We start from the raw sequence: 72,089 nt of genomic DNA on the forward strand, positions 1-72,089 counted from the left end.
CTGCAAAAGCAATGCTCAGAGGGAAATTTATAACAATACAGGCCTTTCTCAAAAAAGAAGATCCCAAATTGACAACTTAACCCTACACCTAAATGAATTAGAAAAAGAAGAACAAAAAAGACCTAAAGTCAGCAGAAGGAAGGAAATTATAAAGATCAAAGAAGAAATCAATAAAATAGAGATTCAAAAAACAATAGAGAAAATTAATAAAACCAAGAGCTGGTTCTTTGAAAAGGTAAACAAAATTGACAAACCCCTGGCCAGACTCACTAAAAAGAGGAGAGAAAGAACCCAAATAACCAAAATTATAAATGAAAAAGGAGAAATCACGACGGATTCAGCAGAAATACAAAAAACCCTAAGAGAATACTATGAACAACTGTATGGCAACAAGTTTGACAATCTGGAAGAAATGGACAATTTTCTAGAATCTTACAGCCTGCCAAAACTGAATCAAGTAGAAACAGGCCAACTGAACAGACCCATCACTAGAAATGAAATTGAAGAGGTCATAAAAACACTCCCTACAAATAAAAGTCCAGGAACAGATGGCTTCACAGGCGAATTCTATCAAATATATAAAGAGGAATTGGTGCCCATCCTCCTTAAACTCTTTCAAAAGGTTGAAGAAGAAGGAATACTCCCAAAGACATTCTATGAGGCCACCATCACCCTCATTCCAAAACCAGACAGAGATACCACCAAAAAAGAAAACTATCGCCCACTATCATTGATGAATACATATGCAAAAATTCTCAACAAAATCTTAGCCAACCAAATCCAACAACTTATCAAAAAAATTATACACCATGACCAGGTAGGGTTCATCCCAGGTTCACAAGGACGATTCAACATATGCAAATCAATCAACATCATACACCACATTAACAAAAAAAAAAAGTCAAAAATCATATGATCATCTCAATAGGTGCAGAAAAAGCATTTGACAAAGTCCAACATCCATTCATGATCAAGACCCTCGCCAAAGTGGGTATAGAGGGAACATTCCTGAACATAATCAAAGGCATTTATGATAAACCCACAGCAAATATAATCCTCAATGGGGAAAAACTGAAAGCCTTCTCACTCAAATCTGGAATAAGACAGGGATGCCCACTCTCACCACTGCTCTTCAACATAGTTTTGGAAGTCCTAGCCACAGCAATTAGACAAACAAAAGAAATAAAAGGCATCCATATAGGAAGAGGAGAGATCAAACAGTCAGTGTATGCAGATGACATGATACTATACCTAGAAAACCCTAAGGACTCAACCCAAAAACTACTTGAACTGATTGATTAATAAATTCAGCAAAGTAGCAGGATATAAGATTAACATTCAGAAGTCAGATGCATTTCTGTATACCAGCAATGAAATATTAGAAAAAGAATACAAAAATATGATACCTTTTAAAATTGCACCTCACAAAATCAAATACCTCGGAATACACCTGACCAAGGAGGTAAAGGACCTATATGCTGAGAACTATAAAACTTTAATCAAAGAAATCAAAGAAGATGTAAAGAAATGGAAAGATATTCCATGTTCCTGGATTGGGAAAATCAATATTGTAAAAATGGCCATACTACCCAAAGCAATCTACAGATTCAATGCAATCCCTATCAAATTACCCATGACATTTTTTCACAGAACTAGAACAAACAATCCAAACATTTGTATGGAACCACAAAAGACCCAGAATTGCCAAAGCAATCCTGAGAAACAAAAACTAAGCAGGAGGCATAACTCTCCCAGACTTCAAGAAATACTACAAAGCCACAGTCATCAAAACAGTGTGGTACTGGTATCAAAACAGACAGACAGACCAATGGAAAAGAATAGAGAACCCAGAAATAAACCCAGACACCTATGGTCAATTAATCTTTGACAAAGGAGGCAAGAACATAAAATGGGAAAAAGAAAGTCTATTCAGCAAGCATTGCTGGGAAACCTGGACAGCTGCATGCAAAGCAATGAAACTAGAACACACCCTCACACCATGCACAAAAATAAACTCCAAATGGCTGAAAGACTTAAATATACGACAGGACACCATCAAACTCCTAGAAGAAAACATAGGCAAAACACTCTCTGACATCAACCTCATGAATATTTTCTCAGGTCAGTCTCCCAAAGCAATAGAAATTAGAGCAAAAATAAACCCATGGGACCTAATCCAACTGAAAAGCTTTTGCACAGCAAAGGAAACCAAACAGAAAACAAAAAGACAACTTACAGAATGGGAGAAAATAGTTTCAAATGATGCAACTGACAAGGGCTTAATCTCTAGAATATATAAACAACTTATACAACCCAACAGCAAAACAGCCAATCAATCAATGGAAAAATGGGCAAACGACCTGAATAGACATTTCTCCAAAGAAGATATACAGATAGCCAGCAAACACATGAAAAATGCTCAACATCGCTGATTATAAGGGAAATGCAAATCAAAACTACCATGAGACACCACCTCACACCAGTCAGAATGGCCATCATTAATAAATCCACAAATAACAAGTGCTGGAGGGGCTGTGGAGAAAAGGGAACCCTCCTGCACTGTTGGTGAGGTTGTAAACTGGTACAGCCACTATGGAGAACAGTTTGGAGCTACCTTAGAAATCTATACATAGAACTTCCATATGACCCCGCAATCCCACTCTTGGGCATCTATCCAGACAAAACTCTACTTAAAAGAGACACATGCACCCGCATGTTCATTGCAGCACTATTCACAATAGCCAGGACATGGAAACAACCCAAATGTCCATCCACAGATGAATGGATTCGGAAGATGTGGTATATATACACAATGGAATACTACTCAGCCATAAAAAAGAATGACATAATGCCATTTGCAGCAACATGGATGGAACTAGAGACTCTCATCCTGAGTGAAATGAGCCAGAAAGACAAAGACAAATACCATATGATATCACTTATAACTGGAATCTAATATCCAGCACAAATGAACATCTCCTCAGAAAAGAAAATCATGGACTTGGAGAAGAGACTTGTGGCTGCCTGATGGGAGGGGGAGGGAGTGGGAGGGATCGGGAGCTTGGGCTTATCAGACACAACTTAGAATAGATTTACAAGGAGATCCTGCTGAATAGCATTGAGAACTATGTCTAGATACTCATGTTACAACAGAAGAAAGGGTAGGGAAAAATAAATAAATAAATAAATAAAAGCAGATTTTTTTATATATCTTTTTTCTCTCCCCCTGTATCACTAGAACTTTGACCAATGCCTCATATAGAACAGGTGCTCAATAAATGCTTTTTAAATAAATGAATGAATGAAAGAAATATCCTTAAAATATTCACAACAAGGTTTTACTTAGGTATTACTTCCAATGTCTATCAATTTGACTAATGCTAGAAAAAAAATTAAAAGCAAATAAAAGCAATTCTAAAAGCAGTTCAAACAACAAGGTCCAAATATTCATCTGTATTATGGACTGGCTTAATTCAGCAAATAAATTTAGAATATGAAATCTTACTTTATGGGGATCTTCATGGACCCCAGTCGGACTTCTGGGGTCAATACATTATGACTAAATCTATAAATTAAACAATATGCTTTCAGCATGTTTAAACAGAAGAGGATCAAAAATCCTGCCACAAAAATGTTTTTGACTATATTTCATTGTGCCAGATGCCCTTCCACCCCCAGGACTCCTCCAATACTGACCCCTGACCTGATAAGAATCAGGTATGCCTACTATGGAGAGCCAGCCCTTCATAATTTCATTTATGTATGAAATAAAATGTTATCTCTCTTCTGATGAAACTGATGATAGAGTCCTTATTTATTTAAAAAATCTACTATGAGTGCTTTTTCGTATTAAGTGAAATAAATATTTAACATAAACACTTCATTGCTTTATTGGATTTTTTTTACTTTTAATTGGTTTTTATTTACCTGCAGTTGGTAACACCCTAATTCATGTATAATTACCCCATTTTATACATAAATAAACCGAGGTAAGGAGCAATTCAACGACGTGTCCAAGATCACACAGCAACAGAAAAACCAATACCCTATATTAGATATTATTCTCAAAGAAGTTCCTTATAAACTGAAGTTCCAGAACTTGTTTCGTATTTGGTGCACTTGTAAAACTTGAATTAGTCGATGTGGTTATTTTGAAATTTGGGAGACATTTGGGATTAGATTGAAAATTAGAAACACAGCGTCTCTCTCACTGTAAAATGTGGTACTAGGATAATTTAAATAGTTTTCATTTGGAGGATCATTTATTTCCCCTAGGTTTTTCTGAATTCACAGTTATTATTATCAACACAATGAAGATGAAGATAGCGAGCCCCAGAGTCTTGGCCAGAATGGAATATTGAGTGAGCGATTTTCACAGAATTAGGATTCATGGCTCTATGGATTTGGCTACTCTGAGCACTCCAGCTTGTCACTCTTCACAAGTACACATGACATAAGCCGCACCGCCTCCCCTGCATGATGCTAGGACTGCTATCTTACACTGGGCTTGGCATCATCATGTTTTTAAAGAGATAAAGAGAACAAACATGGTTTTGGGTCGTTTACACCTGTGTTTCCCCAGAGCAACGTACTTGATGGTTGACCCTGGTTCAGCCCCCAGAGGTTGTGAATCAGATGTGTGATCTCACAAAGTACTGCACAGCCCTGTGAAGCACAGCACGGGTGGAGGAAGGGGACCTGCACAGGCCACGGCTTTCAGAGCATCCAAACCACCCCAGATCCTGGGAGACTAGGCAGAACCTCATCCTTCAGAGGAAGCATGTGGAAAGCCTGCCGCTGAGGTCAGCAATCCTGTTAGGAGGCAGCATTTTCAGGACCATCGGTGTCCATAAGTTTCAAGACTATCTCCCTGTGCTAAGAGTTCTTTAGAAAGATTTGCGGAAATGCTACAGTGAAGTTCGGGAAGAGAAAGCTCTGCAGAGTGTGGATCATGTCTGAATCGCCGTCTTGCAAATATTGCTTTGTGCTTTTTGTTTTGTTGTAGGTTACTGACAGCTTCCTTCCCTTCTTGGATGAGAACAGACATACCTAAATGGATAAAATTACCTGTTCTTTGTACGTTAATTAAGAAGGACAAGAATATCGAACACATTAGAGAAATATTTCTAACAAAAATGGTTACATATTAACAACTAAACACATACTTAATATAATTTACCTACTTGCCTACCTCATGTAGTCTTTCTGTGCATGACTGTGGATGGAAATAAAGCCAGTAGCTGACCAGTTACTACCTGTATGGATTAACCAGAGAGCCCATCCTAAGAAAGTCTATTTTTTCCTTCCTTTTTTCCCCCTTTTTTGGCCATGCTCATGGCATGCACAATTTCCCAGGCCAGGGACTGAACCCACGCCGCAGCAGCGACCTGAGCCGCAGCAGTGGCAACATGGGATGCTTAACCCACTGAGCCATAAGGGAACTCCAAAAGTTTGCTTTTTCTAGGGATCAATTCTATCTTCTTCAGAATTAGTATATAGGTTGAGCAGGTTATTTTTATGTATCCTTATAATCCAAATATTCTGAAATGATGTAACTTCAGAGAGCAAAACCAATGAAATGAAATTGCTTAAATAAGGTAGTGGTATAAACTATTTTCCATAAATACATTTTTTTAAGATTATTATTCCAGTGGTTCAAAATACAAACAAAAAAAAATAGAAAACACAATCTGATTACTTGCTAAGTAATTAACATTAACAAATTCACCAATTTAACCTGCAGTTATAAAACAGAGATTATTATGACTTTGGACTTAATGAGGAAACAAAAAAAAGTAAATATAATCTTCGACACAACTGGGGAAAATTCTTCCTCTACACTTTTAAATTATATGTCAATAACAGTAAGAGTGGTGTCGAGGCAAATGAAATTCTATTAAATGTCATGTTATTGCCCAATTCCATTAGACCACCTGAGATATTTAAAATAAGCCTGAGGCAGAGAAAGAGCAAAATTAAGTCATTCATCTTTTGACTAATTTGTTCATGAAAAAGACGGACTCATGCAGGACTCCTTTCAGATGAAATGCACCAAATGCTTTCCCGATGTGTCCAAAGTTATTTTAACTGCATATTTCTGATTCATAATTAACTGTCAAAATCATGATATTTTACTTAAAAGGACCCCCTTTGCGGAAGAATCTTATGTTAGAAATTGGCGCATTTTCAAAATGAAGTTCGGCTGTGCCCATGACAGATCATAGAACAGCACCTTTATGACCAGAGCTACATGGGCCAGCTCTGTTTAATTCCCACTAGCAGGGTTTGTTTGGTTCCCTCTCACATGGAATCGCTAACCCTATTTTTGACCACAGAGACCTCTGGAATTCCACCTGTACGAATAAATGCCTGCGTACATAAAATGTACGTTGAGACAGCATCATCACCTGGGTTTTGCTCTATTCCTGCCAGTTTGTTGCTGTTGGGTGTACATCCTATCAGAAAGGAGGAGTGAGTGTGACCACACAAAGACATTGCTTCACGCCTGCTAGGACAGATATTATTAAAACAGATAAAAACAGTGACAAGGGTTGGTAGAGAGGTGGAGAAATTGCCACGCTGTGCACTGCTGAGGGGAATGCAAAATGGTACAGCAGCTAAGGAGGGCAGTATGATGGCTCCTCAAAAAATAAATAGAATTAACAGATGACCAGTAATTGCAGTTCTGGACTCAAACAGTTATTTTATTTTATTTTTGTCTTTATTTTTAGGGTCGCACCCGCAGCAAGTGGAGGTTGCCGGCCCACCCAGAGCCACAGCCACACCAGATTCAAACTGCATCTTCGACCTACACCACAGCTCACGGCAACGCCAGCTCCTTAACCCACTGAGGGAGGCCAGGGATCAAACCTGCAACCTCATGGATGCTAGTCGGGTTCATTTCTGTTGAGCCATGATGGGACTTTCTCAAACAGATATTTATACACCCATGTTTATAGCAACAGTCTACACAAGGGCCAAATGATGGAGGCAAGCCAAGTGTCCACGGACAGATAAACTAATACAATGAGTTACATGTATGCAGTGAAAAATCATTCCGCTCTAAAAAAAGAAATACATTTGAAGAGAGGCTACAACATGGATGAACCTTGAGAACATTGTGCTAAGTGACATAAGCCAGTCATTAAAGACATTTCTTCTAATGTTTCGAGAGTAGTTCAAGTCAGAGTCAGAAAGCAGAATGCAGCTCTCCAGAGAGCGGGCTCGGGGGAATGGGAAGCTACTGTTTAGTGGACACAGAGTTTCTAATTGCGGAAGATGGAAGAATTCTGGAGTTGGATGGTGGTAACGATTGCAGAGCAATATGCGCGTGCATGACGCAATTGAGCTGTGCCTTTAAAAATGGCTAAAATGGTACATTTTGTGAAGTATAACCTATTATGTTTTTTAAAGGGAGATTTATGGCTAGGAAATTGCAAAGCGCTAAAAAACAAACAAGCAAAAACCCTACAACCTAGGCTGTTTCTGGGACATACATACCACCTTGCACTATCTTAAAAATCTTAACATTACAGGTCTTTCGTATTCTTTAAAAAACATTTTAGCAGAAAAATCTCTCTCTCCTCTTAGTAACAGGGTGTTTTTGTTTCATTCATGTCCAGTTACAGACAGGGCTTCCAGGGGGATCTTTATGCATTTACTCATCTTTCTGTCTTTTCCTCCCTGCTCATCCCAAGTTGGTGGACATCCTCTCTGCCAAGTCACATAACAATGCACAGCTGAAACATCCTCTTCATTCGAGGAAATGCAGATGCATTTCTCCAGCAATGCCAGGGACTGTCTGCTCTAGATGAGCCTCTGCATAGAGAGCCAGTGCCCTCTTCTTAAAATTTATCTTCTGATTTGAAGAGTAGATAATTTTACCTGGTTAGCTTCAGAAATATATTGAATTTCTCTTTAATTTATGGTTTGAAGAATGGAAAAGAAAAATATTGCAAGGCAGAAAATCCTTTCCCTGTGTAGGCATATTTTATTGCCTACAAGATGAAAAGAAACAACTGTTTTCTTTCCTTCCAGCACATCTGATTTTTCTACATATTACGCGTCACTAAATCTAGATAAATAAGCATGGCTTTATCCCTTGCCCACCAGATATATAAAGTATGCTTTTAATTTCCTCTATTCCTTATTCATTTTTGATATAAATGTTCAATAGGGGTTTAAATCCTTTTCCCAAGCTCCTCTTTTATCATGTTTCTAATTACCTAGCCTAATTGCTCAGAACCTTTAAGAGCTTGTGAAAATTTTTAAATGGTTTTCTTTAATTATGATTCTTTAGTGAAGAAAATGCTGCTAAACAAAAGTTACTACTCAACACTTAATATCTGTGTTTTAGGAGTAAAAAGAAACTAAATCTTTGCTTAAAAAAAAAAAAAAAACAGCCTAAGAAAACTGATGATTCTCCTGGTCTTTTACAGGCTGCCTGACACTATAAAAGACCCGAGGTCCATGGTGATTAAATGGGAATATTCTGCTGAGAATATTCATATAACCTATAAATACTTAAATTTTATCTTCTGAATGCACATACTCTAGCCTGTTCCTTTTATGTTTCCATACTTTCCACATGCACTCCGCGTCAGTAAGGAAAAACCTGTTGACTATTTGAGATAGACATTTTCTGTCCAGTATAGAAATTGAGGACCCTACTTAAGATCTTAAAACACAAAGATAGTGATCCTCCCCAGTTGGTATGGTGGAAAAATTTTCAGTAGTTTAAGTTTCTAAATGGATTCAAAATTGCTTTTTTAAAAAAGGCATTGAAACCTCTATCAAAAAATGACGTTATGGAAAAACATTTTTAGAGCTTTTTTTAAAAAAAAAAAGATTTTAGTGTATAATACTATATATTAAAACTGATTCTTCTTGAAGTATAAACAAAATTGTGCAGCTACAATTCAGGTATTAGAATTCGGTGTGCTATGGATGGCCCAAATGGAAGCCTATATTTATTTGTAGAGGTTCTAACGATGGTGGCTGGAGGGGCAGGAGGAGGAGCAGAGAGGCAGCTGAGAAGGAAGAAGCACGTGCCAGTGTTCCTTTGGGGACCAGCGTTTGGCGATGGCCGCCCAAAAGGCAGATGAGAAGGCGATCATGAACTTGAACAGAAGGGCGGAATGAAAGAGGACTAGAATGTGAAAAGGGAATGCCAAGTTGAGGCTGTCTGAGGCAGCACAGGTGGGCATCTAGGCATCTTATGAACACGTTTGATAAAAGAATAAAGGGGAAATGTGAGCCGGCTGGGGTGGGCAGCTAGCTAAGACGCAGTTAAGGCGGATGAAATTGTGACGTAGCACACGGGCTGAGGACAAGTCAAGGTACAAACAGCATAGGGTAAGGGAGCCCACCCCGAAGAGTACTCTGAAGCAGAAGTAACAAGTGGCCCGCAGTCATGACTTGGATTTGCTGCCTGATCAGGTCTCAGGCTTCTCCAGGAGGATCTGAGGCAGGATCCCACCCTGCAAAGGCAGGGGAGCAACTTTCCCTTTTACCTTCTGGGGGGATTCGTCCCCATGGTGAATGAGGTCCCCCAAGGATGGCTCCCGGGACGTGACATCTCCCTGCCTTTGAGGTGCGGCAGGTCCTGGCTTCGGGGAACGCACCGCACGCTCATGCGCAGTGCGCGCCCCTTCAGCCCTCCTGCCGCAGTCCTGGGCCGCAGGGGCCCCGATCTAGGCCTGCGCAGCCTGCGGGGTGGAGGGAATCCTCATGGCCCATGTCATTCTGAGGCGGCAGGTGCAAATTAGCAATGCCACCTAAGGACGATGGTACTGGCCCTCTACCTCCGCACGTAGTGAGTCATGAGCCTCTGCAGCTGCTGACCTTCAACCCCCCCTGCAAGGAGCTCGGGGCGGAGAGCAGAAGGGAGGTTGCTCTGGGGAAAATGGGCAGAACACGTTTTCAGATAGGTATTTTCAAGAGATTTTATGAGCCCCGTTTTTGCATCTTCTCGTATCAGAAAAGCCCTAAAATCCTTCAAGGTGACTTCTGCTCCTCGTGCCGAGCAGTAACCTTCAGGAGATGAGCAGCAACCTTCCGCAAAATGTGTGCTTGATCGCACCTACCTCCCCCTTCACCGAAAATCACACATATACCGACATTGCCCCACCTCTCCCAAGCAGTTTCTCAGAGCTCTCTGCAATGCTGTGTCCCAGGCTATAGTCATTTTGCCTCAAACAAAACAAAACTCAGAATTCTCACACTGTCTATTTCTTCTCAGTCAACAGTAACCTTAAATCCCCATTTGGACTTGCTGCCTGAATGGTTTCCACGTGACTTTTTTTTTTTTTTTTTTTTTTTTTTTTTTGTCTTTTTAGGGCTGCACCGACGGCATATGGAGGTTCCGAGGCTAGGGGTCGAATCAGAGCTGTAGCCACTGGCCTACACAACAGCCACAGCAACTCCAGATCTGAGCCATGTCTGCAACCTACACCACAGTTTATAGCAACATCAGGTCCTGAACCCCCTGAGCGAGGCCAGGGATCTAACCTGTGTCCTCATGGATGCTAGTCAGATTCGTTTCCACTGAGCCATGGTGGGAATTCCCCAGGTGTCTCTTAACAGAGTAGAAGGTGGCCAGATCCGGGTCCCAGCCCTTTCAGGGCAGTGGTGTTACTGCTTCTGGGGGAACATTCCCCACTGGGTAAGTCAGCCTTCTCCCCACATTTGCCTGATAGCCTGAACTGAGCACACCCCTCACACTGGCCTTTGGCACCCGGTGCACCAAGCCTGTGGACCGAAGACCCACCCAGGCAAAGAAGTCAAGTTCCTTTGCATTTTGCCTTTAGGAGGAATCGGCCCCACTGGGTAAGTTAAGAGCTTAGGGTTACGCACGGGCCTTGTTCCAAAGAGGCCGCTCCTGGGACCCAGCTGCTCCCTACATTTGCCCTGTTCCAAGTTCTGGCCACTCTGAACTGCCATGCACACATATGGGCAGCATACACCCCTTCTGCCGGCCTTGGACCCCCCCACCCCACAGCTTCTAAAGCTAGTCCAGGTCCAAACTCCAGCCTCCAGAGAGGAGGGAGCGCGCCCACTGAAAATCACTCTGAGAGGGGCAAATTGACCATCATTTCTCCTCTTGTCCCCCAGGAGCCTTCCTGTCCCCCATTTCTTCCAACCTCCGTCTTCTAAAAGGTCCCCAGCTACCCCGACCTGTCCTACAGGCATAACGCAGAACTTACCTGGTTAGCTGTCAGTCCTTGGACAGCAAGGCCCTTCAGGCCTGGGGAGCTGAGTCCAGGCTCCAAACACCAGCACAGCCTGCAGCATTCTGAGCGAGTTTCTGGCCCTAAGCTCCCGACAAAGCCTCCGGGGTGGAGAGAGCCCAGCGGCACATCCTCTGAGCCATCAGACGCAAATTGGCAACCTGCAGTTCCCATCTGAACTTGCCGCCTGATTGGGTCCTGGGCTTCTCCAGCAAATTGTGCTTGCTCCCAGCCGTCGCCGGAATACCTGGCCAGGTGTTTTCTGTTAAGGCAGCGCAGGATCCACCTGCTCCGCCTTAACCATGATTATGCGTAGGTAAGGGTTTGGAGTTGGGCAGACGCCTTGTTTTCCTCAATGTTCTGCTGCTGTGGGCGGACCGCTCCAGGCCCCGCGCCCTGTTCCAAGTCCCTGGCCGCCCTGGGATGGGCGGTGTGCCCCTTTTGAGCAGGTCGTGGCCACTGTGACCCTCCGCGATTGTGGAACCAGAGCCCAGCCCCAACCACCTGCGCAGCTACCAGGCGAAGGGCACGCACCGCAGAAAATCACTCTGACGCAGCAGTGCAAGCCGGCCACAGTCAGTCCCCATTGGAACTTGTTGCCTGATCTGGTCCTGGGCTTTCCAGCAGCCAGGGCTCTGATGAGTCTCTCACTGCAAGAAACATTCCTCAGCCTGAACGGCCTGCTCTGGCAAGGACGTCGAGTAAACTTGCGTTTTGCTTTCAGGGGGGCATTCCCCATGGAGACGGTTGGAGTTTGCAATTACACAAGGTTTTTGTGCTCCAAGAGCCGGGTCCTGTGACCCGACATCTCCGGTTCCCTGGCTGAGCGGACCCACGCCCGATGCGCTTGCGCAGGACGCACCACTGCCGCAGACGTTTGGACAACTCCGCGTTCAAGCTTTCGCAGCTCAGTCCACGCGCGCAAAATGCGTGTATAACCTCCAGCGTGAGAGAGCCACCCTCTCGAATATCAGTCTGAGATGGCAGTGGCACATTCCCCCCAGGCGTCATTTGGACTTGCTTCTTCTGATCGGATCCCTGGCTTCAGTAAATAAGGCTTCCAGGTGCTTCTGAATGGAAAATATGCCCGTCAACCAGTCAAGTAACCTTGAGTTTTGCCTTTAGGGGCTATATCCCCCATTGGTGAGTTTAGGCCTGTGATTACCCTCTTGAATCCCTAAGGCCCGCTTCTGTGACCAGAGTTCTGCCAACTTCTGCCCCATTCCAGGGCCCTGGCTCCGCACAGCAGCGTTGCTGTGCTGAGGGCACATGCGCATTATGCATCCCTTCAGCACTCCCTGGGTGGCCCAAGCCCTCCTGGCCTGTGGCGCAATCTAAGTCCCCAACACCCCGCAGAGCCTCCACTGCCCAAGGGCGCCCACCCTCCAAAATCTTTCTTGAGGCTGCAGGTGCACATTGGCGACCATCAGTCCCCATTTGGAATTACTGCTGGTTAGGGTCCTGGGCTTTTCCCACAGAGAGAATTTCTGAGTGCATCTTATTGGAAAGTCCATCGGAAGCTACTTGCTTGAAAGGCAGCACTGTGCGACAGGGCAAAACGGGCCTCCTCTCTGCAGACACAACTCCATGGATGTATAATTGGAGTGGCCCCTGTATGCGAAGCAGAAAACACAAAGCCCCTCCTTCAGCATGAACTTCTCTCCAGAGCAGCTGGACAAGACCCATTCCAGAGCCCACAGGGGTCCTTGCCCTGGTGTCTCTGTGCAGTGCCCACCCAGTGTCCAGCCATGGACAGTGAAGTATTCCTGCCTCTGGCACCGATACTAAGAGTGGGCTATAAACAGGATCAACGGAAGAAAAGCTTCTTTCTTCTGTCCTTTGTTTATTCTGAAATACATATTGAATGCTTAACCTGTTCCAGGTATCATGTTTGATGATGTTCCAGACATCACTCAGATAAAACCCCACTTTAAAGACAAGAATGGGAGTCAGACTGAAGCTGGGAAGAATGGGTGATCAGACAGAACTAGTTTGTGGCGCTGTCAGGAAATCTACATGCACTTCCACATATAAATACCTTTCTAGAAAAAAAATGAAAGCTTATCTTCTAAAGAATGAAATCTTTTTAACTAAAAAAAATGAGGTAGAGGAGTCCCCATCGTGGCTCAGTGGTTAAGGAATCTGACTAGGAACCTTGAAGTTGTGGGTTCGATTCCTGGCCTCGCTCAGTGGGTTAAGGATCCGGCATTGCTGGGAGCTGCGATGTAGGTTACAGCGCGGCTCGGATCCAACGTTGCTGTGGCTCTGGCATAGGCTGGTGCCTACGGCAGGGATGAGACCCCTAGCCTGGGAACCTCCATATGCCACAGGAGCAGCCCTAGAAAAGGCAAAAAGACAAAAAAAAAAAAAAAAAAATTGAGGTAGAATTTTTAAAACATGGGTAGTCCTCACCCCCACGGACTAAATATGATCTAATCTCTTCCTGGTAGCTAGGAGTACTTTTATTAACCTGTTACTACAAAAGATATGGAGGATCTTGGTTCTAATCCTGCCTCAGGTCCTGCTTAGCCATGTGATTATAAATGTCATATTTAGCCTTCTTACATCTCAGTAGATGAGCTGTAAATTCTAGTCCAGCTCTCTAGTTCTGTTTATAATCTCCATTGGTCTATAATTTCTAGATGAGAATTAACATTGATCTAGCCCTTACCATGTGACAGGCACTGTTCTTAGCAGTTGATAGGTAGTAACAGATTGAATCCCCTTGAACACCCTATGAAAGGGCCACTTTTATTATTCCAGAGATTTGTATGCAGGCAGTGCCTCCCCAGAGTCATTGCTCTTACCCAAGATGCCTCTCAGATTTCTTAGGCAGCGAAAGTGTTATTCAAAAGTCAGCTCAAGTGGAAACCCAACACATAAATTAAGTCAATGCTGGGATGTTTCACTAGGGAAAGGAATATTGGAGTGGATGAGGCAGAATCCGTACTATTTGGTCCTCTCTCCTCCCCTTCCAAACACTTCCATTCTAAGGAGAAGAGATTACAAGTGCCTTACAAATTCCAAATGCATCATCTCTGATTCTTTTCAAGTTGCAATATTTTGACTGTATAACTTCGGAGAGCACAGGTGTTCACCTTTAAAACATACTGCCTTGTATGTATCTCCTCAGAAAGTACAAAAATAATAAATCTTGTTGTCTAGAAAAAGATATTTTTGCAGATTCTCCTCGTGAGCATGAAAGATGAATATTTCCCTGCAGTTGTGCTTGCTACATGGCAATTACTTTCTCAGCAGTATTTTAATTAGTCAGCTCCAGTAGTCTAGAACTCTTTGATGCTAGGTAATGAGATTAAGAATAGATTCCTATCAACCTTCCCGAAGTTACAATAGGCATCAAGTAGTTCTAATCTGTATTGCCTATACATGGCAAGAAAAAAGCTCTTCAGGTATCCAGGGCTAGGTGGGGAGCATTTGTTTTCAGCACACCAGAATATCCATTGCTTATAGGAGAAATACCCAGGAGAACAGCTTGGCAATATTCTCCAACTACCTAGAATGGATTGGTTTCTTTAAGTTTGGTACAAAAGGGCTTTCTCTGTAGGAGTAATCCAACCTCACTGTAGCCTGATGGATGGAGCCTCTAAGAAACAAGTGGCCTGTAGATGAGAAGCCGCTAGACACAGAGCAGAGTGTGTTGAGAAATATCTACCATAAAAAGAAAACCTGAAGAATTTCTCTTCTGGAGGGGGGTCATAATTTTCTAAAGAAAAGACTGTTGTGCATGGTGAGAAAATAAGGAATCATAGAAAGAGAATCTCACCATGAAAGCTGGCCTTTAATATACAAAGACACGTGGCAGTGCTGACATCCACACCTACCCTGTACATGGTTTTTCTGCCTTGTACAGCTCAGGGGTATTCACTGCCTTTTTTGTGTCGCTGCACACCTGCTTCTGGCCTGTGAAATGCTGCCGTGTGTCTCCTGACTGAGAACTTCCTCACCTTCACATCGGAAGCCTGGTGGGGCTGCCTCCTCCCGTGGCCCCTCTGAGGAAAGACCCCCCTCCCCCGCCCCCAGAGGACATTGAACCCCTTCCTCTGCTCTGGATCATGTCTTTGCTTTACTTGGAGTGTAAGCATTATGAATATGAATTTTAAGGCATTTCTCTTTTAATTTCCTTACCAAAATGTGGGGTGATAGACATTTGTATTGATGGTTATATCAGCCGTATCTAGATGGCATCTCTAGATATCACAATTATAGAGAATAAGTATTCGTTCAAGATTATATTCATTAGGATGTGTGTATATATATATATATATATATATATATATTTGCTCAAGATCGTATGTATATACAGACACATATATATACACAGACACAATTTACAAAAATGAATTCATTCCAGGATGTTTGGTCAAATTTCCATTTATAGGCCTAATGTTCCCAAGCGTTCATAGCATGTTGAGATTTTTCTTTCTTATAAGATAAAAAGATAACACTTTATGACTCTTAACTATTGTTCTCGAAAACATTATACCAAAATTTCTAAGCAGCTTTCTCAGAAGTTCAATTTCCCCTTTGCCCCAAAGGGAACGGGGGTTTTGTAAAAGCTCCAGAGGGAAACCTTTCTGACATATCGTTTGTCAACCCTGATACCTTAGACGAGGAGGATCCGTCCATCAAGACAACCTCAAAGAAGCTAGAGAAGTAGGGAAGTAGTGACTAGTCCTCTTTGTTGCTGTTATTTCTGTCCCAGGAGAGGCTACAAGAGGATGCAGCATGCTCCCCTGCTCAGAAGGAAGTGCTCACGCGGTTCTGGGCAAAAGCCTTGCATGTAATTCACTCGTAACCAGAATGTCAGCCGTGGAATTGGCATGTGACTTCAGAGGCTGCACATGCTGAGTGTGTGAGTATGCGTTACTGTGAATGAGTGTGTGTGTGTGTGTGTGTGTGTGTGTGTGTGTGTGTTGGGAGGGAGTCGAATTGGGATATTAAAAACCGTAACTCTTACTAGACTGAGAGCTTGCATGTCCTTCCCTTCCTGCTACAGGGCCATCGTATTATCGTCCTGTAAGCTTAGGCTGATACAGTTAAATGAATGAGAAGGCTGAAGCCACTGTTTCCGATAAATGCTAATAAGTGTTTTCCTGACAGATTTCAAAGAAGGGAAGGGAAAGAGAATATGAGGACTTCACTGTTGGTGGAAAGTTAAGCTTTGGCCTAGTGTCCAGCTTTGGCGTAGTCTACCTTTATTGGTATGGGATTTTGCTACTAAAGTTTGAATTGGGTGCATGAAATCAACAATATTGAGTGCACGCTAGTGTTCTAGATGTCTGCTAAGTTGCCGGGTGACAGAAAAGGACCTTAGACACTTTCCGGTCAGTGAGATCTTAAGTGCATTTCCAGAAAGGATGGGTTTTATTATCAAGTCACATTCCTGAATTAAGCAAAAGAGCCTCTTTAAATGTTATCAAAGGCATAAGTTACTGTTTCATAGAAGGCTTTTGTTGTCATTGAATCCTTAGTCTGAGGTCAAGTACACTCATTTACCTGTTAATGGTTGGAAAACATGCACCAGTCAGGTGAGTAAGGACAGCCCTCTTCGGCACAGCCTGAAGGGTCCTTATTCATTTGACTGGGTGCATGCTTACCAACCATTGACACTTTGCCTGGGACTACAAGGTCTTGACAGAAGGTGCCAGTGCATTATCAGGGCCAGGAAATGCCCCCTTTTCCTCTACCTCTTGCCAACTGATGGCTGATGTTCCTTAATTTTATTTGATTAGTTGCTTTAAGGCAAGGTTAAGAAATTTTTTTTGTGAAGCAGGAGATAGATGGGCCCCAAGCGGAGCAATTATCCCTGTAGACAGATAACTAGAAGATAAAAGCTGCATCCTGAGACCATCTATGTCTCATTCTTGAGGTCAAGGAGACCTCTGGAACTACAAACTCGCAGAAAGGTTCCTCAGGGTCAGGAAAGGAGGGCAGCAGACCATGGTACATCCTGTCAACTTCCCAGAGACCCTGGTGCTAGAATCCATCCTGAGGACAGGGCCCTGAGTCAGGTCAGAGCCAGACGAAGCAAGACAATTGGCCAAAGGAAGCCAGAAGGACCGCCCCCTCCCCCATACAAGTGATTTAAACCACCTCCAAAGCACACCTTCTCCCTTCCTTTCTCTTCTTCTCTTGCTTTTTCTCTCTGTGTCTCTGTCTTTCTCTCTCCCTCTCCACCGCACCCCTACCCCCAAGCCTGCCCTGTACCTATATTTTCTTTTCTCCACACCTGTCTTCTCTCTCTTCTCTCTTTAAACAAACAATTGCCTCACTACCCTCAGTCTCCTTGAGGAACTCTTTCTCCAGAGGGACAAAGTTCTGGGGACCTACATCAAGTGGTTAGGGTTCTGCATTCTCACCTGACAGCCACCTGAGAACATTTGTGTTATTAGAAACTTAAGTATATAAACGTGCTTTGAGAAGTTCAAAAAATATGTATTTTGTTCAATTTTCTATAGTGAATTATTTTAACTAATTGACACAAACCTCTTTTTTAAAGCACATAGATTAGTATCTCTTAGAATACTGGTATTTCCGAAGTCAGAGTTGGTGAAATTCTCATTTGAGGCTTTGTCCCCTGTTGAAATGCAAGTGAGACAACCAATTAAGCTTTAGCATTTGACTACGTCTAAATTCTGATAAGTGTTTTCCTGACAGATTTCAAAGAAGGGAAGGCAAAGAGAATATGAGGACCTCACTGTTGGTGGAAAGTTAAACCTTGGCCAAGAGTACAGTTTTGTTGGGACACATTCTGGAGCATATGGTGATTGAAAGAATATATTTTATATCACAGCGCAGAGCATTCTGGTCCCACCTGGGACTGTGGGTATTTAGAAGCACCTTCGAACAGATGATTGGTTTATGGAAATCCAGGAAATCAGTAGTTTTCTCTATGTGGTTCCTTATTGCCTGTGTCAGTCACATCACCATGTGTTAACATTTTTACATAAGGTTTATGTGATAGATATTGCCTGAGTAAATTATAAAATTTTTAAAGTAAAATTCAAGGATTTTTAAATGAGGATGGAAAGTCACAATTTTTATAATCTTGGTTGCTCCATTTTTATTATTGTTACCACTAAGGTCTCCTCAGCACCAAAACTGCCACACATTTTCCTCTGATTTCATGTGCTCCCATAGGTGGGGTTGTGCTGGGGTGAACAGCACCCCCACCACATTCCTATGGTGAAATCCTAGACCCCAGCACCACAGAATGTGACTGCATCTGTATATAGGGTCTTGAGAGGTTACTTAAAGTGAAATGGGGTCAGAGGGTGGGCCCTAATCCTAATCCTATAAGGAAGTACTGAGGACACAGACAGTTGACCGAGCTGAGGAACGGCAGGAAGGCAGCTACCTACAAGCCAAGGAGAGAAGCTTCAAGGAACCAAACCTGCAAACACCTTGGTTTTGGACTCCAGCCTCTAGCATTGAGACAAGAAATTTCCACTTTTGTTTTTGTTTCTGTTTTTTCGTTTTGTCTTTTTAGGGCCACACCCATGGCACATGGACGTTCCCAGGCTAGGGGTCGAATCAGAGCTGCAGCTGCTGGCCTACGCCACAGCCAGAGCAATGGCAGATCCGAGCCATGTCTGTGACCCACACCACTGCTTGCAGCCATGCTGGATCTTTTTATCCACTGAGCAAGGCCAGGGACTGAATTGGCATCCTTGTGTATACTGGTTGGATTCTTAACCCACTGATCCACAATGGGAACCCCGAAAGTTTGTGACGTTGACATCACTCAGTCTGTGACTTTCGGTTATGGCAGGCCGAGTAACCTAATGCAATTGTCATACAGGCTATTTTCTATTTACCCCTCAAGTGCCATGTGCACCCCTCCTCCGGTTCTATGGAAGCTGACATTTAGGAACTCTGATCCCAAGCTTCCCCTGCCCAGTGACTTCAAGCTGCTTTCACCGAAAGGGAAGCCTTAGCAGAGGATCTGCAGCCAGGAGAGGAATGGGGTAAGGCATTATTCTCCTGGTTTTTCGGGCCAGCTGTCTTCAGGAATCTGACCCTCCTTAAATGCAACAGCTCCTGTCTAGCAGCCCTAATTCACCGTGTCACCTACGGGCTCAGGGTCCTGAACCTCAGTCCATCGGCCCTTCAAGTCTAAGGCTGGTACATCTCCCATCCATTGCTCCGCCTACCCAACCCTGGGGGTACTGTCCTATGTCTTGCCCACACCTTCATACATCACGCCCTCTTGGTCATCCTCAGCACCCCTTTTGAGCCTGCCTGCGGTTCCTGCCAGGACACGGAGGCAGCAATGTAGTGGATGTGAAGGAAACAGTCTCCTCTTCGTGAGACCAAATCAGATAGTCAGTGTTTCCCGGTTGGAAGAAATATGTGCTTTATGTTAATGCACTGTCTCCTTTTTCCTGTTCCTTTATATTACATCTGATTGTACCATCTATTTAAGGCACTGTCAATGAGTAATTAGTGAGAAGGTATCTTACAGAACCTTTAAAGATGTTCATCTGCTAGAGTTGATGCTTTTAATCTCCTAAATGTAACTGCAGGTTACTCAGAGGAATCTGAGAAGGAGAATTAACGTCAGCATTTCTTAATTCGTGTGGTCTCAAAACGTTTTCTCTCTCAACCTAACCCTATTTTTCTTTCTTCTTACAAGAGTTTAAAGGTGTTCACAAATCTATAAATTGAAAAAAAAATGAAAAATGTAGTTCACTAAATGTGTTGCAGATTAAATTTCATTAACTCATATATGCTGAAGTGCAGTCCTTTGAAACTAAAACTATGTTAAAATTTTTATATTATAAATAATATGAAATGATCGCCAAAGATACTCTAAAATACAAATAAATCATTTATCAATTTTAACCTCATGTAATATCTTCATCAGATTTCAAGATTTTGGTTTCCTCTTTTTCATGAGCAAAGTGTCAATAGTGTGCTAAATATTTATAATTGTACCTCTGCTGCCATCTAGACATTAAGGGAAAGCATTGCGTGCAGACTTCTCAGTATTAGAGGAATTGATGCATGAAAAAGAAATGATGCATAAGAGAATTATTTGGCAATATCTGGTCGCATTCTTTTGAACACACTCTCCCAAAATTTTTAAAGAAACCTACAAATACATTAATTTAATCATTACATGGTATAATATACTCAACCTTACTTTATTAAACTTTTAATGGAAGAGCAGAAGGAAGGGAAATCTATAGGTAACATGATGAAGCAACTCATTTCAAGAAGTTTTAAGTGATATAAGCAACTCTGTAGATTAACATATGGCTAAGGTGATAGCGCATGTATTTACTCTTCTAACGTTGATCTCTGTAATTAAAACGAATCTACGACCATAACTGTTTTTTTTTTTTTACAACATACCTGCCCTCAGCCATGAAATATTCATGAATTTCATGGGGAAGCTTCCAGTGAAGCTATTTCCTGGCAGGCTCTGGAGAGAGTCGGCATCAGGGTCAAATCCTGCTCCTGACACTTGCGGGCTGCGTGCCCTTCCGCAAATTGTTCACCCTCCCCGCTGTCGTGTTCCTTGTCCGTAACAGGGAGGTAGTAATACCTGCCAGGGAGATCGGGCTTAAGAATTAAATCCAATGACGTAATACCCGCCCTGAACACAATGGCCAGGACATTTTACTTAAGGACTCGATACCCTCTCTCTCAACACTCCAGGCAGGGGACAGTTCCCTGAATTCCCCACTGGGGTGACCGTCCTTCGCTCCCCAGCCAAGAAGATGTGTCTCATGTTTACCGTGTACCGTGTTCACCGCGCTCTCTTTCTGATGAGAAACTTCACTCACACTGAACGTACAAAATCCAGACTCTGCCGAACTCAAAAGAGTAAATACCGTGGTTCAGTTCCTCACAGTTCTCCCCTCTCGCATCCTAGGAAGAGCTCCACTCTCAAGGCACCCCGCACACTGCTCTCTTTGCTTTTCTATTCTATACACCTGCTGCCATAGGCGTTCTTGTTTTTCCACCAATGAGATTATTCTACGCTGACCAGGAATTCCGACTCCCTGATCTGAGTTCCGCCCAGGTTGGCACCTATCCCAGCGTGTTGTCACAGCTGCGAATTAGATCTGATTTGACAAACATTGAAAAATGATGCAAAATATTGCTGGAGATTTCTTAGGGAAATGAAGTTCTCCCCAAAATACCACTCCTCACTCCAACTGCCCTTCTCTGGTCTTGCTTCTTTCCTGCCCCCAGTCCCCACAGGCCCCAGGCTTTTGCCATCGCCCCTCCGCCAAGCTGATTCACAAGTGAGCCCATTGCCTGCCAGTTCTTTCCATCCTTAGAGCAGTTTAGCTCTCTCTTGGCTTATCTCATAAATGGAAGATTCGTGTGGATTCTCTTTGAAATGCCCAGAGGGCTTGAGGGGTTGAGGGTGGGGAATTGTAAGTAACTGGGGGGGGGGGCTGGTTTCTGTTACACTGCTTTTCAACAAACGTTTCACATACAAATATGTCCTGGCTATTGTAACAACCAAGGTGTCACAAGAAAGACATGGCAGACTCAAAGGGTTTAACCGAGGAACCGTGTGTAAAGAAAGGAATCTTTACAGAAGTCTGGCGAGAATCGAGGAAACCTACAAGGAACAGTTCACACATCTAGGACACGGCAACATGGGAAGCCAGCAGCTACCTTAGCCTGTGTGGCTGGGGAGGCAGAAAATGCTTCCGGGAAGTTCTATCTTCCATCTTAATCTTAGAGCATAGCCAGTGCCCAGGGCTGAGGCAGAAGCCAAGGGTGAATAAATCCTTGGGCATTTTCTTATCCTACTTTCCCTTAAGCAAAACCTACCTGGACAGTGGGGCACAGCATAGAGCAAAGAAAGACGGTGGATAAAAGAAGGCACGAGTTCCCAGTGTGGTGCAGCTGGTTAAGGATCTGGCATTATCTCTGTGACAGCATGGGTTCCCTAGCCTGATGCTGTGGGTTAAGGACCCAGTGTTGCCACAGTGGTGGTGTAGGTCACAGCTGCAGCTCAGATTCAATCTCTGGCCTAAGAACTTCATATGCCAAGGGTGAAGCTTAAAAAGAAGAAAAAGGAGGGGGGGGGCAGGAAAAGGAAAAAAAAAAGAAGGAACGAGGCTGAAAATAAAGATTACACCTCACAGACTTCCTTGTTGCCTTCAACACCTGGCGTACATGTAGGATTTCTCTTAGCGATTTGTTCTCCTAAGGCCTGGTGGCAGGAAATATGCAGTTTGTCTTCCATTTATCTTCTCTTTCTAAATTTTCCTCTTTAGTGAGACCTAGATCATTTAAAATGAATCTGTTTCTTAACTGCACGAATTTAATCACTGTATATCCATTCACGTAAACTGGGCATCATATAAGAGTCTGATAAACTGAACTGCATTACATATGTAATTTTAAAGAATCCCTGCCTTCTCCTGGGAACAAGCACAGGGCTATCCCAAGTTCTTGAACCTTTACACATGTAGGTTATTCAATGTATGTAGTATAGGCCACATGGGGCTCTGTTTGTTGTTACTTAGGTTAAGCAACATTAGTATATTTAAGTCTATGCTGACTGAATTAGTTTCAGGAATGCATTAATTAGCTATTTTTATGCATCAAAGCCCATCCAATCTTAGCGGCTTAACACAATTTCTTACTTCTCATAACTCCGTGAGTTGTGCATCTGGGCATTTTGTTATGTGGTCTTGCTTAGAATCACCCACATGACTGCAATCTGATGGCGAGAGTGTGGCTGGAAGTCTTGCTCACATGTCAAGAAGTTGCTGCTGGCTGTCACCTTGAGTGTCCTTATTCTCTTTCTCAGGCCCTCTTATCCTACAGTAGTCTAGACTAGATATCTATACAGCAGGACGGTTTTGAGTTCCAAGAGAGGGAAAGTACCTGTCCTGCACAGTAACGCTCGGTCAATTCTTCACGTTATTTATTCGAAGCAAACCAACACGGGTTCAAGGGGAAAGGTAATAGACACCATTGTTTTATGACATAGGGAAGCAATAAAATCACATTGAAAACAAGCATGCTGGATACCGAAGTTGTCATCATCACAAAAGATTTACCACAAGGATTTTGCTGGTCATTTAGCCGTGTTACCCAAATTCACAAGTTCTCGTCAATGCTTTCATTCAGCTTATACTGTTCCCGATCTTATGAGCTCGCAAGGATGTGTGCTTATAGATCAGTATTGACTTCCATACTCTAAACTGTTAATACAGTGATGAAATGCCTTTCTCTGTGTAATAAAAAGTCTGACTCTAGTTTTTGGTATTTGATCGCCCACAGGATTTAAGTCTCACCCCTTCCTCTTCCTCCTCTTTCCCACATCTGGCAAAACTGATAGGAAAACCCAGCTGCTCTCTCCTTTGGTGCTGATAGGAATTTAAATCACACAAGTCTCTTCTGACACAGGTGACTTCCACTCTGGCCCCACACTCTAAACACTATAAAAACCCCAAGCCAGTCACCTTTCTCTCCTTTCTCAAGTCATCTTGGACCAGCTTTGGAGGTCTGTCCTGCTCTATCTAAATCTTCAGTGTGTGTGTAATTGGCCCTTTTGGATTCTCTTGGTGTCCATCCAGTTTGGACAGCTGAGCCAGTTTCGAGTGGAGGCCCACGCTCTGTCTTAACGGTGGCTGTGACAACTGGCATGGTGAACAGGGTTGTCTGGACAAGGCGGACCCCCACCAGCGGTCTTTCTTTTCTGCTCTGGCTTGCTAACTGGCGCTGCTGCCTGCGGATGAGCAAGCATTTTGCGCTGTGCTGCTTTGAGCTGCATTTGCTGAGTTCTACCAAGCTTCTGTTATATATTTAACTTGCTTAAGTTGGAGGTTTTAATAACTGACTTTTAGGGACAGGCGTATGGGACTGGATCCTCCTTATTGTGGCTCTGGATCATGGGTCTATCCTCAGGCATATCTGTGTGTCTTAGATTGGATCATGTGTCTTATTTCAACATAAACTGTGACTGACACTAGACCCTAGAGAAAGACCCTTCCTCTGTGACCATCTGGTTGTGTGTCTCACCAGGCACGGGCCCCTGTTCCATAGCGTGCTCAGAACAATATACAGACCGTTGCATAGTCTTCATGGAAGGAAGAAGAGCACTGTTTGATGAACAATCACATGAAGATTTGAATTGAGGTCTGTGCTCCAAGGCAGATGTCCCCTTAGGATGCTACAAAAAGTCTTTGTTGGTGCCACTGCCTATCCCTCTAATTCCAGAAAACATCCTTATCCTCAGTGTTAGGCAACCCTGGGGAAGACCCAATGGGTTAAGCATTTCCATGGAGAGACCCTTAAACATGATGATACAGACTTGAGCCTCTCTGGAGGAAGGAATTTATAAATAATAGCAGGGTAGAAGGAATCACTTAGAAGTTCATCCAGTCCTAACGAATGAAAGGAGAAAAAGAGAGAGAGAGAGAAATGAAAAACAGACATCTGTATACAGGCAAAGGAGGAAATTAAAAAACAACAACAACAACAACAACAAAAACCCAAAACTGAAACAGAGGTCCACCATTTGAATCAAGAAATCCACAATTCACCAAAATAATGTATAAAATGAAACAAAAAGGATGCAAGGGGAAAGACTGGCTTGTGCACATCTACAAAACCGATCCTGAATTAAGACGTAAACTCTGCTAAAATGCACCAATTGGAAAACCTTCACGACCTTAATCACGACAGGGGCACGAATTAAGTTACACTGAAATTCCACTAAATTTAAACAAGGCACTACCTGAAACCTTGATGGAGCTACAAACAGAGTGAAATATAAACATACAATGACAATCAGGAGTTCCGCTGTGGTGCAGTGGGTGAAGACTCTGACCACGGTGGCTCAGGTTGCTGCAGAGGTTTGGGTTCAATTCTCAGACTGGCGCAGGGAGTTAAAGAACCTGGCATTGCCCCAGCAGGGATGCTGCAGCTGGGATTCAGTCCCTGGCCCAGAAACTTCCATAGGCTGCAGGTGTGGCCTTTAAAAAAATAAAATAGAGGACAAACAAGTATCCCTCACCTTAATCCTGGAATTCCTGTCTTGCCTAAATTCCCATCATCGCAGCATCCATAGCCCTAAAATATTACAAAATGGATGTGGACAATGTGACACAATGGCTAATAAATTAAAATCAAATTAGGTTTCATGCACCTTACAAGTTGACTAGACACAGTCAGACTCCATGGACCTACCCCCTTGCCCTCCATTAAAAATAATTAATTCAACTCGATGTAAAGTGAATAGTATTACCAAGGATTGAAACCCATTATACAGGACCAATTAAAAAAAGGGGTGACTATCCCATGAATTCTCAATGGGAAAGCCCAATTCAGCCCGTTCTTTAATGCGGAAAGAACAGTGACCCACAGTGGATAACTCTACTCATAATTCCCACCCATTAAGGTCTCCACATGGTTTAAGAGGCGGCTACCACTCTCCTCAGCCCCTTGGATACCTGGGTGGCCCTTTGGGTAAAGCAGGGAGCAGCAAGGAGAATCCATACACTTTGCTTGTGATAACACCGCTGTGGTCACTGGAAAGCTGCTGAGTTATATTCCTTATCCAAGACAATCCTGGTAGAGGACAAGCACCACATTCACACAATGAGCCAAATTTCAGGTAGTGATCTCAGGACCCACCCCCTGGCCAAAGTCAGCCTCATCCGCACATTTTTACCAACTTTGGATCATTGTCAATAACCTCACTGTCTGCTCTGGCTAATAGCATCAACACAATTCCTTGTCCAAGGCTGCCCACTTTGGGGTAAATAACCCTGGGACGTTCTTGTCTTATAGATACTCAACTGTATGCATCAATTGGGTATAATATATATATTACATACATATTCTATATGTCACAAAATATATGTATAATATATATTTATATGTCACACAACAAGTCCTCCTTAAGACACTCTTGCAGATTCCCGCTCTGGCTGAGCAATAATGAGCCTGAAGAGTGTCCATGAGGATGTGGGTTTGATCCCTGGCCTTGTTCAGCGGGTTAAGGATCTAGCATTGCCATGAGCTATGGCGTCGGTCGCAGACATGGCTTGGATCCTGCGTTACTGACTGTGGTGTGGGCAAGACACTCTTGACTCTCTTTGAAGTTCCACGTATTTTCCATAGTGACTCACCTCTCCTCCCAGAATCCACAGGGCTGGGCTCCTGAACGGATGTTCGATAAAGCTTTCGCCATGTTTACTGGCCTCTGGCTGCGGGCCTTAAAAGCACAATAATGACCTATTTAAACAAACTCTTACTCAATTAAATAAAATATAGCACATATTAGTCGCAAGTCAAACATCAGGAGTGAAGAGTAATAGAGTCTGAGGTCATTTTTTGATGTTTGAGTGCTGCCATCTTTGAGGCTTCATGCTTCCCTCTTCTTTTGCTGAAAATTGGCAAGTTGATGAGAAATCTTGGGTGCTCCCTCCTTTAGCGCCTGTGGAGGTTTAAAGCACACAAGTCCAGGCCAGAGTAGAATTCTCACTGTATCCTCACTTCCTAAACACTACAAAAACACCAAGCCAGTCTTTCCCTGCTCTCTCAAGCCATGTTCAAACTAGCTTTGGAGGCCAGCCCCACTCTCCCATGAAAGCCTCATTATATAATACACTTTCTCATTTCCTTCTCCTTTTCTTTTCTTTCTTTTTTATTTATTTATTTAATTTTTTAAATTTATTTTTATTTTTATTTTTTGCTTTTTAGGGCTGCACCTGCAGCATATGGAAGCTCCAGGCTAGGGGTCGAATTGGAGCTACAGTTGCAGGCCTACACCACAGCCACAACAATGCAGGATTTGAGCTGTGTCTGTGACCTACACCACAGCTCATGGCAACACTGGATCCTTAACCCACTGAGCAAGGCCAGAGATCGAACCAGCATCCTCATGGATCCTAGTCGGGTTCGTTAATCACTGAGCCACGAAGGGTACTCCTTTTATTTCCTTTTGATGCATAGATGCAAGACTTGCTATAGTCTTGACAACCATATCAAATTTGGGTCCAAGCAGGGTCCATTATGCTTCTTCAGAGAGAATACAATAATCTTTTTTATCTTATATTTAGAAAGACAGTTTGATATAGCGAAACAAGTTGACTTTGAAGTTAGATAAACATGGGCTTTATTTTTGAATCTGTTGCTTCTTAGCTCAGAAACCTTTGAGCAAGCTGCTTAATATCTCAGGCTCAGCTTACAAGACATGAACACATATTTCCAAGATCAAAGAGTTTAGAGCGGATGTGAACTGTACACTCACGTAAACAAGAGAGGATTCAAGCAAGATTCCCCCATTTATATGTTTTTCACATTCATTTGATGTTTACATCCTAAATCTGTATGTAAAGGTGGCCAAATTCCCAAGGTCAGGTTAAGAGAGAGATTCCACAGAATCTTTTCTGCACATGGTCATCAACCCTGAAAAAGGTATCTTCTTTCTGGCCTTCATATGACCTATCCCATTCTCTTTCTTTGGTTGCAGGGATGGTTAATCAAATCTGTGCTTTCTTCTTAGTCCTCAAACCCATCAGATGCTTTTCTTAAAATGTTTAACGCTGGTTTTAAAAGAGTACTTAACCTCCATTTTCCTCTGGGGGTGGACTTCGTTGCATGTTTCAGAGGACATCTGTGTTTTACAAAAGCTTCTCAGGAGTCACACAAGTCTAGTGGTGGTAGGAGAAAGCTGTTCTGCTGAGGTCTGCAGAAATGTCAAACTATGGACACATCCCTGCGGCAAGCTTCAAGAAGGAAGAGTTTGTTGATTAAGAGATAAGACTGCGTTGTAGGAGTTCCCGTCGTGGCTCCATGATTAACACGTCTGACTAGCATCCATGAGGAAGCAGGTTCAATCTCTGTCTTTGTTCAGTGGGTTAGGGATCCAGCATTACAGTGAGCTGTGGCGTAGGTCACAGACATGGCTTAGATCCCGTGTTGCTGTGGCTGTGGCGTAGGCCAGCAGCTACAGCTCCCATTCGACCCCTAATCTGAGAACCTCCATATGCCAAGGGTGTGGCCCTAAAAAAAAAAAAAAAAAAACAAAAACAAAAAAAAGGTTGCATTTTCATCCTTGTATCTTACCTTGTATCTTACCTTATTAGCTCAAACTGAGGGTAACTTATTTAAGTCTTTTAAGCCTAGGACCTTATATATAAAGTAAGGAATACAATAGCACCTACCTAGAGTTGATCTGAGAATTAAATGAAATAAAGTGCCTAAGTGTTCAGAAACGACCAGAAGATAAGAAGAAGAAAATAAATATAAACTGTCATTCCTACACAGTGTAAGAATGAAAACTCCCCCCCAAAGAGGTGTGCACTTTCCCAGGTTTCGTGCTATGACATCTAGTTGAATATGGTGGTGGATCTTCTGTACAAATGCATCTAATTGAATCAGAAACACAAGATTAAAGTTATTTTTTCTCTAGTTTGAAGATATACAGCTTTTCCAGGCACAGACACATTTGATACACTTAGGAAAATAATACTATGGAATATATTCAACTTGTAGCATTTCCAGATGATGACTGTGTTACCACATAGAAAGAATGGGGGTAGTGGTTTTAAAAACTTGCCTACAAAACACATCAACATGTGTCCCATCAAAAGATGAAGCATACATCTCCTGTTGGGCATGGTTTGAATTTAGTGACTCGTTTCTAATGAATAGAATACAGCAGAAGTGCTGGTATGTCACTTCTGAGATTAGCTTAGACAAACACTGCTGCTTCAATTTGGGGTTCACTTCCTTTTCACTGGATCACACACTCTGGGAAGCCAGGGGCCATGTCATGATAAGCGGCCTTTGAAGAGGCCTACATGTGAGGAGCTGAAGTCATTCCAAGACAGCCAGGAAAATACTGAGGCCTGAAAAACTCCCTGTGTGTGGGACTGAAAGAGAATCTTCTACCCACTGAGCCTTCAGATGAGACCGTGGCCCGGCAGACAGCTTTACGACAACCTCAAAAGTCATCAGATACCTAAGACACTCAGTTCTGTGGGTCTCTGCTTCCCGACCCATAAAACTGTGAAATAATAATTATTTTGTTGTTCTAATTTGCTAAGATTTATAGATAATTTATTATGTAGCATTAGATAGCTCATACAGCCGGAGTAGAGGTTGCTGGATTAATTTAAATGTGCAAAAACTAGATATTTGCCCAAATAGAGGCAGTGGGAAAGGAAAATAAAGAAAATATTTGCCATTAAAGATGATAAATTATTTATATATGTTATATATATGTATATAGCATAATATGCATTATATAAGAATATAATACATATTATGTTCACTGTCAGAAAAAAGTTATTAGTAAGCAAATTAATTTTAGCGTCCGACTAGATGAAGTAGATGGTAAAGTTTGAACCTAAAAGAAATCACAATTACACAACTTGCTGACCCAACTTGAATTTTACAAATCACAGCACTCCACAGTTTCACAATGTTGGAAATCAGGAGCTCCAATGATATGGGTGGCAGTAACCTCAGAAATGTGTGTTAAGAATAATAGACAGCAAATTACAACCCTGAATTTGTGAACAGTTCCCCATACAGTAATAACACTTTTTTGTTCATTCACAGGGGACGTTTTCAAGGACTCACTAATATAACCTTTACCTGCTCTATTTTTAATGAAAAAAAAAAAAAAATCCTGGATACTTGATGGCAAGGTATTTCCACGTGTGAAAGTTCCAGTAAATCTGGAGCATAATGGCTATACTGCAAAAATTTAGGTTCTATCAGAACATGTATGGTAACTTGACACCATAAACTATAAAATGCACCATAAAACTTTAAAAGGAGTAACTTCTAATGAGGAATGGAATTATCAGTTCATAAATTTTATGGTTCTGCAATTAGGTTGTGGTTGACAGAGCAGGGTAAATTTTAAAACTAAGGGCTCATGACATCTGAAAACATGAAAAATGGCAACTGGTATTGTTAGATAATCCCCTTAACATACACAAACATAAAAAGTCCACATTCAAAAATGGGTTGGGTTCACCATATTTTCACATACAGATTAGTCTATAACCTAGAAAACTTCATATTTGTTCCCAGCCAAACATGATTGTAAAATATTGCCATATCTCCAGAGTTTAATTTTGTAACCAGAGATTTTAAGAACACACACTCTGGGGACTGCTGACTTGAGGAGCCAAATCCGTACACGTAGCATTGCCCATTTTCCACGCTGATCCCATACTCCAAGACAAGCGTGTCCTGATGAAAATACCTATTCATCTACATACAGTTACACATGGTATTTCAATTCATCCTATAAAACTATTTTCTCCACCACAGAATTTTCTATGTGAATTTCATTTTCTGAAATTTAATTTTTGTCAGTAATACTTTCAGCTGATATATAATCCAGATGATTATTTCTTTTTGGTAAATGTTGCTATGTTTTTAAGGACTTTATGGAGACATTGGAAGCCCCCATCAGACTTGTTTATGTTAAAAATATGGAAACTTTATATACACATTATATCAGCATACTGCTGGCCACGAATTATATATATATATATACACACACACACATATATATATACACACTATATATGTACATACACTATTTTATTATGAGCATCATTAGCCATAGTCATCAATACTGTACGTATTAGTATTCACTGGGAATTTACAAGGAAGTGAAGGTGCAGAGCATTTAAGTAATTTGCTTCTATTTCCACAGCTAGGTGGTGGCAGAACTATGATAAGATTTTAAGTTTTCCTGGCACAAAACTCTTGCTGTTTTAAGACACTATACCCCTTCCATCTCTCCTTTGAGAGGCAAAATAGAATCCATCCATTTCTTAGTATTTTACAGCCCAGCTGGGTTGATAGTGAGGTTGTCAAACTAGATATCAATTATCTTTTAAGTAGATAAACTTTGAACCTCCCTCCCTGAAGAGTGACCATAAAATTAAGGTAGGATCTATACAATATGTATCTATATATAGATACATAGGTTTTTTTTTTTAAAGTTGGTTGAATGATACGCAAGATACGCCAATTGTTGCACTTACAAAATAGACAGTATTATGGCAGCTTAAAAATCCAGAATATATATTTATAATAGTCTTTTTCACCATCTGTCTCACAAGTGTCAAACTTGCTTAAGTGACTGACATGCACAGCTGGTGACAGGCTGCTGTGATCCATCTGTATATACTGTACATGCCAGTTGCCTGACTACTACTAATTTGAGAAGCCTATGCTCTAAAAATATTCATTTGTTGGTCAATAAGTATTTATTCGCTGATGTGTGTGTGTATGCATATAGGTTTTCAAAATGTCTCATATAAAACAGTGCCATTAGGAGAATGAGAAATATTAAATTTGAGTTTTAATTCTTCCTCCTTGTAACATAAAGTTCTAACTACTGTAAGTATGCTTTATTCAGTTGAATTTTTTTTAATTTGGTTTTATTGGCGTAGAGTTGACTTACAATATTGTATCAGTTGCATGTATATAGCAAAGTGAATGTCTTATAAATGTATCCATTCTTTTTTGCCATATAGGTTTCTACAAACTATTGAGTAGATTTTCCTGTGCTATACAGCAGGTTAAACATCTCTTTTACACAGTCATGTGTATCTGTTAAGAAACACTCAGGTGCACTACAGGGTGTGTGGAGGGCAGAGCTCAGGCCCCCTAAGGCCCAGTCACCAAAACCTTCTGCTCCAATGCCTGGCCGCCCAGCCTCCCCAACGCCCCCAAGGCTCTCCGCAGTTGGGACTTTTCCTGCCTTCAATGGGACTTGATGCTTGCCGCCGAGGTCAGGCCCTGGGTACCCTGTGAGGGCACTCTTGCCCACCAGTGCTCTCACTGACAGTGAGCATGAGACTACAGATGATGTGTTATTTGTGTATTTTAGATTCTTTATAAGGATTATAAAATTCCTTTTATGATTAGCTCACCACTGGAACAATGCTACTGTGGGTCCATAGAAACAGTGCAATCAAACTTGGAGTGTCACATGAACTCTGTGCATTAAACATATTTTTAGAAATTGATGCTGATGACTTCTTACTGTCCAAGCGGTGTTTCCTAAATGAGTAAGATGCTCCAGCTCTAGTAGGATGAGCAGTTGGAAGGTGACAGAACAAGGACAGGTACATGTGCTAAGTTGTGTCCAGTGAGAGTCAGTTCATCTCCAGCTTGAACGAAGAGGGACCCCTGATTTCCCTACAAAGATGGAAATGGAAGGACATCTTTGACTATTATTTGTTTGTTTGTTTCTTAAAACCAACATAATGAAGGATTTGCTTCTTCTATGCTGCACAGCAATTATACACAGTGACAATTTTTTTTTTTTTTTGAGGTGGGTTCCAGGTGTCACACCTGATGTATAATATAGGAACTCAGAGAAAAATGAATGGTTCTCATTTTTCATGTGGGTTATGTGAACCAAACGATTAGAACATCTTAAGTCCACTTTCGCTCTTACTCTCACTTTCTCTCGCTCTTTCTCGCCAATTGAGGCAGTTTAGTCATGACGCATTTTCCTTTCTTCAAGAAGAAATGTCTATTCAATAACAAGGGAAAATAATTTTAAAGATGTTGTTTTGAAAAAGGCAACAGTAAATGACACTTATTCAGTTTCAGAAAGAAAATAATTGCTTTAGTTGGAGGAAAGTGGAAGATTCTAAAGGTTTACAGTAATTGAAAGCAAAACAGGCTGTGATCTAAAGAAACTGTTATAATAGTCAACTGCCCATTGTGAAAAATATGATTAGACAGGAAGGTAGGTAGTACAGATATAGAGAGATATATACAAATATACATGTACCATATAAAAACATGTATATATACACACAATACCGAAATATATATATGGATATACATGCACATATTTCCTTCACATGAATAGATACATAAATATATACTCCATTATGTTATATTATATTATATATATATTATATTATACCTTGATCCGTGTTAATAAATAGTAACCATTTGGAGAAAAATCTTAAATATATCATTTATAATCCCTGGGAAAGACGATGATATGGTATTAAAAATATCTCATTACATTTGCTTGGGGAATTAAAAAGACAAGTTGATCTTGTCTTCATAGATGCCCCAAACATTTTTCCCTGTATATAAAAACTTCAGTAGCGAAACACCCCATGAAGTTTGAGTATTTTCTCATGTTCTTTATTTTTCTAGTCTTTTTAAAACCAAAACTTTGGTAGACCAAGGAGGTGACAGACATGTGATTTAAAAAAAATTAATATCCTTAAAGAAATAATTACTCTGAAATATAAGTGCCTCAGACATTCATATTTAAAGGCGAAAAATCCCCTCCATTAACAAGCTTGTATTGCCATTGAGAATGTCTTTGTTGTTTTACTGAAGGTTAATAGTATTTTAGCAAAACATTTGAGGCTGAGTTCAAGATAGCCAAGTCTCCTTTGTTCATTTTTGTATTAACATATATAAATATAATATATAAATATATTTATATATTAACATATAAATAACATATAAAAATGTGTATATATATACATATGTGTGTGTGTGTGTGTGTGTGTATACATATAGACACACACATTTTTAGTTCTTGTATCACCATTAATATTCTAGGACCTAGGAACAGAACATTAAGAAAATAAAAGTAAGTCCCTGCCTTTTACTTTGGAAGGGGCAAATAATGCACAGTATAAAAAATAGTACTTCAAAGAGTGGTAAGTGATGAAATGGGGGTGCTGGGGTTTGCCATTTTATAAAAGGTAATTGTGGATATGGCTAAGGGGATATTTCTCTTTTTTTTAATTTTTTTTTATTTTCCCACTGTACAGTGAGGGGGTCAGGTTATCCTTACATGTATACATTACAATTACATTTTTTCCCCCACCCTTTCTTCTGTTGCAACATGAGTATCTAGACATAGTTCTCAATGCTACTCAGCAGGATCTCCTTGTAAATCTATTCTAAGTTGTGTCTGATAAGCCCAAGCTCCCGATCCCTCCCACTCCCTCCCCCTCCCATCAGGCAGCCACAAATCTTTTCTCCAAGTCCATGATTTTCTTTTCTGAGGAGATGTTCATTTGTGCTGGGTATTAGATTCCAGTTATAAGTGATATCATATGGTATTTGTCTTTGTCTTTCTGGCTCATTTCACTCAGGATGAGATTCTCTAGTTCCATCCATGTTGCTGCATATGGCATTATGTCATTCTTTTTTATGGCTGAGTAGTATTCCACTGTGTATATATACCTCATCTTCCTAATCCAGTCATCTGTCGATGGACATTTGGGTTGTTTCCATGTCCTGGCTATTGTGAATAGTGCTGCAATGAACATGCGGGTGCATGTGTCTCTTTTGAGTAGAGCTTTGTCCGGATAGATGCCCAAGAGTGGGATTGCAGGGTCATATGGAAGTTCTATGTATAGATTTCTAAGGTATCTCCAACTGTTCTCCATAGTGGCTGTACCAGTTTACATTCCCACCAGCAGTGCAGGAGGGTTCTAAGCGGATATTTGAGCAGAGCTCTGAAAGAAGTGAGAGAGCGTGTTGTGGGAGTTTCTGAAGGAGGCCAAGATGGGAGAGGAACAAAGGTGAGGTCAGGAGAGTGTCTTCCATTTCTTTGAGACAGTAGGGAGAACATGTGGCTGGAGTGGGAAGAACAAGGGTGAAATTGTGGGTGAGGAGGTCAGAGAGACAGGTATTGAGGGCTGAGTACAAATCATATACAGCTTTTGGTCATTGTAAGGACTTTGACTTTTACACTCAGGGAAATGGGGAATCACTTTAATGTCTTGGACCAAGAAGTGTCATGATCAGCTACTGTTTTGATGACTGTAGCTTTGTAATGTAGTCTGTAGTCAGGGAACATGAAACGTCCAGTTTTGTCCTTTCTTCTCCAGATTGCTTTGGCAATTCGAAGTCTATTGTGGTTCCACATATATTTTAGGATTATTTGTTCTAGTTCTGTGAAAATTTTCACAGGTATTTTGATAGGAACTACCTTTAATTGTAGATTGCTTTGGGTAGTATGGACATTTCAACAATATTAATTCTAATCCAAGAACACAGGATATCTTTCCATTTATTTGTATCGTTTTCAAATTCCTTCATTAACCTCCTTGGAAAAGTTTATTCCTAAGTATTTTATTCTTTTTGAAGTGATTGTAAATAGAATTTTGTCCTTTTTCTTTCTTTCCTTTTTTGGACCACTGCTGCAGCATATGGAAGTTCTCAGGCTAGGGGTTGAATTGGAGATACAGCTGCTGGCCTGCACCACAGCCACAGCCGCACCAGATCTGAGCAGCATCTGTGACCTACACCATAGCCCACTGCACTGCCAGATCCTTAACCCACTGAGCAGGGTCAGGGATCAAACCTACACCCTCATGGACATCAGTCGGGTTTGTTTCTACTGAGCCACAATAGGAACTCCTGGAATTGTTTCCTTAATTTTCCTTTCTGATAATTCATCATTCATGTATAGAAAGGCAACAGATTTCTGTATATTAATCTTGTATCCTGTAATTTTACTGAATTCATTCATTAGTTCTAATAGTTTTTTTGGTGGAGAATTTAGAATTTCCTATATCTGTCATGTAATGTCATGTCATCTGAAAATGACAGCTTTACTTCTTTCCTTCCAATTTGGAAGCCTTATATTTCTTTTCCTTGTCTGCCTGCTAGAAACACAAGTAAGCTTTGTGTGTTAATTTTAGATTAGGGACCATTCCTGAAAACCTAGTTTTCTTTTTTAACTTTTGAGTTTTCTACATATAAGTTCATGTCATCTGCAGACATTACTTACTCATTTACAAATTTGGAAACTTTATTTCTTTTTCTTGACTCATCTCTCTAGATAGGACTTCAATAGAAGTAATAAGAGTAAACTTTTTTTTTTTTTTTTGCATTTTAGGGCTGTATCCACGGCATATGGAGGTTCCCAGGCTAGGGGTCTAACCAGAATTAGAGCTACTGGCCTATGCCAGAGCCACAGCAATGCCAGATCTGAGCCGCATCTGTGACCTACGCCATAGCTCATGGCAACCCTGGATTCTTAACCCACTGAGTGAGGCCAGGGATCGAACCTGCAACCTCATAGTTCCTAGCCAGATTCATTTCTAGTGCTCCACAATGGGAACTCCAAGAGTGAACATCTTAATTTTGTTTCTGATCTTAAGGGGAAAGCTTTCAGTCAAAAATACTGATCCCCATCTTACTTTATTGGCAAAATTCAATTTATATTGACTATAGACCTGAACATAAAAACCAATAAACAGCTTTTAGGAAAATAAAAAGAGAACATTTAAGTGATCTTGAATGGCTAAATGTTCCTTCAGCAGAGTACTAGTCATAAAAAGAATAAATTTAACTTCAAAAATTAAAAAAATTCTGTCCATCAAAATGACTATTAACAATGGGAAAAGATAAGCCAGTGTTGGAGCAATATGTTTGAAATATACATATCTGACCATGGGCTTGTAGCCAAAATATGTAAAGATCTTTAAGAAGCCACCAGTAAAAAGGCAACTAACTCAATTAAGAGATGGGAAAAAAGGAGGGAGAGATAAATTAGGGATCTGGAATTAACAAATGCACACTACTATATATAAAATAGATAAACAACCAAGACCTATTATATAGCTCAAGGAACTATAATCAATATCTTGTAATAACCTATAATGGGAAAGAATCTGAAAAAGAATTGATATATGTATAAATATACATATATATGTATATTCAGGTATATGCATATATACCTGAATCACTTTTCTGTGCACCTGAAACACTGTAAATCAACTATGCTTCAATAAACAAAAACATGGGCAAAACCTTCAATAGACACACTTATAAAAATGTTTCAAATGGATATTAGAATGACTAAAATAGGAGTTCCCGTCGTGGCGCAGTGGTTAACGAATCCGACTAGGAACCATGAGGTTGCGGGTTCGGTCCCTGCCCTTGCTCAGTGGGGTAACGATCTGGCGTTGCCGTGAGCTGTGGTGTAGGTTGCAGACGCGGCTCGGATCCCGAGTTGCTGTGGCTCTGGCGTGGGCCGGAGGCTACAGCTCCGATTCGACCCCTAGCCTGAGAACCTCCATATGCCGCGGGAGCGGCCCAAGAAATAGCAACAATAACAACAACAACAACAACAACAACAAAAGAGACAAAAGGCAAAAAAAAAAAAAAAAAAAGAATGACTAAAATAAAAATGACAATACCACATATTGGCAAGAATGCAGAACAACTGAAACACGCCCACATTGCTGGTATTAGTATAAAATGGCTCAGTGATTTTGAAAAATCGTTTAGAAGTTTATTGTGAAGTTAATTGCACAACCGCTATAACCTAGCAATTTTAGGCCTAGGGACTTACTCAAAAGAATAAAAATATATGCACACAAAATGATTTAGAAAATAATACTCCTAGCAGTCTTATTCATACAAATATAAAACTGGAAATAATCTGAGTGTTCAAGAACAGGAAGGTGGATAAAGAAGCATGCCATAGTATTGCCATTTAATACTAGTTATCAAAAAGTCAAACTACTGATATATACAGCAATAGGGATGAATCTCAAAACCATTAGGCTAAGCAAAAGAAGCCAGATACAAAATGGTATACATTGTATCATTTGCTTGTCATGATCTCGGGGAAAAGGTGAAACGAATCTAAAGTAATAGAAATAAGAAAATAGCTGCCTTCGCTCGTTGTTGGGGCGGCCATGGGAAACTGATGGCAAAGAGAACAAGGAAATGCTGTGTCTTGCCTTCAGTGGTGACTCCTTATTTATACGTAAGCGCTGAGGCTACTCACACTTGAGCTAGTGATAAGGTACTGCGCACTTGCAATTTGCTACAAGAGTAGATCTTTTTTTTTTTTTTTTTTTTTTTTTTTGTCTTTTTGCTATTTCTTGGGCCGCTCCCGCGGCATATGGAGGTTCCCAGGCTAGGGGTCGAATCGGAGCTGTAGCCACCAGCCTACGCCAGAGCCACAGCTACGCGGGATCCGAGCCGAGTCTGCAACCTACACCACAGCTCACGGCAACGCCGGATCGTTAACCCACTGAGCAGGGGCAGGGACCGAACCCGCAACCTCGTGGTTCCTAGTCGGATTTGTTAACCACTGCGCCACGATGGGAACTCCTAAAAGAGTAGATCTTAAGTATTCTTTCCACACACACACACACACACACACACGAAGTACGTGAAATGAGAGGTATATTACTTAGCTGGATTTTGGTAACCATTTCATAATGTACATGTACATTGAAACATCATATTGTATACTTCAAGATTATTATTTGTCTACTATACCTCAGTAAATCTGGAAAAAAAAAATCACCTAAAGTGTGCATTTTCTTTTCTTTAATTGATACCACAGAGGTAGTGGGAGGAATTATTTTTCCATCATGAAGGAGTACAATTACAAAATCTGAACATAAACAAAAGCTCAACTGTCTGAGGATGCTGAGTAGTGAAGTAAATAAAACAGAGTTTGGAGAGAGATCGAAATTTGGAGGAAATGGATTAACCAAAGTGAGTTGCCCATTTTTCACAATATTATCATAAAAGCTGCCACAATATTATCATAATGGCTGCTGCACGGGATGGCTGGACAGCTCTCTTGGCAGAGGAATCAGAGTAAGGAACTTCAGGGAACTAGGACTTTCCAAGAGTGAGGAGGGAATTTCTAGAAAAGAGAGGAAAAGGGAAGGTGAATAAACTATGCCCACCATACCTCTGGCAAAAAACCTGACCTATTCATTTTTTGGGAAAACAAAAATCAGAGCTGTTGCCCACCACAGGCTTGGCAGAGCATGCGATTAAAGTCTAACAAGCTAACCAAAGGCTAAAACAAAATGTTAGCTTTAGAGGAACACCAGTGAATCCACAGTCTCCAGTATAGGAATTCACAATATCTAGCGCGCGCGCACACACACACACACACACACACACACACACACACACACACACACACAATCTAGAGAAAGCAACACATCCTCAAGGGAAAAAACAAACAGCATATCATCCCTTTACCTAGAGATGATAGAGATGTTGAAATTATCAAACAGTGAATTTATTTTTTATTTTATTTTATTTTTTTGTCTTTTTGCCTTTTCTAGGGCCTCTCCTGTGGCATATGGAGGTTCCCAGGCTAGGGGTCTAATCGGAGGGTTAGAACATAAACGCGAGGTTTGAGCCGCGTCTGTAACCTACACCACAGCTCACGGCAACGCCGGATCCTTAACCCACTGAGCGAGGCCAGGGATCGAACCCGCAACCTCATGGTTCCTAGTCGGATTTGTTAACCACCGAGCCATGATAGGAACTCCCAAACAGTGAATTTAAAGCATATTTTATAACTATGCTCAATGATGGAAAAGTAAATGTACTGATATAAATAAAAATACAGTAAACATGGGAGTTCCCATAGTGGTGCAGTGGTTAATGAATCCGACTAGGAACCATGAGATTGTGGGTTCGGTCCCTGCCCTTGCTCAGTGGGTTAACGATCTGGCGTTGACGTGAGCTGTGGTGTAGGTTGCAGACGTGACTCACATCCCGCGTTGCTGTGGCTCTGGTGTAGGCCGGAGGCTACAGCTCCGATTCGACCCCTAGCCTGGGAACCTCCATATGCCGCGGGAGCGGCCCTAGAAATGGCAAAAAGACATAAATAAATAAAAAAAAAAAAAACTTGCTAAAAAAATACAGAAAACATGATAATAAACTATATCAAAATTTTGAAACTGAAAATTACAATACCTAAAGAAAATTAATTTGATGGTCTGAATAAATAAGAAAATGAAGATGACAGAGGCAAAAAAGAAATGAATTTGAAGATAGAGGGAAATAATGCAACTAGAAGAAGAGCAAAACTATTTTAAAGTTGAACACTGCCTCAAAAATGTATGAAAGACGATGCTAAAAGTCTAACCTATGAGTATTCAGAGACCCAGAGGGAAATGAAAGGGAGAATGTGGCAAAAACAAATATTTGAAAAAATAAATTTATAGATTCAGGAGTTCCCGTCGTGGCGCAGTGGTTAACGAATCCGACTAGGAACCATGAGGTTGCGGGTTCGGTGCCTGCCCTTGCTCAGTGGGTTAACGATCTGGCGTTGCTGTGAGCTGTGGTGTAGGTTGCAGACGCGGCTCGGATCCCGCGTTGCTGTGGCTCTGGCGTAGGCCGGTGGCTACAGCTCCGATTCAACCCCTAGCCTGGGAACCTCCATATGCCGCAGGAGCGGCCCAAGAAATAGCAACAACAACAACAACAACAACAAAAAACAACAACAACAAAAAAGACAAAAGACAAAAAAAAAAATTTATAGATTCAGAAAACTTAGTTAACTCTGAGAATAAATGCCACACACACACACACACACACACACACACACACACACACACGTATAGGTATGCCATAGTCAAACTGCTAAAAACCAATTATAAAGATAAAATTTCTCAAGTAACAAGAGTAAAATGTCACATTACATAAAGAGAACATTGATGCAAATAAGTGTGAAATTTTAATCAGAAAATATAGAAGCCAGAAGTCAGAGAAGGCAAAAATTTTTTTTTGAAAAATTTCACATCTATTTATTAGTAAAATTCTAAATAAACAAGGTAAAGAAAGAAGCTTCTACAGTCTGATAAAAGATGCTTATAAAATCAATGAGGACTGTTAAACACTGTCTTTCCCCCCAAACTTGCAACAAAGGAAGGATGTCTGGTGTCGTCCTTTCCATTTGATATCATACTAGCAGTTCTAGCCATTGTAATAGTGCAAAAAAAGAAACAAAGCCTATAGCAATTGAAAGGTAGGAAGCAGAATCTTGTCTACTTGCAGATAAAATAATCTCTTAGAAAGAGAGGAAAATAGGGAATCTATATATTTAAAAAAAAGTCCTGCCAGAACTAATATGTGAATTTAGCAAACCACATGATGTGTTTCAATATATACAAATTAATTGCTTTTATGAACAAGAATCAAATAATTACAAAACAAAATTTTAAGCCATTGTTTTACATCGGCTTCCAAAGCACAAAATACTTGGAAATATACATATATGTTTTTTGTCTTTTTAGGGCCGCACCTGTGGCATATGGAAGTTCCCAGGCTAGGGGTCTAATCAAAGCTGTTGCTGCCAGCCTACACCAGAGCCACAGCAACGAGGGATCCTTAACCCACTGAGTGAGGCCAGGGATTAAACCTGCAACCTCATGGTTCCTAGTCAGATTTGTTTCCACTGCGCCACGATGGGAAATCCTTTTTTTTTTTTGGAAATATATTTAACAATGGTTGTGAAAAACCTTATCACTGACCAGTAAAGAACTCTGTTGAGAGCAACAGAAAATCTAGATGAAGGGGTAGGCCATATTCATCAATAGCAGACTCGATATTATTAAGGTATTAATTCTCGGCACCCTGATCTGCTGATAAAATTCAACATCAATAAAATTTGAACTTCATTTTTTTGGGAAATGAACAAACTGATTCTAAAATTTATATGAAAATTCAATTTAGAAGACCAAAACAAGTTTAAATGAAAAACAAGAATTGGAGGGCTTAAACTCTCTGATTTCAAAACTTCCTTAAAGCTGTGGTAATCCAGAGAGTATGGAATTAGTGAAACGATAAACATATAGGTTACTGAAATAGAAAATCCAAAAATCAAAAAAAAAAAAATACACACACAATTGATTTTCAACAAAGGTATCATGGTAATTTAGTGGGGAAATAAAGACTAAGACTTGCATAGATTTTACTTTATACATATAGATGGTACAGAAATGTTGGGTTTTTTTGTTTGTTTGTTTTGGAAAGAAAGGAACATCAACTCTTGCCTCATGCTATACACAAATTGACTTAATTGTTAATCTAAAATTAACTTCATTGCCAGCTGACCTTAAAATAAGGAGATTATCTTGGGCTGTCTAGGTCAGCCCAGTGTGATCACAAGAGCCCTTAGTGTGAAAGACAGAGGTGGCAGAGTTAGCATCAGAATGATGCAGTGAGAAAGACTCCCCATCCATTGATGGCTTTGAACATGGAAGGAGGCCATGAACCCAGGAAGATGGGCAGCCTCCAGAAGCTGGAAAGCTAAAATAGATCCCGCTCCAGAGCCCCCACTGGAAAGAAATAAAACTTTATTTTAGCCCACTGAGGCCCATTTTGGACTTTGATCTCCCAAACTGTAAAACAATACATTTTTGCTCTTTAAAAATGGATAATAAGTGTAAATGCGAATGATAGTACTACACTACTTCTAGAAGAAAATGTAGGAGGAAAAAAAAAAAAGCAACTTTTTAACCTTGAGATCAGGTAGAATTTCTATAGAGGAATTCTTTCTCAGTAATATTTAGGAAATATATGTTTGTTTGTTTTTTTACCCCCAAATACAAAATTTAAAATCAGTTGAGAAATTCAGGAAATGTGAAAAAATATTATAATTTTTAAGTATCAAAGGTTTTTTTTTTCTGTCAAAATAAAGACAACTTGAAGAACTTCACGAATATCAAATTGAGAAATAAAACAGAATACACTTACACATGGATGTGCTTTAAAGCAGGCTTTTGTGTAAACTGGGTTAAAAGTATGTAAGAGAGAAGCCGTCACCATGCCTATAGCAGTTGCCATGTTTTATGTTTGTTTGTGGTTGTATCTGCTGATAATAGCAACTCATTGCAAATAAAATAACTTTCAATAAGTTTAAGCTCATGGTGTACTTTTTGAAAACCTATGAGTGGTGCTCCAAGAATTAATGTATTTGGTGAGAATAATACGTCTTTAAATTGGCAATTTCAGTAAGTAATTTTGTATAATGTTGTTAAACTTGCTAGGAGATCCAAATGTTACATTATTCAGAATCTACCTAATGTCCACTGGTGTTTTTCAGTGTGTGAATATTCACTATCAGCTGCAATTCTTTGTAACTACTTAAAAAATTATCACAAAGAGAAAATGTGGATATTACTGTGGAAGAGTCCAGCATGAAATCAGAAACTCATCGGAAGTGATATTAATTTTCATGGTAAAGTCGAATCTGAGTAAGCAGGCAATATATTTTCATCATTTAAAAAGGCAATAAGTTTATAGATGGGGAGACAATTTCCACTGCTTCCACATACATAGGCATCAATGACCAGTTGACTACAAATGGCATTTTCAAGCATGTTTGCAGAAGCAAGCCATCAGGAGAACGAGAGAGGTGCCGTCCCAAAGCTCTCTCGCTCTCTCACCCCCAAGAGATTTGATGGAAACTGCATCTCTCCCAAGGCTTGCATGCGTGCTTACATTACAGAGCGATAAAGGCAGTGAGGACTTCTCTGGACAGGAGGGCCAGACTTGGAGTTCCCTTTGTGGCTCAGTGGTTAACGAACCTGACTAGGATCCATGAGGTGATAGGTTTGATCCCTGTCCTCACTCAGTGGGTTAAGGATCCGGCATTGCTGTGACCTGTGGTGTAGGTCACAGATGGGCTCGGATCTGGTGTGGCTATGGCTGTGGCTGTGGCTGTAGCTGGGGGCTGTGGCTGTAGCTGGCAGCTATAGCTCAAAAGAGGGGCAGACTTGCCAATGGCCTCTTACATAAGATTAGGCTTCCTAATATCAGCATTCCCCTCCTGTACAGACAGCAGATGTGTACATATTGCAGGTACAGATAGCCAGTTCCCATCACCCTGTGACTTACTCTGGCTACTGCTATTGCTATGAGTAATAAACCCTCTTTTGTCCCTGATTCAGGATTCTCATGTCTTCTGTGTGTGTGTGTGTGTGTACATAAAACTGTTGCACACTAATAGTTAGAATGCATACAATAACATTTACAGATCCTTTTCATGTTCTTAAAACATAAAGCAACATGTATTTTAACATTACATTTTAACTTTTTTGTTCGTTTGTTTAAGGCCACACCTACAGCATACACAGAAGTTCCTGGGCTAGGGGTTAAATCAGAGCTGCAGCTGCAGGCCTAAGCCTCACCCTGGCACCACCAGATCTGAGCCACATCTGTGATCTGTGCTGTGGCTTGTGGCAATGTTGGAACCTTAACCTACTGATCAAGGCCAGGGATTGAACCCGCATCTTCAGGGAGACAGTGTTGTGTCTTTAACCCACTGAACCACAGTGGGAACTCAGATTCTTTGTATTTTTTATTTTAAAATAAAGAAGATACTTTGAAAATAAGACTGAGAAAGAATATCCAATAAAATAAGAGTTCCATCAAAAGAGTCATGCCCTAGGAAGTCAAGCTAAAGGACTTTCATTCTGTGAAATGTTGCTGGCAATGAAGTGAGACCTAGATGAAGCTCCAGTCGTCAGACTGAGGGTTACTGAGGTTATTTGTGACTTGGGCAAGGGTTCTTTCAATGGAGTGATAGAAATGAAAGACCTACCGATGTGGGTTCAAGAAAGGAGGGCAGGAGACAGAGGACATTACCACTACAGATGTTCCAATTTTCGAGTTGGGGGGATTGAAGATGGGGATATTTAGCAAAATTTTACACCCTAAAACTTCACTAGTAGCTAATGTCGTGAGAGAAGCTGGTCCTGTCAGATTTTCTTTCTGTTCGAGCTTGCAGCCTACCATACAGAATGCTAGAGCTGTCAGGGTCTTAATTTTCTTGACAGATGAGAATTTAGAAGTCATTTGTGAATTAATAGCACAATTCTGAATTATGATTGAGATGGACTCTGTATTGGCTAGCTATACTTTTAGATTAATGAAGATATATTAGATTTAAAATGATGGCTAAGTGATTTACATTTCAATTGGCTCTGGGAATTTAGGGTTTATTGCCTGGGGAAAACCCTAATTCTCATATATTATGATTGACTACTCCATTGTTAGGGGGATATAATTTGATTTTAGCCAGGTCTACAATGTAATTTAGCTTTTTTCTCCTGACTTAAGTTCTTTCTTTCATATATACACATATATATGAAAAAATATATACAATTTTTACATATTTTCTATATATATATAATATATATATTTTTTCCTTTTTAACATAGAGTAGCATCTGTTTTGGTCCCTACATGAATTATGTGGCAGAATGGCCATCTCAAATGACACAGCTGCTCCCCAATTCCAGAGGGTTCTGGTTAATGCAACACCTGCTTTGTCTGTCTTGTGCCTGCCCGTATATTAACACCCAACTTCATGCAGTGCAAACACTCTCTCAAGCATGTAGTCGGTAAGTTCCAATGAATTAGAATCTTCTGCTGCAGGTGATATTAGTAGTTGTTGTTGTAGTTGTTGTTTTGTTTATCTCTTTTGGCTAGTTTCAAATATCTTTCTCTCAGAACAGCTCAAATAGTCAAGGATTAAAACATATTTTTAAAACGTTAGAGGGTTTTTTTTTTTTTTTTTAATCCCATGACACTGCAGCATCCCCTTTCAAGAAAAAAACAACTGGTTTAGAAACAAATTTAAAAGCTAGTATTATGAATTTTTGTTTACCTCACTAAAAATGGTTTCCATTTCATTGTGCTCTGCAATAAAGTATTTTGAAGTCATTCTAAAAATCAGGATTTAATTTTTAACTTTTATTATAAGTATATATTTTCTTACTCCATACTTAAAAATGATCAAAAACAAAAATATTTAAATATGAGTTTTCCCTTAATAGGGTTTCGTCCAAAGATAAGCAAAGAAGAGAAAAAGGAATATGGTACTTTCACTTTCTAAAAAACAAAGGATTACATTATGAGTTGGTAGATGCAAACTATGACATTGAGATGGATAATCCATGAGCTCCTACTATACAGCGTAGGGAACTATATCCAGTCTCTTGGGATAGAACATAACGGAAAATGGTAAGAGAAAAAGAATGTAAGAATGGTGTATCTATGTATCTATGTATGACTGAGTTGCTATGCTGTACAACAAAAATTGATACATTGTAAATCAACTATACATCAATAAAAATTAATTAAAATATATAGTAAAAATAAATAAAATACTGTCATGCCACGATAATTTATGGACATCCTTATTTCTACTAATTTTTGTTTTTTTCGATCATGAATCTTTTTCCCTTTTCCAAGAGTTCAGTTAAACATATGTTCCTCTGTTGGAAAGTTTTTCACTGAATGCCAAAAGGCCAAGTCAACTAGAAACAATCTTTCAACCTGGCTTTTGCACTTCAGCTTTTCCTGCATCTTCGCAGGAGGATGCTAGACTACAAGGGTGGAGGCAAAGGTGTTCAGGAAGTGAATGATTCCATAGTCCTTCTAGAGGTGGGGTTCTGTGTATCCCTGGCCTTTTCAGTTCCCCAGTTGGGTGGCGGTTCTTTCTGGCGAGGAAAAGCTCATATGAAGCACTGAGGTTGGCTGAACCCCAAGGATGGGGATCCCCAGCCTCAGCAAAGGTCATGAGGCATGAACAAGGGACAGAGCTTCCAGTGTCAAGTTGTGAGTAATAAGAATGTCAGCATGGAAGATCTTCACATGACCTTGGGGGTTAGGAGGGCGTCCAGGAATAATACTAATAATAAAGTAATAATAACACCTGTTTTTATACTTTCAACGTGCTAAAAACTTCAGATACAGTAATTCTTTTCATCTTCACAACCTGCTTACACAGTGTTTTCTAATGTCCTCATGATCTACAGTGACACAGCCAGTACTGGAAGGCAATTCTGAGTGTGCTCAGAGGTGGTATGCTAAATTAAACTGCTTATTCTGACTCTCCTAATTCTATACCTCTCCTTTTGATATGATTAAACATGTAAAATTAACAAAGTTGGGCATTTTTTCTTTTTGAACAATGTTAATTTTTCATGTACCTAGAGGTCTTTATGGCATGAACAAGTAACTTTAAAATGAAATCTCATCTCTAGTTATATGTATGCATTAATTTTATTATAAAGCATATTTAACAAAGAAAGCAGCCTTTTGATCATTTTTTAATTTTATGAAAAACTTATTCAGGTTGCATTTTTAATTTTCCCAAAGTTACCTTATTACAACGTAGACTGCTGTTTCCTGAATAACTCATTGGCTTAGGTTATGAAAGTTTTCTCTCTGAAGTTGGAACCCACACCATAGCAAAACATAAAACTGTGAATGTGTTTAATGGAAAGGCCACAATCTATCACTTCTTTAATACTCAATATTCTGACATGAAATTTAGGGTGGAATTGCTTTAAAATTAGAACATTGGCATTTCTGATTATAACAAATGTTAGCTGTACCTTTTCTTTTTTTGTCTTTTTGTCTTTTAGGGCCACACCGGCAGCATATGGAGGGTCCCGTGAAAGGGGTTGAATCAGAGCTGTAGCCGCGGGCCTACGCAACAGACACAGCAATGTGGGATCTGAGCCGTGTCTGTAACCTACACCACAGCCCATGGCAATTCCAGATCCTTAACCCACTGAGCGAGGCCAGGGATCAAACCCGCCTCCTCATGGATGCTAGTCAGGTTCGTTAACCACTGAGCCATGATGGGAACTCCATGTACTTTTTGATTCTTAGTATAGAAATGTAGTTGAAGGTGAAAGAAGAAAATTTTGTTTAAAATAGGAAGAATCCAAGGCGAAATCATGGTTCTCAAAATGAAGTCCATGCTTTTTGTAAGTATTGTTCTTTCTGGCAGAGTGAATGTGTTTTAATAATGCAAATCAGGAAATATGCACTGGTGTGTATAAATGCACTTAGAGGTAACACCATATTTGAAATGAGGACTGTCTCATACTTAGAATATTTAATTGTTACACATTTTATTGCATTTGGTTATCTATCAAGATTTAATGAAAATATTGCATATGTTTTGGTCTTTCATTTGATAAGAGGAAGGGGACACTTAAATCTTCCAAACTAATAATATTTTAAGAAGTAAAATGCATTTGCAAACTAGTGTTTTCTTCCATCTTTGTAGTATAAGTTAAATATGATATGAAAAGCATAATTCTGAGCACACTCTGGTTTCAGCAATTTTCCAGCTTGTGCCACTGCCTATTCCAATGAAGATTTCCCTGCCAATCTTGTAATTCATTCTCCTACTCTTTGTCTCCCACAAAGGTCTGCTGCTGTGGAATTATCCTTCTGTTAGAAATCAAAATAAAATAAGCAAGAAAGATATATAGAAAGGAGATTCTACTTACATAGCCTATTGAATAAAAATTGCCATGACAAAGTGTGCTCTCAGTATTTCCACAAGTAAACAAAATCTTCCAAGCTTCTCTTTCCTGAACATTCTCATAGAGACTTTCATCCTTGCGTGAAGATAGATTTTCGATATCAAGTATTTTAGTTCACATACACTTCCTAAAAGTGGACATAGGTTGGTAAACTTTTTTCTCACTTCAGCTCTATGTATTTCAGAAATGTGCTGAAGATAGAGTACATATTTCTGTGAGTTAATGTAGAACATATATGATCTCTGGTTCGGGTCAGGCACCCCAGCAGTCTTTTCAGGCCCTTTTTATGGTTTCAGGCTCTATATGATGTTAATTTGTCAACTAGCCTTGAAGGAAGTACTCCATCCATTTCCTTCAAGTTATGTAATATTGTACTAACTAGAACTGACCTCAGAAGTAATATTTTCATATATTTTAGAAAGCGCTAATTCTATGAACAACCTGGTTCTGTTTTTTGGGGGGAGGTGGTTGTTGTTGTTTTAATTTATGCTGGGCCATGGCTTGAGACTGGATATTGTTCAAATAGCAATGGAGCATAGCAGGACTGGGGGTATCAGCACCATTGAAATATTACACATGTGCCCTCAACAATGCAATGCAACCATTTTTCCAACACTTAGGACTCTAAACGTTAGAATTGTCAAGAGTTAGTGTAGGAAGTTAGGAAGAGCTGGTAGGGATTTACAGGTACCAGGAGATATTTGCTGAGCTAAATGAGGTTTAATGGCTCAATAGATGTATCGCTTCATTCATTTATTGAATATATATTGATTGAACATCTTTTCAGGGTCAAGGAAAAACTCCATGACAGGGAGTGGGATAAAAAAACCCAAAAAGAATGAACTATAATTCCAAGAATCCCAGTCTCAAGATTCTTAAATACCATTAAGAAATTTGTAGAAAAATCAGAAAGTAGAATTTTAAGATTTCTTTTATGGTTTCTAAAATGGTACATTATGGGTCCAAATGACACATTTAGTCCAGACATCTCAAAAAGGACAAAAGGATCTACCTGATGTATACATTAGGCATTGGAGGGTGAAGTGCAGTTGGATGGGCAGTACTAAATGTGTTAAAAATGTACTAAATGTGTTAAATATGTACAGAATCACTATGGAAAATAGTATGGAGGTTCCTCAAAAAACTAAAGTTGAGTGTCCTTCTACTCCAGCAATCCCACTCCTGGGCACATATCTGGAGAAGATGGAAACTCTTATTTGAAAAGATAGATACACCCCTATGTTCATAGCATCACTATTCACAATTGCCAAGACATGGAAACAATCTAAATGCCCATCAACAGATGAATGGATTAAGAAGTTGTGGTACATATATATACACAATGGAATACTACTCGGCCTTAAAAAAGAATGAAATAATGTCATTGGCAGCAACATGGTTGCACCTGGAGATTATTATACTAAATGAAGTCAGATAAAGATTGGGCAAGTGGTATCACTTATGTGTGGAATCTATAATATGACACACATAAACTTATCTATGAAACAGAAACAGACTCACAGACATGGCTAACAGACTTGTGGTTGCCAAGGTGTTGGGGAAGGGATGGAGTGGGACTTAGGGTTTAGCAGAGGCAAAGTATTATATATAGAATGGATAAACAACAAGGTTTTATTCTATAGCACAGGGAACTATATTAAGCATCCTGTGATAAATCATAAGGGAAAAGAATATAAAAAAGAATTCATACATATATGAATCACTTTGCTGTACAGCAGAAATTAACACAACCTTGTAAATCAATATTGTAAACACAACATTGTAAATCCACTACACTTCAGCTAAAAAAAATAGGTAAAGCATCAATAAAGTTTGGAAAAAATCTGAAACAGAGTGTAAAAAAAATTCCAGGTGATCAGACAGCATTTTTTAGAAACTGCAGCAAAATGTAATACGAAGAGTCAAAGGAAAGCAGTTATTATCAAATAAGTTCAGCAAAGGTCAACAGTGTGCCCATAACCATGGCAACAGGAAAATAAGGGTCAGGAAATGTTCAGAGATCCAATAGGCCAGGAGATGTCCTTTGGCAGAAAATGCGGTCTTATGTACAAAGTTAGGTATGAGGGCGAGATTCAGACCCCTACGTAAGGGGATTAACTTGGAAGAGACAAGACTGCAGTCCTAACTATGATAAGAAACTAGGCTGATTTTCATCATATATACTGAAATACACGGGAATAAAATAGAGGAAGGACTTAAGAGTCACAAGAAGGTGCATCTCAATCGCTGTGAGAGTGGAATATTGTTAGATAAACAAAGGAAAAGAAATAGTGCTAAGCAATCTGGGAATATAACTCGCCTCTCTCTGGGACACAAGAAGGATGGTACAGAACCCAGATCCCGAGATAAAGCTGAACTTTACCGTGAGAGTTGAAGTCTCTAGCTGTAGGGACTTGAAGAGCAGAGAAGCCATGAAACAAAATGATTCCAAAAAAGGGAACCTGTAAATAAATAAATGAAAGAAGCCATGGATACTGCCTTTCCAGCCCGTATTATGTAGCCCCCACTCCCATCTTCTCCTATTCTAACAGAATGCTAGCTGGGATGCCACCACTTGGTGTGACTCAGGGGTGAGTGAATTCATTCTCCATTCTAGAAGAATGGAATTAGTTGAAGCCAGTCAATTGATGGCAAGCCCCTAGAGGTTGTTGTTAGTCCCCAGGTGAGCCAATGATCTAAATTAGCCCAGTCAGTGCATGCCGGGAGGATACATTTTTAGGTACTGCTGTGACCAAGAGAGCATGCCATTATCCCTGGCAGCTATCAGGTGGCTTCCAGGAGAACAAACCTTAGGAGTAATCAAATATGCAAAATAGTAAAAAGGTAAGATGGAAACAAAATGGCTACTTAGTAACATCATTGCGTCATCACGCAGAAAGTCACCCAACCTCTGGCCTTGTAGACACAGGAGATCATAAGTATCTTGATTGTCTAATCCAGTTTGGTTTTAGTACATACTCTTACTGTTCAAGGCAGTTTCCGATGGTGTTCTATTCTTGCAGCCAAAAGCATGCTCTCTGATGCTCAAGGTTCATTGGCTTTCCCGGTGCTTGATTGTACATAGGAAATGTCATATTTTTATCCTCCCTTCTTGAATCTAAGATGAGCAAAAAATCCCCTCCGACACTTTTATGCTCATGCTAGTCACCTGGCCAGTTTCTGAGGATATTCTATTCAGATTTTAGAACAAATTTTCCTCCCTTCTTTTGAGATGCAGACATGCAGATGTCTCTGGGGGCAAGGATGGTAATGAAAAGACTGATGTTTGTGAAGGATAAGAGAGGAGATGGTGTTTTTCAGACGTCAGTGTGAATTCAGTGGGCCACAGCCAAGCTTTTTAAATGAAATAATAAAGTAGAGTAGGATAGGGTAGGGTAGATTAGGACAGAATAAAGTATATCAGAATATATTCCCCAGATGTAGTCAGGATAAGAATTATTTTGTATTTACGTATGTACGTGTGTGTGTGTGTGTGTGTGTGTGTGTGTGAGAGAGAGAGAGAGAGAGAGAGAGAGAGAGAGAGAGAGAGGTCTGTGCAACAAAGTAAAATATGTTTCTTATATTGCGCGTGCCTTTCAAATTTGAAACATACTGAAGCAAGTCACATGCTTCATTTGAAAACATTCAAATTTAAAACACAACAGAGAAAGCATGGCTCTAGCCAAAGAAAATACATATGTAGGTAGAACGCAGCCTAGGTGCCCTCAGCCCGTGACGCACTTAATACTAATTGATTTCCTAATTAAATATGATCGAGAATGACTATTTTGGAATTAAACTACTCACATGGAATTTGCCGGTGCTTGCTAAATTTCCTGAACTGAATGATGTGCTTACAGCTCTCTTACCGGATCCTCTTCATTCCTCCCTTAGCAGATTTCAAAATCATGTCACACTTGGTAATGTCCTGTCAAAATACTGCCTTGTGAAACAGGAAAAAACAGCATTTTTCAAACCACTTTAAAAGTGAGGTTACAATTAAAATATGTGTTAAGATACATTCGACGCAACATCACACACTCCAAATTCCCGGCCTCCTGAATTTTTTCTCCTCAGGGAATACACTGTTTTTCTTGCCCACAGGGTACCCTAAAAACAAATACCTTCCTGTTTCTTTAAGGGAAAATAATACAAATTCAAAATACACATCTGAGTATCTTTCACAACCATCAAGAACTCTAAATTCCCAAACTAATCTTTCATTAACCTTGTAATTAGGGACTTTTACTGGAGATAGCATTTTAAGTCAAATATTCAGAATTCAGATAAAATAAAAAACAATTCACAACAGAACATTCAAAAATGCAGTCTCTAAATCTGCTCCTTACTAAAGGGCAACATACTTATAACACAGCATGGAAATAGCCTACATGAACTTCTGTCTTATTACATATATTTTTTTTAAGTAGAAGAAGCAATCAACTTAAGGAACAAAAAGTTGAACGGAACATAGCAAACTATTTTTTTCCTTTTCTTGACAATTAAATTTTTTGCCTTTTCATTTAATAGTCAACTCTCTTATTTCACTAAATCTCAAAATGCTTTGCTGTGTACAAACACACACACACACACACACACACACACACATACATATATACACATGTTTAATATATACCTTTAAAACTTTTAAACATAAATGTTAAATTCAAGAGGATTAGATAAGCAGAGAAAGTTAGAAGCCAAAAGCCTGGAAAAGACTAGTCACCGCATTTTACAGATGACGGTGTGAACGCCGTCTCTGGCTCTTGCCTTGGTATACAGCATCCCAATTTCCCCCGGCCACTTGGTCCACAAAGCCTTCCTTTGGGATTCTGAAGCACTCGGCCACCGTATTGCCATAAAACTGGGTCCTGCCATCACCACTCCTGCCTCTGGGTGGTCCGCCTACAATAGTCTGAGTCATCACTGGATATCTGAAGGAATGTTGGTGGGAATTTGCTGGGACTGGAAGCTTTCTTTTTCTTCAACTCTTCTGTTTTTATCATATTCATTCTTTGATGCTGAGAGACCCCTGCGCGATGAAGTCGGTTTGCAAAATCTCTTGATGATCACGATTCTGTTCCTTCTGGTGGAAACTAGTCTTCATGGCTTTTCCGTGCAGCAATCCTAGGGGATGTGAAATCTGTGGGAAAACGCCTTTCCTTCACTCGTTCGTCTGATGCTAACTTCTGCCATAACCTGCTGCTTCCACCCCTCAATTTTTTCTTCTTGTGCCCCTCCCCAGCCTCAGGTGGTTTTGGAGATCACAGACAGAAGGGAGGACCCTGGCAAATGCACTGCAGTTCAGGCCTGGATGGATGGGCAGGACTGCAGCACCAAGGGGCATCCAGATGCTCTGGACTTTGTCACAGCTAGATAGGGACCCCAGATGACAGCAACTAGTCTATTTCAGGCTACAGATGCTGGGGATGGTATCTGGGCTGCAGGAGGTCCTGTCTTCGTCTCCAAGGGATGAAGCCGCTGGGGGCAGGGGGACACGGCTGCTCCTCCCGTGGGACCCTAGGAATTGGGGTCCAGCGGCCCAGGGGCCCTTTTCTTCCTCACCTCCTCAGGCTTTGAGGGACCGGAGGCCCGGCCTTCCCACGCACTGCCAGGCGCTGTCAGGGCTGGTGTGCCGAAGTCTCCATGGCTTTGGTGACGGTGACTCAGACCCGGAGGAGAAACCACAATCGATTTTCATTCATCAGCTCTCGCTCAGCACCGACAGCAACAAACGGCAGAATCTGCATCCATGTGTCTTTGGAAGTTTCAGGTAACACATAGGGTGCTTTTTAAGGAAGGAGTTTGATTTCACTTTTTCAGAAGCCAAAGTGAACTATTCCACATTTCAAATCAAGTGGCTTTGGACATTCTTTTTCTGTAGCATCTATAATGGAATTAAGAAATTTGAATGTCATGCCCATTGGCCTTTATTCTTGCATGAGGGGCTTTGAGGCAAAAAGAAAAGTATATTTTTATTAATATGCATATACAGGTGAAATCCATCATATTTTTAAATACAAAATGTAACCTTAAAAAGGGAAATAACCTATACGAGAAAAAACTCTGAAAAGGATGGGTGTGTGCGTGGGTATAAATGAATCCCTTTGTTCTACAGCAGAAGTTATCACAACATCGTCAATCAATGATACTTCAATAAAACTTTAAAGAATACCAAAAAAGGGAAACAATAAACTTTATATGCAAAAATTAAAAAATGCAACTCTGCCAATTTACATCTTGGTATAAGGGAATGAAGTCCCCTCTTAGCCCGCACATGAGAAACTAAAAACGGGACACTGCTTCTTAAGTAAAAATATTTTAAGGTAACATTATTTATTATTAGTTTCTGGGATGGGAGGTTCTAACTAGCTGTGGGGTTTTAGCAGCAGCATCTGGCTTGTACTCACACTGTGGGCTATTCCAATAATTAACCTCATTTTAAATTGCGGGCCAGAGCCTGCACAAGCCATGGGACAACTACAGGCAAAGAAACTAGGCAAGTTTTCCCTAGGCTTAGTCGGGCTCTCATTTCTCCTTCCTCCTGCTCACCCATACTCTGTTACACCCACCCTGAAATGAGGCAAAACCGTCACAAAAGTCAGAGCAGTTGAGCCTCCAGGAACAGGAGGCAGGCAAAGGATGTGACAATCTCCCTGGGTGATGGACAATGTCTGCCATGGGACCAGGTGTGCTGGAGTGGCTTTAGGGAGGTCAGGGGTCGTCCCAACCAGTTCCTGTGTTGTAAGGCTCACCCAGGAGGCCAAGAATCTCACCTCTGCCCACCAGGGCTCCCATAACGATATTGGCAACATAACCTCTTCTCCCTTAGGTATGGTGCCCTGTGGGTGTACCTGAACTTGGTCATGCAGCCCTGAGAGTCATAGATGGGAGCTTCAGATATCTTTAGACACATCCGATAGAGCCATTTCATTCTTCCCCCACTGGCTGTCCCATGAGTTATTGCCTAAATGCTTCAGGATTTTCCCATACAGCCAGAGCTTGGATCGTTATCCTAACTAGCTGTATCCTAGGCAAAGCGTGGCAGAAGGTCTCCCATTTGGAAGATAGGAGACCTGGGCATTTTGGTCTCCATTGTGGTAGAACTTGCAGAATGTCCTTAGACAAATTATCCCAATTTCTTTTTGCTAGTTGACAAGACTGGGTTAAGTGATCTTTAAGTTCATTTCGATTCTGACATTCTGTCCACCTACAAAGAGCTCACTGTTAACACAAGCAGCAGTTCTATACATCAGCGTTTTCTTATGGGTAATAAAGCTAGAGTTTTGTAATGTTGCGCCATGCCTAAGGGGGAAGATGTTATATTGCAGTGGCTCTGCAAGATAACTAGTTTAATTCAGTAAATACTGAGTCAATTTATTTTAATATCAAACAGACATCAATACGTAGATAAAAGATAGTCACCAGCTTTACAGTGAGAATATATTTTCGTATTATTCTGATCCGGTTCAAACCCACACCAAAACAAAGTATTTTTGTTTTAAGTTGAAATTTTATTCTTGACTAGTATAAATTGATACATTGTAAGTTTAATAGATGATTGCAGTGGCGAGAAGGAGAGGCTGATTGTTTTGTGTGATATGGCTTTTTTCTTAAGTCATTATTTTATAATTAGTACTAATTTATAATAAATGAAATGTTTTACTAGTAAAAAACACTCACTGAATAACATATTGACTAGTAGCAAACGCTGAATTAATGATTTAGTGCAGTTTGAGAGTAATAATGAAATTCATGTTATATTGATGGCCAGTGAAATACATGTGTACACAAATTTTTGGAGGACATGATATTTTTTTTTACAGAAAAATTATGCATTTCTATTTCAAAAGCAGAAATAGAAATAGTATGACTGGGAACTGTATCTAGTCCCTTATGATGGAGCATGATGAAGGATAATGTGAGAAAAAGAATGTATATATGTGTGTGTGACTGGGTCCCTTTGCTGCATAGGAGAAAATTGATGGAACACTGTAAACCAACTATAATGGGAAAACTAAAAAGCATTTATAAAAACATTCCAAGTCTATCATGCAGAAGGTCTATTTTCTGCTGGTATACTATGTATTTCCTAATTAGATAAGCACGTCCGCCATCCCAATCCTTTTCATGTTAGTGAGTACTACGCAACTTGAAAATACATTCTGTGTTTGAAAAGTTCGCAGCAGTGATAACTGTCATTTACATCATCATCAGCCTGATTGTCATCACAAGTCACCGCATGAATGTCAAGGGCATCCGGAATATTCTACCCTAGGTTCATGTTAGCGTTGGTCCATGGAAACAGGTTTCCTCTATCAGATCCTACGATTTCACTCTATGGATTTAAGACCTTTGCACTGTCATAGACACATAATGCCTAAGCAGGCTGGAAGGGGAATTAAAGCATAATAATTTAAAATACTAGAGAATAAGACCATTTGTCCTGAGTCAGAGACTATTATAGCCGAGGTGCATTCAGGATCTAATTGGAATCAGTAAACGCAAAGCATTTCGGTGAGAGGATGACCACGGCAGACTGACTCCGGATGTTGGCTCAAGTGACTGCAGGTGTTGCGCTGGGCACAGGTGGTTGCGTGAGATGCACAGGGAAAACCAGGCTGCTCCAGAGGTTGTGAAAAGCACAGGCTGCGGCGGAGAGGGGCACCATCTACCAGAAATAATCACGGCAGCTGCCCGTGCGAGCCAAATTGGTCATTCTCCATTTTCCGCTGGTCACATGAATAAAACTTAAAGCAAACGAATAACATGTAACTTAATGTACTTTGTACAACAGTGCCTTCACAATAGTATGGTTTGAACAGACGATCGATCTAAAAATTATCAGTGAGGTATTTTACATTTTTATACGGAGTCTCTGAAATCCAGTAACTGTGTCGCACTTACAGCACGTTTTAATTTGGACACAATTATTTCAGGGGTTTAGTATCCATATGTGGCTGATGGATACCAAGAGTTCAGTCTCAGATGCTCTCCTTGGGCCTGGCTGGCTGTGCAGTCTCATGAATGTTTTAAGTGAGGCAGGTCTCAGGGGATTCATACAATGTGTTCATGAGAAAATAAGAAAAGCAGAAAATATCCGGGTAATTGAGAGCGTTGTATAAATATCACAAAAGCCTACTCCCAAAGATGGACCCTCTCTTATTGGACCTTTCTACTGTATCTGCTGCCATGAACTTCTTCTTCCTTCTGAAAACTACACACTGACAGTTCTCTCCTCTTTTATTTATTATACATGCTGTGTCTTAGTTGGATCCTTGTCCTCTGCTCTTCAATGCCGGGGTTTCACAGGGCTCTCTTTTTTGATCCCACTTTGTTCTAACCCCACGACCTCTCCCAGAAGTACCTTAAGGTTTCATATAGGCTGATCACTCACACCTTAACTCCAGGGCTTGGCTCTTCTGTTGCATTCTATTTCCAAATGCCTGGTGCATGCATCCGACGGGTTGGTTTACAAGCACACAAACCCATCATCCTTCCTTCCGCACGTATTCCTCAGGTCCAGAGTTCATGTCGTTCCATCACCATTCAGCCAGCTAGAAACTGGATCGTAGCCTCCACCAAAAAGTCTGTAAATAACAAACGGTGGAGAGAGTGTAGCAAAAAGGAAACTTTCCTACACTGTCGCGGGGAATCTCAACTGGTGCAGTCACTACGAAGAACAGTATGGAGGCGCCTTAAAAAACTAAAAGTAGATTTCCTATATGATCCAATAACCCCACTCCTGGGCATGTATCAGAGAAAAGTATAATTTGAAGGGGGAGCGGGTTGGAGTGGGATGGACTGGGAATCTGGGGTTAATAGACGCAAACTGTTGCCTTGAAATGGATAAGAAATGAGATCCTGCTGTGTAGCACTGGGAACTATGTCTCGCGAATTATGATGAAGCATGGTGGAGGAAAATGTGAGAAAAAGAATGTATATATGTATGTGTGACTGGGTCACTTTGCTGTATAGTAGAAAATTGACAGAACACTGTAAACAAGCTATAATGGAAAAATTAAAAGAACTTAAAAAAGAAGAGATACATGCACCCCAATATTCACAGCAGCCCTATTTACAACAGCCAAGACCTAGAAACAACCTAAGTGTCCATCAACAGAGGAATGGATAAAGAAGATGTGGTACATACCTATAATGGAATAATATTCAGCCATACAAAAGAATGAAATAATGTCATTTGCAGCAACAGGGATGGGCTTAGTGATTATCATACTAAGTGAAGTAAGTCAGACAGAAGGACAAATACCATATGACATCACTTATATGTGGACTCTAAAATGAATGATACAAGTGCACTTACTTACAAAATAGATATAGACTCACAGACATAGAAAATGAACTTGTGGTTATCAAAGGAGAGAGAAGGGAGGAGGGGATAAATTCAGAGTTTGGGATTAACAGATAACACACTACTATATAGAAAATAAACAGCAAGGTCCTACTGTTTAAATACATTTTGGATCTTGTAATAAACTACAGTGGAAATGAATCTGAAAAAGAATAGATATGTATATATTTACATGCACACATAAACTGAATTGTTTTGCTACCTGAAACCAGCAAAGCGTTATATATCAACTATACATCAACAAAATGAGAGACACAGGATGGGCAGCCCTGACACGCCTCACCCTCCCACTGACCAGCAAATCCTGTTGATTTCACCAACACAGAACCTGTAGGTCCCTCCTTCCCTCCATTCCTCCTAAAACGAGTGTGATTCCCTGGCCTTCTGCCTGGTTCTTGGAAGGAGGCAAAGTGTTCATTGATTCCTTGTCTGCTTATCATATAACCTCAAACCCATTCTCCAAACGTCTGTCGAAGGGATGGAATATGAAACTATCTTCACTCTCTCGCTGAAAACACTTGCTGCCAGACCTTGACGAGTTAAGTCCAGACTCTTTACTCCCTTGCTCTTTAAGATAATTCCCCAGCCACTTCCTGAACTGAAATTCATCCTCTACCGATACAAGACTCTGCACAGCTCTCCACAGACATCAAACCTCCAGAGCTGTGGGAGTTGTACTTGGAAGATTTCTTTTTTCCTTTCTTTTTTTCATCCTTGGACTCAGCCATCCAGAGCCCACCCATGTATCACGTTTTCCTCAGAAGGCTGTAAATTAATCACCGTCAAAGAACGTTTCAGACTGGGTTGGGTATGTGCAGGGCAATCTGAACATACTTCCATCACAGTAACTAAACACATATACTAAAATAGCTTACGGATGTGTCCACCACCAAATTACACATGCCTACCTCAGAGATACCATGGGTTTGGTTCCAGGTAACTGCAATTAAGCAAAAATCCCAACAGATATCCTGTGACTTTTCCCAGTCCAGATAAAAGTTAGGTTAACACTTAACTGCAGTCTATCGAGGGTGTCATTGCACTTTATCAAAAAAGATGTGCATACCTTAAACACAATTTATAGCCCCCAAATGCTAAGCATCATCAGACAATACAGGGTTGCCCCAAACTTTGAATTTGTAAACAACTCAGTATGTGGGAAGCTCCATAAAGCAAAGTGCCATAAAATGAGGTCTGTCTGTACACATCTAGACAAAAGGAATCTGTGTCCTATTCCTCTCTGTAGCCTTGATAACTAGCACAGCGCTTCTTAAAAGGATTTGATGAACTCACAGTAATCAGGTTAAAGACACAAACATCTGTATGTGTCCTTGCACGTGCAAACAGCTGCACCCATGGATACCCAGGCGAAATAGAGAATACTGAGTTTAAAAGTAGCCCATGTGAAGAAATGGAAACATTTTAGTAAATTAAAAACTGCCGAAGGGGACAGACAAGGCGGAAGGATGGACTAGGGGTTCGGGGCTGGCATATGCACACTGAGGGCTATGGAATGACTGGTCAGCAGGGACCTGCTGGATGATACAGGGAACGCCATCCAGTCTTCTGCGATCATCTATATGGGAAAATAAACAGAAAGAGAATGGATATGTGTGTCTGTATAACGGGAGCACTTTGTTGTTCAGCAGAAATTATCGCACCTTGTAAGTCAACTACACTTCCATAAAATTAAAAAAAAGATGAGTATATGTGACTAGCGAATGCAGCTTTGTCAAAACATGCATTTTGGTTGCCTTCTTTGAAAAATATGTGACAGTTTCCACTCTCACTTTTCCTTGTCAACATCTAAGGGACTGTCTTTAGCTCTGGGTGAACAGAGAGAAAGAAGGTTATGGAAATGAGTATTGAAATTGCTTCTTATCATCCATGGTACCAATCACTTGTTTCACCCTCAGTTTCCTTATTGGCAAAATGAGAAAATTCCGCCTCTAAGAGCCCTCTTAGATCTACGATTCTATCATGTACTGCTACGTATTTATCACAGAGAGAAAAGGCAAATACAAGGGGTGGAGACGAGGAGGAGAACAGCGTGAGGAAATACAACAAAACTTACTTCCCAGTTCATTCCAATCACACCTGTTAAAACACATACACGTCTCTGTTTAAAGCAGCTGCATGAATTCTAATGCTGCAAAATACATGTGTATTTATACTACACGGCAGAAACGTGTAGTTAGGAGGGAATGTGAATATGTTTTCCTCTCTGAAAGTCCAATGGGTATTGTACGCTAACAATGTCCACAAGTGTTAATGATCTTACTTTCATTTTTCTTTCTCCAAGATGAAAGAGTTGCATGATGATCAGGTTTGGACCTGATAGGGATTCAATTCCTGAAGCAGCCGTGCTCAGGAAATCAATGGGATAAAGCTGAGATGTCAGTGCACCTTTATTTGGTCATTCATGTCATAGAGATGGGTTAAAATTTTCATAGTTTTCCATGGGACGTTTTGAGTGCCATTAAAAACGTCTGGGCTCACTCCAGCCTTCAGTGGTACTTGGTGCATCATCGTGTACATTGCTGGGGTGCTGTCAATAATTGCTTAGTAGCTGAAGCAGTAGCATGCTAGTGAAAATATGCTATGCAGAGCACACTGGTATAAGCTTCAGAGCATCATCAATGGCCAGGAATAAATGGAAATGCAACCTTTATGAGATCGCAGACCCTGGGACTTCTGCCAGGTTGGGGCTTCTGCAGATGAACATGAGTTCCATTAATTTTTCTTCCCTACAAAGAGCCCGTGCCTGTTGAAAAGATGCAGGCAGTACATTTTGGATAAAATAAAAACAGAAACGTCACTCTCCTTTCCCTCTCATCTCCAAAACAGTTTCCCAGAGGTAACTGCTGATAACACTGGTTGGTGTGTAAGCTCTAGATGTGTTCTATGCCATTGGAATGGGATGTGGAATAGAACTCTCTTTGCTGCTCTAGACTCGCTAGAGGCCAGAGATAAGGGCAATGGACGCAAGCTCATCATTAGCCCAGATGCCTTAACTTCTGACCCGGTTTCCTCGTGGGAGGATGGGGACAACAATCAATTTCCTTCCTAACGCAGAGTATTTTTCTTTTAATTGATGAAACATAAGCAAAAAAGAGTCTATACTATAAATCTACAGGAAATTATTCTCATTCCTTAAGAATGAAAATAAGGTTTTGACACTCTAAGGCCAAAAAAAAAAGCAAGCAAAAGCTCTAAACACATCTAATTTAAATGTTAATTAAGTTGAATGTAAATTTCGTGATAAATTGAATGTAAATTAAATTGAATGTAATTTTTTCTCAATACAATGCCTGCTCAACTAAAGAGTGTTCACTAAGGAGATTTTTACATTTCGTAAACCATTCATGAAATTGCCAAGTGACGCATTATACAACCATTAAAATGGACCGTATTTTCCTCTTATTTCAAGAAAAAAGTCTATTACATGAACTTCAGAACTCAAAGGTATTCTGCACATTCCCATGGCAGAATGAAACCCACACAACGGTACAGAAAATAATGTTCCTAAAACAAAAATCGTTGCAAGTGGCTTGTAGAACCATAACTTTTCAAAACTTTACACGTGTTATTATGTCGTTTCTTTCTTTTTTTTTTAGTACAAGGGAAGGTAAGCTACAGAGAAAAGCAAAGGTTTTGCAGTTAATTTTTACTATCAGATAAACTGGGAGATAAAATCCCTACAAATACTAATCTAAGAAATTTATCTCCAAGGGTCTTTGTTATGACTGTCTCTTTGAATGTCCCCCCCCTCCAAATTCATATGGTAAAATCCTAGCCCCCAAAGGGCTGGTATTAGGAGGTGGGGCCTTTGGGAGGCGCTTAGAATTAGATGGGCTTGTAAGGGTGGAGCCTTCGTGGATGGGATTAGTTCTAAGAGTCAGGAGAAGGCTTTGCATCAGTGGTTCTGTTGTCTGCCCTGTGAGGATGTTTGGAGTCAGGATTCTGGAAGAGGGCCCTCGCCAGAACCAGAGTGCTCTGCCACTGATTTTGGACTTCTGGACTCCAGAACTGTGGGGAATAAATATCTGGTTTTTATAAGCTGGCCAGTGTATGGCCTTTTGTTATAGCAGCAGGGAGAGCCTAAGGCAGTCGTAAAGAGACACATCCCAAACCCATCTACACATTTATATATTATTTTTGTCTTTTTGTCTTTTTTTTTTTTTTTTAGGGCTGCACCTGCAGCATGTGGAGGTTCCCAGGCTAGGGCTCGAATCGGAGCTGTAGCCACTGGCCTACACCACAGCCACGGCAATGCAGGATCCGAGCCACATCTGTGACCTACACCACAGCTCACGGCAATGCCAGATCCTTAACCCACAAAGTGAGTCCAAGGATTGAACCTGAGTCCTCAAGGATACTATTCAGGTTCGTTAACCGCTGAGCCATGACAGGAACTCTGACCGTATATATTGATGCATAGTTGCTACATAGTGACATATTTAGTAGCACATCTCTAAATGCATAATGAGAATGAATGGGGAAAGGAAAAGAATTCTTTTCCTAGTGACTTTGGCCTTCACCAGTAAGGCATTCAGTGTAATGCTTTCTTTAAGCCCAGAAGCTCACGGTGGCTTGAGTGATTCTGAATTGCCACTCAGACCCTCCTTAATTTGAGGCAATGGGCAAGAAGGGCCTCTCCAAATTCATGGGAATTATCTTGAAGAAAGTGTTTAGAGCAGGACGTGTCCACAGGAAGGCCTGTTTCCCCATCACTTCTTGCTGAGGGCCAGGGCACAGAGAGGAGGGGACCCTTCAGGAAAAGACCCATCTGGCTGAGAAGTCAGAAGACGTGGATGCTAAGCCCTGCATCCAGTGTCAGCCACACTTCGATGCAGGTGACTACACCGGTGTCTGGGGATTTGGGGGAAGGACCACCTGGGGGAGGGGGAGGGGAGGCAGGGAAGGATCTTGGGGTGCGGCGGAGGGGCGACGTTCCCAGCAGAGAATACTGTCTTCAAGACTTGGGGTTTCACCAGAGACTTCATTCCTCCTGTGGCAAAACTGCACTGGCCGTAACAAGTGGGGACGGGCAGGGGTCATTTCATGGTAAAGCTGGAGGCCCGAAGAGCTCAGAAAAACCTGGAGCGGCGTATTTGGAAACTTCTGGAAACTTCCTTTGGGCAATATGGAAATAAGAATAGAGGGGACAGAGAGTCACCCCAGCAGCCAGAGAGAATCGGCCGAGGAGAAGGTCACAGACACAACTGAACGCAACTCCAGGTTTGAAGCGTCCAGGCCTCTTCCTTCCTCTCTGGGAGATGAGGCCCAGAGACGAGAAGGACTCATCTTCTGAAGCGGAAACTGGGGGTGGGGACAAACAGTGGAAGGCCTGTCCTGATTCTCCGAGGACAAGCAAGTGGCCAGGTAGTGCTGCTGGGTCTGGGGACAGCCAAGGACCCGCCTTGGGGAGGCCGAGAGGAATAAGAGGCAGCGGCCATCTGCCACCTGCTCTCTTGCTCCCATTCTCTCCCTCCTCCTCGCCCTGGTAACTGTCTTCTGGCCAGGCAGACCCTGCAGGCACCTGGGCCTCACAAGGTGGAGTCGCTGCCCAGGCACCAGAGGGACAGCAGGAACCACACAGAGCCTGCGGCTGGTGAGGATGGATTTGTACGCTTGCGCTTGTGTTTCTGCAGCAGCCTGGAATCCATCTCCAGGGACCTCCTCTCACCAACCCACCCTCCTGGCCACCGGCAAAGCCAGCCCAGGGACACAGGTACCAAAAGGGACAAAGCTACATTTGCAGCAGCACAGGTGGACTTGAAGGGCATTACTAAGTGAAAAAACAGCAGCGAAAGACAAATAAGGTGTGATATCACTTATGCATGGAATCTACAAATAAAACAAACTAGTGCATATGACAGAGAATAAGCAGACTCACCAAACATGCTCGTGAATGCCTGTGGGGAGCGTGAAGTGGGGAGGAGGAGAGGGGGGTTAGGGGAGTAAGAGGCACAAACGATTGGGTATTAAATAAACTACAAGAATATATTGTACAACACAGGGAATATAGCCAATATGTTATAATAACCATAAAGGAATATAACCTTTAAAAATTGGAGCTCACTTCGTTGTACACCTGTAACATATTGTACAGCAACTCTACTTCAATTAAAAAAAAAAGATGGGGTGCCACGGGAGAGGCCCCAGAAAAGGCAAAAGGACCAAAAAATGAAAATAAGAATAAAAAAAGATGGGGGGTTGTGCAACAAAGCAGAAGCAAGAGCCTGCAGGTGCCAAGTATGGGGAGTCTGGGCGGTCAGGGTGCCATGGCGCCTCCTGTTGGCAGCAGTTGTACCCTCCAGGGTGGCCCTGCTTCTGCTTCATCTGACTGTTCCCACACCCAGTAGGCACTGTCCACCAGCAACTGGCATTGGATTTTTACTGAACTGAATGATCAAAGTAACAAAATCATATTCAGCACCACATCATGTTTCCATGGATTTTTGTTTTATAAATATGAATATCTGCTTACATTTTCCAAACTTCCATTTTAAGTGGAATCAAATATTTCTAAACTATATGAGAAACTGAAATGGTTATTTTCATAAACAGCCAAAATTGAAGGGATGATGCATAAAAGAGCCTCAAAACACTTTTAAAAGCATTTTTCCCGAGATAGTGTTACTCTGTGAAACTGACCTGGAACTCTGATCTCTATAATCTGTCTCGTTTTTAAATACATTAATGTTTAGCCTTTAGACTGAAAAAAAAAGATAATAATAACTGAATGATAATTCCAAAATCAGCCTGTGACCCATCACACCTCAGCGGATTTGGCGGCCCGATCTTTTCTCATTCTGCTGTAACCCCAGCAGCCCTGGTTCATTTAATTCTTTAAACTTTAATTAAAAAACAGCAGGAAAAGCCAAGAAGATAAAACAGATGAAAATCCCTTTATAGCCTGTAGCACAATGAATAACAGTTGAGGGGATGAGGAAAATTTGGTTCAACTATGAATATGATCCATGAAAATTTATTTCTTGTGGGCTATCACTTTCCAGAGGAAAACCACATCCATCTTTTTTGTCTTGCAGACAAAAGTATCAGAACGAAGCTATCTTGGAAAGGCTGCGTATCTGACATACAACGTTCTTTTACCTACCTCATTTTTTTTTCTCCTTCTGCAATATTATTGAAGCTTGTTGTTAAATTTACTCCATTGTGGAATCAGATTCATCATCTCACAGTGCAGTCTGCACTGAATGGTGGGGCTATTTCAATAACGTAGCCAAGGGGAGAACTGAGCTGTAGGTTTGGCGAAGGGCAAATGAACCTTCCTGCAATCTGCCACACGATGGGAGTGACCTGCGGGAAACATACGAAGCTGAACTGGGATCCAGCGTTGATACCCACGCGACGAGGGTTTAGCTTGGTGCCCCGCACATAAGATGCCTTCGACAAATGTTCTCCACGAATAAACGAGTGTGGGGTGAGCACAGTATTGGGGGAGGTAGAGACGAAATGAACATGAGGACTTTTTTCATCCTGTGAATATTTCTGGAAAATAATTTGTAAAATTCCTGAATCATGTCCATCTTTTCCACTGGTACATTCAGTATGTTTTAAGCTCAATTTCCTTATTTGGGATCAAATAATTCGTCATGGAGCTTTACTTATTTGCTTAGATTAGCTGTTTTCCCTGAGCTGAGTGCAATTAGAAAGTAATGCAAAAAGGTTGTTCGACAGGAAGAATTTTTAGAAGAAGCAAGTGTTCTCTGAACGTCTGCAAATGAGAGGCAGAAGAAAAGCGGTCAGACAATAAATTACAGGGACATTAATGCGTTTGCCCAGGATGTGCTGCCCGATTTGTCCACCAGGGGGTGAAACACCTCCCTTCCCTGTTTCCTTTCCCCACGTTGGTGGCGTCGCCTTTCTTCCATCATCCCATCCATCCACGGCTTAGAGCTCATCGCGTGGCTTCATGACGGGCTGTCTGCCCGCTTCAGTTTTGCTCCCCTAGAAACTTTGGCTGAGGGTTTTCACACCCCCCGCACATATTCCTTTGAGAGAATGACCCTCTCCGGCCCTTTTCCGTCTCCTTCCAAGTCATGTAAGTCAAGAACTGAGTCATCCTGGAGTTCAAAGGCCTCCCAAGGGCAGCTCCTCCATGAGTGGGGTCTCCTATGAGCCACACGTCTTCAGTCCAGCGCCTTGGTGCTGGTGCGACAGCCGACACTGATGCTGATTTTGAACTTCCCCACTGAGAGCGCCACCTCGCATTCAGACAGGACGCCCTCTACCTTCTGCCTGTTCCCTGGGGGCTACTTTAGGGACCGCTCTTCCCTTCTGTGCTCTCTGCCAGGCTCTGAGCTCACACACACATGTTCCCTTCCCCATGGCTTTACGGTTCCCAGCGGCTCGTTCACTTGGGTCTCACCCCGACCTCATCAGCTCCTTCCATGGTTCCTTTGTTCCCCTTGGGGTCCTCCTCTGACAATTATTTCTGCTGAACCTGGGGAGATGAATGCACAGGGCTTCCCAGATCTTCGACTCCTTCTCAGATGCTCCTTGAATACTGGTCTCCTGTAGTAACTAGTGGCAGAATCAGCAGTGCAAGGCTAGTCATGTAGTATAATAACCAACCTTGTAATTGTAAACTTCTGAATAGATTCATATTCAAGAAGATACTCATATGATCCTGAAACCTAAAAGTTACTGCACATTATTATAATTTTTTTTGGTCTTTTGTCTTTTTAGGGCTACACCCACGGCATATGGAGGTTCCCGGGCTAAGGGTCGATTCAGAGCTGTAGCTGCTGGCATTCACCAGAGCAACAGCAATGAGGGATGGGAGCCACGTCTGCAACCTACACCACAGCTCATGGCAACACCAGATCCTTAACCCATTGAGAGAGGCCAGGGATCGAACCTGCACCCTCATGGATGCTAGTCAGGTTCGTTAACCACTGAGCCGTGAGGGAACTCCCCAGTGCACATTATTTAAATACCAAATAAATGATGCTGTTTTTTCAAATATATATATACACATCTGATGATGAATATAATAAAATGTATAAGTTATAAAATTCAGAGTAACTTATGCCGCTATTTACTTCCTCTCTCAATGCAAAGAAATAACATCCAAGCGCCAAACACATTTCTAGGTTGTGAAATATTTGCCAAGAGTGACCAGAGACTAACATATCATCCGCCACTCTTAGCTCAGGTATGGCTCCAAGTGTTTTGTATGTATTTTCTTGCTTTGCTCACAAATGACCTTATTAGTAGATTATATTCATATGTCTGTTGTGGAAATGCAAAGAGCAGGCTCCAGAAAGAATGTCACGAGGAAATATTATTCAGAAGGTGAGTTAATATTTTGTTAAGCATCTGCTGCAACCTGGCCTATCAGGAATGTCTTCTGGCAGAAAGAACAGGTACGTCAAGACCTAAGACTTAAACTTTCTCATGTTAAGAGAGATCATATTCCAGGCGGAGAGAACACAAATGCAAATGCAGGGGAAGGGCCTGTACGAGGGGGACTGGGAACTCGGAAGGTTGATTTATGCAAAGTGTGAGAGGCAGGGAAGTGTCTGAAGTGATCAGTTATTGGGGAAGTGTTCTTGTGATGGTTGGCAATAAATATGGACATAGATATGAAATGGAGAGATACTGGACGTTCCTGTTGTGGCTCAGTGGAAACAAATCTGACTAGTATCCCTGAGGACGTGGGTTCAATTTCTGGTCTTGTTCAGTGGGTCAGTGATCTGGCATTGCCGTGAGCTGTGGTGTAGGTCACAGATGTGGCTCGGATCTGGCGTTGCTGTGGTTGTGGCATAGGCCAGCTGCCGTAGCTCTGATTGGACACCTAGCCTGGGAACCTCCCTATGCTGCATATGTCACAGGTGTGGCTCTAAAAAGCAAAAAAAAAAAAAAAAAAAAAAAAAAAAAAGAAAGAAAAAAGGAAAGGAGAGTTACCTTTCTAGGAAGATCCCCCACCTTCTGGCAATGACCCTCTACAAAGGGTGAGTCAGCAGTATGTGTGATGACTGCCCTCTAGCCAGTGTGGTAGGTCCAAGGGTGACACTTGACCCAAACTGCCACGTTCAAGTCTCTCCTTGGATTTCCTGTTTCTTATTTATTTATTCATTCATTCGTTGATTCATTCTTCAGCAGTATTGACTGCATATGGACGTTCCTGGGCCAGGGATTGAATCGGTGCTGAAGCTGTGACCTATGCCACAGCTGCGGCAACACTGGATCCTTAACCCACTGCACTGGGCCAGGGATCAGACCCACATTTCCACAGCGACTCGAGCCACTACGGTCAGATCCTTAACCTACAGTGCCACAGTGGGAACTCCTCTGGAGATTTCTCAAGCCAGTGAGTAGCAAGCATTTCCATCCTGGCTGTTTAAATTTCTACGTTCCTGGGGAGTTCCCATCGTGGTTCAGCAGTTAATGAACGCAACCAGCATCCATGAAAATGTGGGTTCAATCCCTGCCGTCGATCAGTGGGTTAGGGATTCGGCATTACCACATGCTGTGGTGTGGATCAGATCCCGCGCTGCTGTGGCTGTGCTGCAGGCTGGGAACCTCCAAATGCTGCAGGTATGGCCCTAAAAATATAAATAAATAAATGAATAAATAAATAAATAAATAAATTTCTAAGTTCCTGGGACATAACAGTTCTTTGTTCCTTCTTATAGGACAGAAGATAATCTGGAGTGAGAGAAAGGCAGGCCTGGAAAGTAAAGTGAGTCCTAGAAAGCTCTTTCCCTAGAAGCAAATGCCCATGAGTAACAGTGGATACGTAGGATTCTCCAGTCTTAGCCTTTCAAGTTGCCAATTGACCTAAGTACGTACAGTGAGACTCCAACCATGTGAAACAAAGGCAGTCAATAAACGAATTCACTGAATTGGTGCAGTGCATGCTGTATGTCTATTAGACTAGGCTACGCCAAGACTCAGGACGGGCAAGGGGCGGAGACAATACAGGAGGACACCTTTCCTTTCCTTTTTTTTTTTTTTTTTTTGGAAGCACTCGTGGCGCACAGAAGTGTCCAGACCAGGCATGGAACCTGCACCACAGCATCACCCTGAGCCGTGGCAGGGACAACGCCAGAACCTTCATTGCAGGGAGCATGGCTTCCATGTGGCCAAAAGACATAATGACGACAGAGAGGAAATTAGGTCATCCTGACATACATAGAGGCATATCATGAGATCTTGACTCACAGGAGCAATGGAATTTGTTATTCGAAGAAATTCTTCTGTAGAAAAACTATCTTGCAATATCTGGAAGAGTGTCATTTATAAATCAGGCACATTCTTGTCCCCTGCAATTGGGGGCAGAGAGCAGCCCCGTCTAACACACATATCGTGTATACACCACCAACGACCAGGTCTTTTTCTTACTCTCCAGACACCCTCCCGTCCCCATTGTATTTTTCATCTAAATTATATTATGAATGCATTTCCTTAGTCGCTCTATTTGCTGGAGGTGAAAGGCTGAGGTTCAAGGGAGGCAGGTGCTGCTACTGGAACAAGAAATGAAGGAGCCAGAGCAGGATGTGGCTTTTACAGAGTCCACTATGTATCATAACAGAGCCTTTTACCCAAGTGGCAAGATTTACTCTCCTTATACAGAAAAGGGGTGAGTGATGGGAAAGAAGATTGGCTGCTCAGTGAACTTAGAGGTAAGAGCAGCAGCACTCGTGTCCAAGTGCTGAGACTGGGGCTGGAACAAATGAAACCTAGAGCCCTTTGTCTTGAGGTGCCTGGGGAGCATGTGCCAGTTACTACAACTAGTAGACAATTAGGTGGGGATATGGTGTCTCAGTCTTCACTGGTGACAGAGCTTCAGGTATAGAATCCAAATTCAGCAGCACGCCAATGGTCATTGAAAAAACAGGACCACGAGAGACTACTTGGGAGCGTACCCAGAGCTTAAAGGTATAAGGTGAGGAAGCCAGAACTTTCTGGTTCCATGCCTACATTATTTTCTAGGTTTGGTAGATGAATAAGTGTGCCCTTTTTGAAAGTTTTTACTAAAGATTTATGATGCTTTAATTCTGCCATGACGGCCGTAGCTCGCTCTTTCTTTCTAGTCTGGCAGCCACATGAAGTCTAACCCCTCGTCATGAAGCAAGTAATAAAGCAGGTAACACTGTCTTCAGCTTCCTCATCAGTTACCTTCAGTATTTTCCATTTACGTGTACTCTCATTGCGCTTCCTTTCTGCCTAGGTGACTCTGAGGAGAGTCACAGGTTTAGGAAGGAGTAAAGACCTTTCTCAATGCCCCTTAACTGATACTGCAAAGAAAACCACCAAGTCCTCAGGTATAAAGGCGGCTCTATCTGCATTATTCCTAGATTATTTTATTTAAAGATATTTTCTCTTTGGATCATCTGTTGTTCACCAAGATATCTTTCTTTCTTTCTTTCTTTCTTTCTTTCTTTCTTTCTTTCTTTCTTTCTTTCTTTCTTTCCTTTTCTTTCTTTTTTTTCTTTCTTTCCTTCCTTCCTTCTTTATTTATTTATTTTTTTTTTAGGTTTAGGACAGCAATACAAGAAAGCTTGTCTAGGATGTAGTGGGCTTGATTATGGCTCCCAAAGCTATCAGGTCCTAATAGCTGGCACTTATGAATGTTACCTTATTTTTTAAAATTATCATTTCAGAGTGACTAAATTCTAAATCTTCAGATGGGAAGCTTATCTTGGATTATCGGCGTGGACTCTAAATGCCATTGCAAGTGTCCATATAAGAGGAAGGGACATATAAGAGGGAGGCTTGACACTTAAACAGATGAGAGCGTGATGTAAAGATGGATCACACAAAGATTAGAAGGTGCTGCCCTTATCTTCATAGCCGCACGCTTCACAAGAGCCAGGACACAGAAACAACCTAAGTGTCCATCAGCAGAGGAATGGATAAAGAAGATGTTGTATACATATACAATGGAATACTATGCAGCCATAAAAAGAACAAAACAATGCCATTTGCAGCAACATGAATGCACCTACAGATTCTCATACTAAGTGACATAAGTTAGAAAGAAAGACAAATACCATATGATATCACTTATATGTGGAATCTAAAATATAGCACAAATGAACTTCTTAACAAAACAGAGAGAGACTCACAGAGAAAAGACCTGTAGTTGCCAGGGGAGGGGGGGGCAAGGAGTGAGATGGATGGGAATGTGGGGTTAGTAAATGCCAACTATTATGTTTAGGATGGATAAGCAATGAGGCCCTGCTGTAAAGCACAGGGAACTCTATCCAGTCTCCTGGGATAGACCATGATGGCAGATACCGTATGGGAAAGAATGTGTGTGTATATATATATCTCTATGTATGACTGAGTCACTTTGCTGTACAGTGGAAATGGACACAACATTATAAATCAA

Source organism: Sus scrofa, chromosome 10 (genome assembly GCF_000003025.6).
Source record: "Sus scrofa isolate TJ Tabasco breed Duroc chromosome 10, Sscrofa11.1, whole genome shotgun sequence".
NCBI lineage: Eukaryota > Metazoa > Chordata > Mammalia > Artiodactyla > Suidae > Sus > Sus scrofa.